The 55,173-nt window shown below is 57.3% G+C and overlaps 1 protein-coding gene across 1 annotated transcript; it reads right to left on the bottom strand.

Moving 5' to 3' along the window:
• Positions 1 to 30,592: 30,592 nt before the first annotated feature.
• CRYAA (crystallin alpha A) lies at positions 30,593 to 33,162 on the bottom strand. The gene is made up of 3 exons (XM_059922304.1): positions 32,974 to 33,162; positions 31,692 to 31,814; positions 30,593 to 30,802 (listed from the first exon to the last, which is right to left on the bottom strand). Exons 1-3 carry the CDS (start codon positions 33,160 to 33,162, stop codon positions 30,593 to 30,595), a joined length of 522 nt encoding a protein of 173 aa, XP_059778287.1.
• Positions 33,163 to 55,173: the final 22,011 nt, after the last annotated feature.

The raw sequence follows: 55,173 nt of genomic DNA, 5'->3' as shown, positions 1-55,173 counted from the left end.
ATTTGCAAACACATGACTCTAGTCAAAGTGGGATGCATTGGGATTTCCAACTGATAAAACTCCTGGATGAGCCACATTTCTGAGTAGAGTGATCTAGGTCTGTTGTCACCAAACGCCCACTCCAGTGCTTTCTATTTCTAGGATGAAAGAGCTTTCTTCTGAGTTAGTAGATCCTCATAAAACCAACTTTCCAGCAAGATGGATGAGCTGTAAAGATGACCGTGTTAGGCATGTGCCAACAGCCACGGCCCTTTCTACTGAGCAGCTCCCGGCCCCCGAGCCCTGCCACGTGGGTTACCATGTTGGCACCCTTGGCCCTGGTCCTTCTCCTCCAGTCGCCTGGTCTAGAGTGGACCCCTGAGCAGCACAGCTTGTCTACATGCTTGCCAGTGGCCTGTGGGGTGGCCTGCAAGGAAAAATATCCTTCACTTGGATACGAACTAATACATATCAAACAAACAAGACATTTAGTAGTGAGAGCTGAAACTCAAAAGATACTAAAGAGATGAGCCTTGAGTTAAGTCTGGGACCCTTCAGGGGCAGAGAAAGGACAGGCTAGTACTTGCTGAAGTTACAAGTAAGTGAAGCTATAAGACAGGAAAATGAGAACACGGGGACAGCGCAAACACACAGAGATGGCGTCAGTCTCACGGATGGCGGAGCCTCCCTGAGAGGTCCCTTGAGCTGCCCCAGGGCTCTGCCTCGTGGAAGGACATCACACTGTCACAGCTCCTACCTTGGATTCCCGGAAGCTCTGCCACCTTTATTCCTCTGTTATCTTTAAAATAAGCCCCCATCGCTTGAGCTATTTTGCATCCAAGGACACTGAACACATAACAAAATGATCACCATCGTTTGCAGGGATGCTAAAACCGAATACAGGTAGTCTAGCAAGATGTGATTTAATTGTTGCCCAGTTTGGCAAAGCAGAGAGCCAGGAAGGCGTTGGCAGAGGTCTCAACCCAGTGGCCAAAGAGCTGATTCACAGACATGTTTTGTTTGATTTGTGCAGCACTTTTTAATATAAGCTAATAAATCCTGATCTCTTGTTTCTTTCAAAAAATCGGAAGATGCCATGAGACTGGGCTTGCATCTCCCGTAACTACGAAGATGCCATGAGACTGGGCTTGCATCTCCCGTAACTACGAAGATGCCATGAGACTGGGCTTGCATCTCCCGTAACTACGAAGATGCCATGAGACTGGGCTTGCATCTCCCGTAACTACGAAGATGCCATGAGACTGGGCTTGCATCTCCCGTAACAACGAAGATGCCATGAGACTGGGCTTGCATCTCCCATAACTACGAAGATGCCATGAGACTGGGCTTGGATCTCCCGTAACCACAGTCGCCCTGGCGCCGAGAGGCAACAGCCCCTTTCCGTGGTGCCGGGTCTCCACCGTGCGCCCTGCATCCCCACCACTCACACAGGACCCCCGCGCATTTGGAGGCCCCTTGGGGCTGGATCGTTGCTGCTAGAGGGACAGAAGCTTACACAAACCTGAGAAATTGAGCAAAACACAGGGAGCCTAGGAGATACTGCCCCTCAGTGAGCCAAGCCCAAGGTCCCAAGATCGGACTCGAAAGCAGCCAGATGAGGTTGGAGTGAGGCCCTGGGAGTCGTCCTGCTACAGGGCGAGTGCCGTGGGCTGAAATTCACATGTTGAAGCCCTACCTCCCAGGGTGACCATGTGAGAAGGCAGGGTCTGTGAGGAGCTGATAAAGGGTGGACGGGGCCCTGACGGGGCAGGGCCGGGCCCGCACGAGGAGGCAGAGACCAACGCTGTCTCTCAGCCACGTGAGGACACAGCGAGTGGAGTGGGGCCCCGCCAGACACCGGAGCAGTGGGCGCTTTGATCTTGGACGTCCAGCCTGCAGAGCTGTGAGCAGTCGATGTCCGCTGCTCAAGCTGCTCAGTCACGGTATCTCGTTAAGGAAGCCCAGGCGACTGAGACAAAGCGGGAGGGGGCGGGAGGGAGGGACCCGGCTGGTGGGGGCTCCTCTCAGGACCCTGCATTCCTCCTCACAGCACTCACCACCACCGCCGCTGCTCCCTGGAGGAGCCCCAGGGCTGAGCGGTGGCCCTGGCAGAGGAAGGGGCAGGGGACATCGGGTCCACAGCCTGGGCTCCCAGACACACCGGCTGCGTGGACAGACTCCGGGGCTCCCCCAGGCCCGGTGCCCCGCCCCCATGGCCATGACTGGTGGAGACAGACCCCGGAAGACCAGCCCGCGGCAGGAGTCTCTCCATCCACAAAGGATGAGAGGCCGCTCTGCCCTCTGTTTTTACTCATTTGCACAAAATTGACTTGGGTGGCAGTTGTATACGGTGCTTCTTACATTAGCATAGAACTAATTGCTGTTGGGAGGAAATTTACGGCTAACGACTCAAAGGTGTAAAAGAAAACATTGAAGGCACTGCTGTCATTTCTCAAATGCAGGCCGCTCCGCACCCGCGGGACAGGGCCCAGGAAGCAGGGGCTCTCGGACGGTCCCCACAACGGAGCTGAGTCACCTCCCCCGGCAACGGAGCCCTCCCCCTCCCCCTCCCCCGCCCTGGACCAGCACGTGGGCACCTTCCTCCTGGGGGCTCAGAAGGCCTCCCCTCCCGCCAGCACGCGGGTGTCCCCTGTGCCCACCGCCACCTCCTCTCCCACCTGCCAATCCTGCTCCTCTCTGCCACCCCTCCCCTTACACCTCAGGACTCTCAGCGGACTTGACATCCGTGCTCCTGCCGTAGCCGCCTCCTCACGCCTCACTGACCTTTGTCTATTAAGCAGAATGACGTCAGAAAATCCACGTTTTAAAGAAAAATTCTCTCGTTTACCAACAGGTCTGTGACGGGACGCCTCTGAACGCTGAACTCCCGCATCTCATTCCAAATATGGTTTGATTGACAGCAGCGGGTGTGGACCGCCGCCCTCCCCCACCCCTTGGCATCTCTGAATCAGAGCCTCATGGGTCTGGGCAGTAACGGGGCGAGGAGGGGGGCTGTCGCCATCGTGGTTTACAGGAACTACCTGTACTTTCGAATTTGCTGTTCCCAGACTCCTCGGGAGGTGACAGTGGCGATACAGTCCCCAATCCACAGGTAACCCACAGGTAATCCACAGGTGACCCACAGGTAACCCACAGGTAACCCACAGGTAATCCACAGGTAGGTAATCCACAGGCGCGACCCCGTCTGAGACCCTGCCGGCCCTCCTCTGGTGGGTGGGCACGGCAGGTCATGGTGGGCACACCCCTTTGTTGGGGAGGAGCGCCAGCATTTGAGCAGTGACACCTGGGCAGGTCCTTGCTGCCCTGAGGGACGGAAGGACAGATTACAGGTGGCCTGTGCAGGCTGAGCTGGTCTGGGAAGGGGGGAAGGACATCTGTATGTGGCAATGACCCTGGCCCCTCCCTCTTCCATTTAGGGTAAGAACTCAGCCCAAGGAAGACACCAGGAGGAGGAACCCTGACCAGTGGTGCCCCAGGGCCAATCTGGGCTTGGATCCCCCAGGGAAGGGGTCACTGGAGCCAGCCACTCAGCCGGCAGCCACACTTGGGGAGTTCATGAGAAGAGCTGCAACCTGAGAGCCCAAGGGGGTGCCACAGGGACCCCGACCAGCAGGAACCACCCTGCCAAATGTCCCCTGGGGGACACAACCGCCTCTGTTGAGAACAGCCAATATAGAGAAGGCTTAGAAGTCAAAGAAAAAGGCCAAAACATGGAGGACAAGGGCAGAGACTTCAAAAAGAACCAACGGAAAAGGATACAACCTGTGAAAAGAGACTTGGCCTCACAGTATTAGGGGATGCAGATCCACGCAGCACTCACATCCCTTGTGACCGCGAACTGGACTGAATCGGAGCTGCCGTTACCTGGTGCAGTAGAGCGAGCGAGTCCTGGGGCACAGCAATGCCGCTCCCGGGACCCAGGACACGGAGAGTCAGGCTCATGCAGCATCTTCCGTCAGAGCCACAAATCAGAAACCACCCGCTGTCCATCCGCAGCAGGATGGGGAAATGGATTGGGTGTTTGTGGTCACAGGCATGAACGCCAGCGAGCGACACCCACATAACAACGACAGGATGCATCTCACAGATGAGGATGGCGCGGGGGCAGGACCATCAGGCCAGGCACACAGTCCCACTGACCTAAGGTTCCCAAACTGGCAAACCCGCACAGTACATCAGGGACACAGCCGGGCACACAGACTCTGAAGGGCAGGGAAGCCACGACCATCAAAAGGCCTTTTACCTGAGGGACCACATCGGGCTGTGGGGCAGGGTTTTCACATCCTGTTCACTGTGTATCCCAGACATGCAGAACGATGCCTGGCACATGGCAAGGGCCCAGAGATGTGCCGAATACATGGATGGATGGATGGATGGATGGATGGATGGTTGGATGGACGGACAGACGGATGGATGGAGGGATGAGATATGACCACAGGGGGCACCCAGGCAGCTTCAAAGGTTCTGGTAAATGCCCTGTTTCTTCATCTGGGAAGAGGCCACACAGTCTTTAAAAGGCGCATATGTGTTGTACACACTCCTCTGTATGCACTCTCTATTTCACAATAAAAATATAAAATTGTTTTAAATCACAAAAACATTTGGAAGGAAACAGTGTTGGGGGAGAACTTGTATTTATCGATGTCGAATAACTAAATCTACTAACACTACTGACACTACCGAAGTAGAATAGCTAAAGCACTGCGGTTTTAGTGCAGAAATAGACAAAAGTATCAGAAGAAAATGAGGACGGAAAGTTTAGGGGAAAAATATGGAATCATTATTTTTCTTTTCTGAGTTCCAGAAGAGCTCAAGAAACTGAGCTGGATTTTGCTACATTTTTGGCAGAAGTGGAGAAAAGTCATGGGCTTGCCAAGGGAGGCCGGCACGTGCCCTCTTTGAGATACGCGGTCCTCCCAGCCCCGGACGGGCGAGGAGGAAGCTCTGGCACGCTGAAAGGCTCCAACTGCCAAGCTGCCCACCGGGATGGAAGCGAGTTTGCTCATTAGTGCCATTAGCAGAGAGGTTGGGACGGGCCCCTCTGGCTAACGTTTCTGCAGGGGGGAGGGGAAGAGGAGGGGGAGGGGTGCAGCCCTGAAATGAAAGGGTGATGAAACCATGCCATTTCCACTCCACTCTATTCTGTTTCTTTTTCTTTTTTTTTTTTTTGGCTGCGTTGCTGCGCGCGGGCTTTCTCTAGTTGCAGTGAGCGGGGGCTACTCTTCGTTGCGGTGCGTGGGCTTCTCATTATGGTGGCTTCTCTTGTTGCGGAGCACAGGCTCTAGGCGCGTGGGCTCAGCAGTTGTGGAGCACGGGCTCTAGAGCGCAAGCTCAGTAGTTGTGGCACACGGGCTTAGTTGCTCCGCAGCATGTGGGATCTTCCCGGACCAGGGCTCGAACCCGTGTCCCCTGCATTGGCAGGCAGATTCTTAACCACTACGTCACCAGGGAAGCCCTGTTTCTTTTTTAAGGAATGCTAGTGGCGACCCGCCAAATGAATTTCATAGTTAATAACATGTGACCACAGCTTGAAAAATATGGTTTCCCTAAGGGTTTTCAACCTGGGATCCATGGACGGGCTTCCCTGAGCCCATGAGCCCCCTGGAGCGAGTGCATATATGCATGCAATTATGTATGTGTGTGTGCTGTGTGCATGTTGTGTGTGTGAGCATGTGCTCATGTGTAAGCACATGTTTCTGTGTGCATGCGTTCAGGTGTGTGTATGTGTCTGTGTGTGTGAGTGTGCATATGTGCACTTTTCCTAGAAACGAGTCAGTGCTTTCCGATCACATTTTCGGAGGCACCCCTGACCTTCTGCACCCGCCCCAGTCCATATGTCACAGATGAGGAAACCAAGGTTCAGGGAGGCCCACAGTGAGTCCAAGTCCCACCTCCCTCCTCCTGCCCGGGCTGAGCTCAGCCCCTTCTGTGGCGCTCAGGGAATCCGAGGTCACCCCGTGTTACAGGAAGGGGGAGGCAGGCCAGTTGTGTCAACCTCTGGAAACCCGTGCTTTACCTGCACCGCCCTGGGGATCGGCCGTGCACAGACCACACTGCCAGGCGGCGCCCAGCCCAGGACCCCAGGCAGCAGCAAGAGCAAAGGCCCAGCTGGACCGCAGGGTCACCACCTGCAGCCACCACCTCGAAGAGCCAAGAAGCCGGCCCTGAGCCCAATGCCGCATAACGTAACCTTCACCCAGGGGCACGCCGCACACTGCACCCGGCCGGGCGGGGGTCCGGGCTGGGCGGGAAATGCAGCTGCGGCTGACGATGCAAAGATTAAACCAGTATATAAAACGGGAGGGCTCGTTTGGGCAAGAAGGAACACTCGAGATGGGGCGCGGAGGCCCCAGTAGGAGAACCGCATGGGGGGGGGTTCACCAGGCACGTGAATATTCAAACAGGTCTCCCCAGAAGCTGCGCTGGTTACCTGAGCCCCAGGACCACGTGCAGGCGGGGCTGATTCGTGACCAAGGGCCACAGAGGACGGGGTCCTAGTCCCGAAGGAACTCCGGGCTCCTGGCTGCAGAGTCGGAAGCTCCAGGTTGAACCCCAGCTCTGCCCTGGCCCAGTCGTCTTGGGCTCTGGGAGCACATTCTCGAAGTGTGGGTGGTGACAGTGACACCCGCCGTGGCCTATTCAAGGCCTGGCCAGTCCAGCACCTGGGGCCAGTGTGTGTCAGGCCCCTGCCCCTTCCTGTGCCTCGTCCACACCGAGCGTCCCTGAGCCCTGCTGCGGCACCTTCACGGTTCAGCAGAGGGCTCTGAGGTCAAGCCAGTGACCGGCCACGTGGCCGATCCAATTTCATTATTTCACCACAGTGACTGGACTTCACAGTGAGCAATCCTCCATAAGCCCACAGTCAGGGCCAAGGTCACAAGCACCTAACTGCACCTGCCATGGAGTGACGAAATCACTACTTCACTTCCAGACCATGTGCCAGGTGGGAAGCGTTTGGCTTCGAGGAACAGAAAATCAGCCCCACTGGCGCACGCAGGATGGGGATCCGGGGGGGAGAAAGGAGGCGCTGCTCCTATGAGGCACCCCAGCTCTACCCTCTTCCATGTGTAGCCTTTGTCCTCATGCCGGTGGCCAGGTGTCTGCCGCAAGCCCGGGCCATGTGATGATGCAGGAGACGGAGGGAGCAAGGTGGCCTCTGGACACGCTCTTCCGAGGGCGAGAGCACCCCGCGCGCCTCGTCCCGCAGCTCAGGGGTCTGCTGATGACCGGGTCCTCCCCGAGACATGGACCCCTCCCTCAGCTGCCCCAGGGACGGGGGAGGCAGGGAGGCATCTAGAACATGCACCAGGGCCTCAGAGAAGGAAGGCGAGGGGACCCAGAGGGAACCTCAGCACAGGCTCTCGACCTGAGTGCGCTGCTCCTGCGTCCAGGAGGGCTTCACCTCCCTCTGCTCCAGGTGGCCAGCCCGTCACACCAGTGAGGGCACGTCTCTCCCTCCTGCTGCCCAGGATCAGTATAATTGATAATCATTTTATTTCCGCACATGGAAGATTTCACTCCATGTCGGGGGTTCTGGTGAAAAGCCCAAGGTGTTTGCCGCGTTCCTCTAACCTGGTGGACGTGACCCCAAACCGGTCTTCCCAGCACCAGCTGGACACTCTGCTTTCTCCACTGTCCGGCCGCCGCTTCCTCCTGGGCTTTCTGGAGTCCTGTCCGTCCACACTCACTTCCGTGCCGGCCAGGGATTTGAGGGGAGATTGTGCCAGGTGTAGGGGCATCTGCTCCGTGTGGCTTTTCTGAGATTTCTCCCTAAATATCCAGATATTCTGGCAGCCCCAAATTCTAGCCTCGGACCTCTCAGCCCGACAGGACTGCCACCTTTGGCTTGAGCTGCATCCACTCTGGGGCCTGGAAGGGGCCTTCTTTAACAGCTTATACCCCTCTAGGGCTTTTCTCTTGCTTTATGCCCCTTTCCAATGCCTTCAACTACTTACTGCTTCTATTTTGTCCAGAGTTCATAATCAGCAGGAAGACAGGGGAAACAAGACCTTCTCTGGGAGCTGGGAATCCGCGGTCAAGTTTGTTTAACCTGAAGCGGTGCCATGTGGTACTCGTCAGAGCTGAAGTGGATTCGGCGACCTTGGGGCAGTGCTGGCGCCGCCAGGCCTCAAGACAGGGGGGCGGCTTCCCCCACGTCTTTTCTTCCAGCTGCTTATTGTTTCCTTCTCAATGCCCGGTGCTTGGAAAGGACCAGCAGGTCTCCCAGGAAGCGATGAATGAGGAAAGAGACACGTTACGTAAAGGAGACACAGACCTGCTGAAACACAGCCCCTACCTCCACTGGGGAAAGCTTCACATCTTCCAAGAGTAAGACGTGGCTCCTGGCTACACGTGCACAACCGCCAGGGACGAGAGCAAGCAGACAGTCACCCCCAAATGCAAACGTGAGTCTGTTCTGCACAGAAGATGCTCCTACAGCTTCAAAGTGGGGGTTCTCATCTCTCCTCATCCAGGATTTGAGGTGCCTTGGGTCCAATCTCCCCCAGGGTCCCAGGGTCCCATTTTTCTACTTCAGCTCTACAGGTGGCACAGTGGGTCTCTCCAACCATGGCAGTCACCTTGGAGGACAACTTGAAACTCTAAGCTCCTAAACACAGGATGCACATCGCAGCAATTCTGCGTCGTGTGATGTTATTGTTGCTGTTGTCGTTGTTTTAACCTCAGCTTACCTGCTGCAGGACCACCCACATAGGACGTGATGGGGATTGTTCTGTGTGTACTTGATAATTAGCTACATTAATCTTTATGTGATTTTTTTTCCACCTCCAAATTCCATCCCAGGGGAAAAAATGCTGGATTCAGTCCAAGCATCCACGAGCGAGATCGTTAACGTGGCCAACCCCACGGCCTTGCTTGCGGCAGGGGCACACAGGTGCGGGCCAGCCACGGGGCCGTCGCCACCCGATGCCTCTGTCTACACAAAGGCAGCTGCTCTGGCAGCCCCGCCAGCCACAGGTGTGCACCCTCGGGGACTCAGGGAAAGGCTGCTTGTTGGCTTGTCCAGAAACAAGGGTGAGCCGCAGAGCTTCGCTGAGTTCTGAGATCAAGAGGACAAACAGTGATGCCATCTTAGGGATCCTGCCCACGGGCCAGCCAGCCCTCCCGCCCCTGTGTCTCCCGCGATGGGCAGATGCCCAGGATGCCCTCCTGCCACTCTCAGCCGTTCAGAGAGAGCAGCGGACGCCTCACCGGGGGACCCACCCTGGGTGAACAAGGGCGAGCTCAGCCCCCCAGCACTGCGTGTGCCGTGACCTTGAGGGCAGGAGGGAGAAGGGGCGTCAAATCACAGGAAGGCGCACAACACAGTCCTTCCCTCGGATGGGGAGTTACGAAAATGCACTAAAAACAGAAGGGCCCCATTAGTGATGGGGTGGGAGTGCTAGGGGCATCCAGAGGAAGGATGGGGTCAGAGAGAGCTGGAGTAACGTGGGATGGCTCCTCACCCCCCTCAAATGACAACGCCATGTCCATTGTCCCCACTGGGCACCCCAGACATGCCTTTGGCCTTGACCTGATGCTAAGTTATGGTACCCAGGTGAGCAATTGGATTGGCCATCCACACATGGCCCCGTTCCACGCGAGGGCCTGGTATCACATTACCACTGGTCCTCTTTGCTGATGTGACCCCCACGCCGTGTGTTCACCCTCGGACAGCTAACACCTAACACCATCTCCGTGCAACTGCGGTATTTGAGACGTCATGGCATCACACACAAACGGAGTCCGACAGTTACTTCCTACACACAGATGACCTCAGATTCAGGGCCCTGACTCCTCCATCTTCAGCAAGCGTAGCCAAAATAACCCACCCAGTAAAACATATTGGGATTCTATATCCTGTGATCAAAGGCTGACCAAGGAAAATCTACAGACTCTTAGTATGAAAAAGCTTTCCCAGTTTTACCCATACAGTGGGGGAAGAAACCAGCAGGGGAATATCTTTTCTTGGCCTTTTTAGGCAACCTTGGAAAACTAGAAGATGTAGCTGAAATAATTCCCCCTTTAAAAATGCTCTCATGGAGAGCCCGCTGTCTCAATTTGACTGCCTGGATAATTAGTCAAACGGGGCGGGCTCTTTCCTTCCAGAGCTATCCTCACCTCTGCCTGTCTGCATGCTAATTTGCCAAAAAGCTCCAACTGTATTTGCATGTTTTTCCATCTAATTTAGCCGGATCGCAATTTAGAGCAGGTGCAATTCCAGCAGGCGACCTGAGCCATCCGCCAGGTCCTGTCGCGGGGTGCGTGGGAATTCACTTAAAGGGCCTCTGCCTGTCTGCAGTTGGCACAGATCGTGCAGCAAGGCCATCCACACACAAGACATGCGTGCCATGGTTGTTCCCACCATCACCTCCACTGGGTGGACACTGGGCACCAAGGACCCCTGAGGAACTACGAGTGTACCAGGGACACCCTCTGCCCTCCACATCCTTGGATGCCACCACTGGCCACGAAGTCACGGTAGGGCGTATGCTGAGATGCCGTGGGGGCTCTGGGGCCACTGCTCTGCCTGCAGGTTGTCCGGCGGGACGGCCACAGACCGCGCTCAGTGCTACTCCGCATTTAACCTTCGCGCGTGTTGCTCAGCCCGCAGCCAGCGCCACAGAAACCAGCTGCACAGAGCCTGTCCACTGTGGCCCACCCACCACAGGGCCCCGGTGCCCTCCTGCTGTTCCACCTGCCAGAGAAGACAGCCACCTTCCCACCGAGGTACCCTGGAAGGAGTCCTCACCTCCTGCCAACCTGCATGTGGAAATGACCCGCAGCAGGGCACAGCCGGTTCTCCCAGAGACCGGGGGCCAGCTGCTCCATCGAGACGGGAGGCCGACCCCTGGCTGCACCCTAGAAGGGAAGGAACGCTGTGAGCAGCCCCCCAGAAACCTTCCCAGGTGGCTCTGGGAGGCTGGATATTTAGTTAATGTTGGGTATTTGCCACCTGAGGGCCCACAAACGTGGTGCTTTCCCCGCAAAGACCAAGTGCCTGGGTTCCAGACCGGTGCCCACTTCCTATTCTGCAGCCCACTCCCAGGTGCACAGACACACACACAGTCACACACACAGTCACGTGCTCGTGGACAGGTGCACACACTCACACACCCCCCCTCACACTCATACACGCTTGCACACCAACGCACAATCACATGCTCATGGACACGCTCACACGTTAGTGGACACACACACACACACACACCCCACCTAAGGTGCATGGCTAGTCCTAACCTCGGTGTGCGGAAGCGCAGAGCCCGGTTGAGCTGACGCGTGAACGCAGCCTCAGGCCCTGCAGGCGGCTTGGCCGTGGAGAGAGGAAGCTGCCGAACGCTGGCACCTGCGTGCAGCACGAGACGTCCCCCACCCCCAGGGCCCGCCCCCCATGGACGTCATCACCCAGCTCCCGGGTGTGGGCCCCGCCCGGCCCGGCCCGGCTGTCCCTGTGTCTCCAGGTCAGAATTCCCCTGGGACGCTACCGAGCAGCCCGCGCTGCCCCAGCCCCGGCTCTGCCCATAGCGCCCTGGGCCAGCCTCCCCCCCCCGGACCCGCGGCCCCAACCCGCCCACGCCCCTCGGCCTGCTTCCTCCACCCACTGCCCCGCCCTCGTCGTAACCCCTCCCTCCTGGCTCTGTGGCTTAACCTGACACCCGCCCCGAGGCACACCACACACACACGCACTCACACACGCACACACACACACACACACACCCCACGTACAGATACACACATGCACACGCTGAGATGCACATTCACACATAAACACACACATCTATATACACCACACACACACACACACACACACACACACACACACCCCGCATACATATACACACATACACACGCTGAGATGCACATTCACACACACATATCTATATACACCACACACACACACAGGTATACACACACCACACACAGATACACACTCACACATATACACACATACACCTAACACACGCCACATATATACATACACGCACTCACATATACACATACACACACTCACATATACACATACCACACACAGATGCACACATACACACACCGAGATACACATTCACATGTAAACACATATACATCTATACACACCACACACACATACACACACAGCCAGTTCACTGTGCTCTGAGTCTGACACTCTCTGAACTGAGAACTTCATCACAAAGGACTCTTAAACCTCTTTCCCATCAGCCTCACCCCTGGGCAGCCCAGGGCCCCGGACCCTCCTGACTCCCTGTTCCATGTCAGGGAGCCTGAGTCAGATGGGCCTGCCCAGCACACTGTATGTAGCACCTTAACTTTCAGAAGGCCCACCGTAGACCCCTGCGGGGTGAAGGAATTCAGAATCCACCCTCATGTTAATCCCACCACCACCTCCTCCTTCCTCATCTCCACCCACCACACCCCACACCTCATGAGCAATCTGTGGTCAGATTTGTAGAGGTCAGTCTTTGGTCCCACCCTCTCTCTCACACTCTCTTTTTTGCACCCTTGCCTAGACCACCAGAGGAGTACTAAGCATTCGGGCAGACTGACCCAGCAATGATGGCCATGGTGGTGATGACGGTGGTGGTGGTGATGGTGGTGGTGATGATGATGGTGGTGTTGGTGGTGATGATGATGGTGATGATGATGGTGGTGGTAAAGGTGATGGTGGTGATAATGATGATGATGGTGTTGGTGATGATGGACATGGTAGTGATGATGGTGATGGTGATGGTGGTGATGATGATGATGGTGATGATGGTGATGATGATCATGATGGTGATGATGATGGTGGTGGTGATGATGGTGGTGGTGATGGTGATGATGGTGGTGATGATGGTAATGATGATCATGGTGGTGATGATGATGGTGGTGGTGATGGTGATGGTGATGATTGTGGTGATAACGATGATGGTGGTGATGGTGATGATGGAGATGGTAGTGATGATGATGATAATAATTGTGGTGATGATGATGATTACGGTGATAGTGGTGATCATGTTGTTTCAATTCATTGAGAACTTAACCTTAAGTTAAACCTTAAGTGTTTTATCAATACATCTTCTTTTAATATTTAAAACAATTATCTGAGATAGACACTATTAGTGTCATTTTGCAGAAAAGGAAACTGAGACTTAGAGAGCTTTGACAACCTGCCCAAGTCCCATAGCTAACAACGATGGAACCCAGGCCCGTGCGCCCCAAAGCGCGTGCTCATACCACTGCCCCTGCTCAGCGGGATGGAAAGAAGCCAGGATATTTCCTTTAGGATGCAAAGAGGAGTAGACCGGCAGGGCGCCTGGGGAAAACGTGGGTGGTAGCAGGCGGCCCCCTCTCGGTGCTGTCCCAGTGCCCTGGGCCTTCCAGGCTTCTCCGCAAGGAAACCCCACCCTTAGGTTCTCCTGGTCCTTCCCCTGTCAGCCCCGATGGAAACGTCTTATCCAGAGACCCATCCCCCCCACCCCTGTCCCAACTCCATTCCAAGGTGCACCCTGCTTTTTTTTCTAATTAATGTATAATCGTCATATAACATTGTATAAGTTTAAGGTGTACTGGCCTGTTGATTTGATAAGTTTATATGTAGCAATATGGTAGCCACCATAATTAGCTAACACCTCTATCCCTTCACATAATTATCTTTTTTTTTTTTTTTTTTTGCAGTGAGAACAATTAAGATGTAGTCTCTCAGCAACTTTGAAGTTCATAATACAGTACTGTTGGCTATAATCACAGGGCTGTGGGTTAGATCCCCGGGCCTCATTTATCTACTAGGAGCAAGTTTGTGCCCTTAAACAACACATGCTCAGCTTTCAAAGGCTTCAGCTCAGAACCTGCATCCTCTCCTGGGCTGTTCAGCATCCTTGGGACCGGGCTGAGCTCAAAGCTGCCAAGATGGAGCAAGCCGCTGTCACCTCCTACCTCGCAGCTGGTTTCCCCAGCTCCCTGTTTCCTTTTTCTTCTCCTTGTCAGTTCTTTTCATCTGAAAAGGTCAGGGAGGCTTCAGGGGGTTCTGGCCCAGCAGCCCCCGCTCCACGCTGCTGTGGGGATGGAAGCCCAGGTGCAGAGCCCTCCGGCTCAGCTCTCCCGGCAGGGGTCCTGACTCCTGGAGAGCACACCCCCACCACGCCCCCTGTGCATCCCGTCGGTCCTGGGGGGTCCAGCTGGTGAGACACGGAGGGGACGGTTCTGTGGGGAGTTCACACTGCCCCGACAGGGGCTGGGCTGGGTGGTCTGGGTGACAGGGTGTCCTGCAGAACGGAAGGTCCCTTCCACCCCCAACTCTGAGATCCTCCCACAAACAACCCATTTCAAAAGCAAAGGAGGGGCTTCCCTGGTGGAGCAGTGGTTGAGAATCTGCCTGCCAATGCAGGGTACACGGGTTCGAGCCCTGGTCTGGGAAGATCCCACATGCCACGGAGCAGCTGGGCCCGTGAGCCACAATTGCTGAGCCTGCGCGTCTGGAGCCTGTGCTCCGCAACAGGAGAGGCCGCGATAGTGAGAGGCCCGCGCACCGCGATGAAGAGTGGCCCCCGCTTGCCACAACTAGAGAAAGCCCTCGCACAGAAACGAAGACCCAACACAGCCATAAATAAATAAATAAATTAATTAATTAATAAAAAAAAAAAAAGCAAAGGAGCCAGCCAGTTCCAGAAACCGAGGGTCCTGCCCTCACCCCAGCAGCAAGTTCTAGCCCCCCAGGCCCCCACCGCTGGGCACCCAGGGGCTGCCCCCTCATCGCCCTTCTGGACATCTCATGGGGGTCTCCCACAGGAGAGCGAGTGCAGGTGTCTGAGCCAGTCTGGGGGAGGGGAGGTCAGATGCTCTCCAATCAGCCCTGTGCCCCCAGGGCTCTACCCAGAGGCCAGGGACCAGGAGGGCCGTCGCCCCTTTCCTCCGTCGCCCCTTTCCTCCTGACACGTGCTCTCAGCCTGGAGCCAGAGCAGGGCCCAGAAGGGGAGGCCTTGGCCCAAGAATCTCCCCCCTGGGAAAGCCACCCCCTGGGGCCTACCTCGAGGGTCTCCAGAGGTACCAAAGGCCCCACGCAGGGGCGGGGGGTCAAGCTCAGGAAGACTCCATCTGGACCAGTGCTCCCCACTCCCGCCCGTGTGTCCGGCGGTGCCCTCCCTCCCCCATGCCTGGCCGTCCACACGTGTCACGAGCACAGACAGATCACCGTGGAGAGAACACCCACAGGCCCTTGGCCAGTGGTGACAAACAGAGCAGAGAGGAGATGGGCTTGGCTGCAGACTTCAGAGCCAAGCCCACCAGAGCCCTGGCAGCAGTGGCACCCTCTACCCAGCTGCACCCTCCACCCACAGGTGACTCGAGAAGGAAAATCCACCCTGCACCTCCCAGACGCAGGACTCTCCTGTGTTGTAACAAGCATGGGGTGAGGGGAGGGCAGGGAGAGCCTGGAAAGCCCCGACAAGAGGCTCAAAATTGAGTCACGGTACCCCTGGGGCAGAGAGAAGCGCCTTCCCTGGCTGGGCTCCCAGCTCAGCTGCAAAACTGAAGGAGGGGAGCGGATAAGGGCCCACCCCTCTGCAAGGAGTGTGTAAAGAGTCCTGGGGTGGGTAGACTGTGGCCCCAGTGTCCCAGGCCTTCCCACATCCATGCTCTCTGCAGCGGGACCCTGCAGCTCCTCCACCAAGAGACACAGGCTAGCCCCCTTCCACTTGAATCTGGGCTGGCCTTGCACAGTGCCAGACTGGGGCAGGAGACCACAAGCCCCATTTCCCTCTTCTTCGCTCATGGCCCACCTCACACCAGGGGGCAGAGTCCCTTTCTCAGGAAGAGGTGCTGAAAATGAAGGGATGGACATAATGCCACACTGTGAGGTCAGACAGCAGCAACCAGAACTAAACCCTCGGCCCCCGTGTCAGAGGCAAGGCTGCTCTGAGGCCCTGAGATTTGGGGCATGCTTGTGATGCAGCACAAGCAGTCTCTCCTGACTGCTGCAGGAAAAGATGCTGGAGGGCACATGTCTCACTCCTCCCCAGCTCCAGTTAAGGCATCAGTTCACATGGTAGCTGTATCTTTCCATTTATGTCCCAACTGCCTCCTGCCTCCCCCACCTCCTTCCCTTCCTAGTAGAGCATTTTCCAAGGACGAGGACCTGCCTCCCCAAACCAGGCCAGCCCAGAATGCAGTAAATGCTCAATAAACCACTGGTGAACCAATGAATGGGTGAATAAGTGAACGAATCCAGTATCCTGCCTTGGGCAGAACACGCTATTCACAGCATGAACTGTGTCAGTGACCAAGGCACACATCCCCTAGCTGACCAAGCCCTGTGTGTGCTGAGCACACGGTCTCCTACACACAGGCTCACCACACACTCAGAAACACGGGCTTAGCTTCAGGGGGGACCCACAAGCCATGGATGATCCCATGAAAACCAGGCTGCAGCCACTCTGAGCGCAGAGTTCTGAAGGAGGTCTTGGTCGCTGTCATGGAACTAGGGCATTTCTACCCGGGGGCTGCATACACACACGTCTACACATTCATAGGTGTGTGCACATGCACACACGCACACACGCACACATGCACGTACGTGTGCATGGAGGTGGTACAAAAATGCATGTGGGCACATGGCACAAATGCATGCGTGCACACGCATACACACATATGCACACACACTCAGGATCCCAGGCCCCATGGACTGCACCTCAGTGGACATGAAGGTGCGGCACTGCCTCTCGCTACTAAATGTGGCAGTGTGGGTGGCCTGAGACTCTTCCTGAGACTCTTCCAGCCTCTGTTTTGTTGAACCAAATGTGGGTCTGTGACAACTTAGCCAAGCGACAATCGGCATGGATCTTGGTGGCCAGGCCTCAGTTGGCAGCATCGGATGACTTCACCCTTTGGTTTCCACACACTTGCACGTGTGTAGTGGGCACATGCGTGCCTGTGTCTACAGGCCAACAGACCTCACCTGGGCTGGGCCCACAGGAGGCCAAGGACAGGCGTGGCTAGGGGACTGAGTTTGCAGGACTGGCAGGAGGGGTGTCAGCCCCCAGCACTGCCCTCCTCGGGTGTGGGTTATATGTGTCTACACTGCAGAGACGCGGGTGTCCTGGAACAAGAGAAAGCACAGGAACGGCCATGGAAGCTCTGCCAGCTCCTCCCCTGTGACAGGTGAGGGCACAGGTGAGCCCAGGAGAACCGAGCCTGCTCCCCAGAAGTTCCTACCCTGTGTCCACACCCCGCTGCAGGTCTGTGCCCCTCCCTTCCTGGCCCCAGGAATCCCCCAGGGCTAACTCATCACCACTGACCTGCCGAGTTCTGTCTGATCCCCCAAACCCCATGACTGTATTGGGATTCCCATAGGTCAGATGAAGAGACTGAGGCCCAGAGAGGCCAGACAACTTGACCAAAACCCGGACAGCCCCGCTTGGCATGTGGAATAGGCTGGGTCCCCACGGCAGAATCCTCAACCCCACCACGCTGGAATCCACTTCAGTGGCTTTGCCGGGAAGCCAAGCTTTCTGATACCCAGGCCAGGCACTGGGCCCCCAGCCACACTGCTTTCTCCCCAGCGAGCAGGGCTCAGGACCCCCCTGCACCCAGGCTGACCCGCCCCAGCAGTACAGGAGAGGGCCCTGCACGCAGAAGTCGTGTGCCAACTGTCAGGGCCGTTAACGTGAAGATAGGGGACACCCTAATTAAAGAACGTTTTATTGAACTTTAAAATGGTGAAATGCATTAAAGTCACTGCCTTTGATTGGTCACTTTCAGACTCAATTTAAGGTTGTCACTCTTCCCCTTTCGAGGTGCAGATCTAGTGTCTGTTCGCTCCTGCACAGGCGCTTTCCAAGCTCCCGTGGGTCTCAGCTTCGGCTGCCTGCTGACAGTGACCTTGCAGCTTGCTCAAGGTCACCGGCTTCTAAGGGATGTGGTCCACAGACTCCCGAGGCACTGAGATGGGGGTGTGGGTCATCTGTTCCCAGGGGCCACATGGGGAGATTTACCTGGGCAGCAGTTGTGGCGTGACCAGGAGGGTCTGGGCATAAGCCGTGTCTCTGAGCACTCGGGGACCATGGGCTGTGGGGATGAGCCATCTTTCAGCCCCCGTCTTCCCCTTCTGCGATAGGGTAACCCCATCTCTTGGGCACAGTTGGGAGACCAGCGGGCACAGAGTCACCTGGAGGCTTTGTGAGAACCCAGCCGCACCCAGCAGTTTCGGGGCCGCCTCAGAGTCAGAAATCTCTGCCAATGCAGGGATCTGCCTGGAAACCCACAGCTGCAGGTCACTGGCAAGGTCAAGCCACCGGTGGGGAGGGCATTGTAGACGGAGAGCCGCAAGTGCGGATTCCCGTGGTCCCAGGGGTCAGAGCATAACAAGAAGCCAGCCAGGCCCCGCCACCAACCTGACTGTTGTCACGGGGTCGTCAGCCTCGGCCCGGAGCCCCCAGGTTCACCAGGCTGGGCAGGAAAACCTGCTCTGCCCTTGGGGAGGGGGCCCCATCCTAAGTCCGGCCCTGAGAAGCACCCAGAAAGCAGAAGCACCCTCCCTTCCAGGTCCCAAAGGTCGCCCCTTTTCCGCCTCACCTCCAGGTCCTCAAATCACCCTCCCCGACCCAAACGTGCCCCCCAGGGACTTTCCGTCCCAGCACTACCTTCTTCTTTTCTCTCTCCCACCCAGGAAACATTCCACTCCCTCACCTGCCTAACCCAGCACAGTGTTTGGAAAAAGAAACAGGCTCCGCCACCAATTCAGACTCAAGAGTGAATGGCTGATGGGACCTGCCAGACCTGCCGATTAACCTAAATGCCTCTCTAATTGGTCGAGGATTGAAATAAAGCCAAACCAGGGTCCTTGACCCCGTCTGCACGTAGAATCGCCTGAGGGTTTTTACGACATACCTGTGGAGGCCCGCCCAGACTATGTCCAAATGGGGAAGCAGGGCGGTGGCCTGGGTTCAGTAGTTTTAAAAGCTCCCCAAGTATTGAGGGCCAGCCGGGGCCGAGAACCGTGGAATTGGGGAAAGGTTAACACACTGAGGGGAAGGGAGGCTTGTGGGGCTGACCTTCCCATGGGAACTTCCAGGACTCACTCAGCTTCTGATTCTACCACCCCTCCACCTCTGACCATCACCCCATTCATTCATTCACTCATTCATTCTTTCGGTCATTCGTTCCCAGCATTTATGGAGCACCTTTGTGGTGCCAGGCTCTGCCCGAGGCCCTGGAGGAACAGCAGTGAATGAGACAGACCCGCCGCTGTGCTCGTGGGGCTCAGGTCCTACAGGGGGGCTCTGGGCTGTCAGAGCACGGGATGCTGTGACGGGGTGGGAAAGGCGCTGTCTAGATGGCGTGCTCAGCCAAGGCTGTCCAGCAGGGGGGCTCGGGGCCGGGAGGGAGGGAGCCGTGCACAAGGGCCCTCCAGCCAGAGGGGCGGAGCGTGCCAAGGTCCTGGGGCAGGAGCCTGCGGTGAGGGGCAGGGCGGCTGGTGCAGAGTGCGACTGGCCCAAGCCTGGGGCAGGAAGGAAGTGGGGACCCTGTAGGCCTGAGAGCAGGCCTTCTTCCTCCTCAGAGGACGCTGGGCCACCCACGTCCAGCAGGCCCCACGAGGTCAGTGTCAGCGTCCCACTTGACAGATTCAGAAACTGAGGCAAGAAGCCCAAAGCTCCAAGATTTGCCCGGACCTGCTGGCCCCGAAGGCAGGGACCCGGCTCTCCCCTCACGTCCTCACTGCGAGCACCCCGGCCCCCAGTTCTCCCCCGACAAGGGCCAGTGGCTCAGAGTGACTCAGCGTCTGACCGCCTGCAGTCCCCTGGGTGATGGAGGCCGCAGATAAGGAGCCCCCTAAGGGACCCTGCTCCCCTCCCCCAGCCCCGCCCACCAGGTACAGAGCTCGGGGAGGGGCTGGCGGGGGGAGGGGAGGCCACAGCAGGCAGGGTGTGTGTAGGCGGCAGTGTGGCCGTGTCCTCCCGGGTTGCGGAAGCCACAAGAAACCACTCCTTCCGGTAGCTTCCCTCTGGGGAGTCCCTCAGGGATCGGGGAGCAGGCAGAGGAGTTTCTGGGTGAAGCCCCCCGCCCTTTCTTAGCTGGGGCTTTCCCAGCTGGCAGCTTCGGGGGGCCCGGGCCCATTCCGTCCCCGCAGTCGGGACCTCACCTGTCACCCCCACTGGCAGGGGCCACGGGGATTTCTCCCCCAGCCCAGGGCTACGGTCATCCAGCCGCCCAAGTTCAGAGGAGAAAAGACCCGGCCTGAATGAGCTGGGGCCCCCCAGGGCAGCACGGGCCCACGATGCCCCGAGGAACAAGGAGGAGTGACCAGGAGCGGACTGGGGGCTCAGACCAGGGTTCTAGGAGCCCCCCCCCACCGCCTCTCAGCAACCAGACGTGACCCAGAAAGTTCCTTGTCCTCTGCAAACCCCAGTTGGTGTCTGCAAAGCGGGGCTGGCCGCAGGAGCTGGCCCCCGGCTCGGACTTGGAGGGTGAGGAGTGGACGCATTTGGAGAGCTGGCCTTGTGGGGACAGAGCCGGGAGCCTGGTCAGCCCAGGGCTCCAGTGTCCCCGGCATCCTCCCTGCCCGGCCCCCCCCACCCCGCACGTGAGGATCATCGATGGGGGAGGGCTTCCGGGCCCCACGGCAGGCTGCGCGTGAGCCCCAGGCTTCCACAGTGCCCCCTACCCCAGGCTGTCCCTGCAGACGCCCCTCATGCTCTTCCCAGCTGCACGGTCAGAAAGCGGGCCCAGGGTGACTGGGGGCTGGGACCAGGGAGGACCACCTGCAGCCCTGACGCCGCAGGCCCGACGCGGACGAGACTCCTCCCCGCTAAGTGCTGTCCACTGCGTCATCCTCCCCGGAGCTGGTTCCAACACGGGGCGCAGCCTCCACCTGCCGGGCCACAGCCTCATTCTCAGGTGATGGCCAGTCATGTCGGGGAAGCGCTGCTCTAGAAAGCAGAGTCCGGACCGAATACTGAGCAGCTTAAATTCAGAAGTGCGAGCCCAGGGCAGCGACAGCCAGGAGGGAACTGAGGCAGAAGCCGCGAGGCCACGGACGCAGCGGCCTCAGCAGCCGTCACCCCCGGGCACGTGGGCTCTGCACGCGGGCTTCCATGGGGGTGGCCCCCAGGCGGGGAGGCGCAGATCCACCCCCTCCCGTCATGGCTTGCCCTGTGGAGCCTCAGCTCCAGCACTCGCTGCCCCGTGGGCCTCTCGGGATGGCAGAGCCCCTCCCGTGTGGCCTCTGGTCCAAGCCGAGCTCAAGGGGTGTGACACCAAGACGGGCACGGGAAGCAGCCACGGGGTCGTGGGGACACAGTGGCCGTGAGGCTGCCCCAGCCATTCACAGCCACGGCTCGTTTCCCACAGCCGGCACTCCTGCCCGCAGGTGGTGGGCGGGGCTCAGGACAGGTGAGCCGCTCCTGCAGGCCACCTGGGCCCGAGCTGCTCTCTCACACCTTGGCGCCTGGCTCTCCCGTTCCCTCCCCGCGGGACCCCCAGGAGGAGGGGCCCATGTCCCTGCTCCACCCTGGTGGGGGCAGCCCCAGGGGCAGGGCAGCTGCGCCCCTGGTAGGGGGGTTCCCCATCTCTCACTCCCACTGCCGTGCAGGCAAGTTCCCGCCAGACCCAAGGGACTGATGCCCACCTTCCCCGCCGCCCACCTGCCTGGGAATGGCCTACGGAGAAGGCCGGCTTTGGGTGAGAATTTGCATCTCCTTGTTTTCCAAAACGGAAATCTTCCCGCGCACTGCGTCCAGGGGCCTGAGTTTATCCGTTAGCCCTGAGTCGCGTTAATTAGCCAGAGGAGAGGGAGTTGTGGAAGGCGCCCAGCGTGGGCAGAGGGAGGGGGCCTGGCCTGGAGCTCAGGGAGTCCGGTGGGTGTCCAGGTGACCTGGGGAAGACGACCCGCAACGCCCGGGTGGGGGGGCTCTCACGGGAAGGTCCGGTGCGGCAGGGGGCTGGGACCTGGGCCCCCAGCTCCCCCAGGTTCAGCGCACAGGAGAGAAGTCACCAGCCACATGGGGACTCACCTGGGGGCTCCCACAGCTCCCCTCCCCCAGCCCCACCCCGACTCCATCACCCACTAAACCCCGGGCTCAGGGGTGGCGACCAGTGCAACCAGGGGCGGGAAGCGCTGAGGTGGGCTGAGCCGGGGGGCCTTGGAGCAGAGGGAGAGCCGCCCAGCAGGGCCGGGGGAGAGTGGGGGGTGGCCCCAACCCTTCCCCAAAGGGGGGCTCTGGGCGCCCCACTTCCCATCCTTTACACCCCAACAGCAGGGCCGCCTCTGCTGCCCACCAGGGCCTCCCTAGTCACGGCCCGGCCAACACACCATAGGGTCCCCGTGGCCGTCAGGCAGGGTGTGGGCTCCTGGGGCTGGCTGATGCGGCCCAGGCCAAAGGCCACCTCCGTGAGGCGCGCTGTGGGATGTTCTCTGCCACCCTGCAGCAGGTCTCGGCCCGTTTCCGGAGACCCACATTGCCCCCCGCCGGCACATCCAGCCCCGAAACACCTGAGTCCTCAGGACACTGGAGGAAGCAGTGTCTGAGGGGCACTGAGTTTATCACGTGGGCCCTTCCCCGTCCCCCTTTGACGTCAGGCCCCACATACGCACACAGACACACACAGAAGCCACACGCCACTGCTCCCCTCTCCTCCGTTCTCACCAGAAGTGGGGGGCAGGGCTCAAGCCCCCATCACCCAAGCCCTGGCTCTCCTCTCTGGGCGGACAGGCCGAGGGTGGAGGTGTGTCAGGAAGCCCCCGGGAGTGCCCGCCCCGGGGTTAGTGGTGACCCGGAGTCCCCTGGGCCTATCCCAGCCACCTGGGCCGCAGGCCTTCCCTCACCCTGCCCCCTCCCCGGTGCCCAGGGCCCAGCAAGGCCTCCTTTGCACTTGGCCTTGGGGGCCACATCCCTGGGCAAGGTTCCGGACCAGGTCCAGGACCATCTTGCTGGCAGGGCGGGGATGTTCCCTGAGTGGCGCCCGCCGGTCTCCTGGTTCCGGGCAGGAATGTTTGGGGCCCCGTGGGCGGCAATAACCGGGCCCGGGTCAGCGGCTGCCCCACAGCTCTGTTAATAGGTGAATCATTGACAGACACAGGACATCGGGTCATCCATGGCTGGGCAACAGAGGGTTGCCATAGCAATGCCTAAAACAGAACCCCAGGCCTCCGAGTGTCAGGATGCAGGCTGGGCTCTGGGGGAGCCAGGGTGGGGGGCACCTCAGACGTACCCATCCAAACCCAGCTCTTAAAGCAGAGGTGCGGCTGCTGAGATGGAGGCCACGGGGCGGCCTGGCCTGTGGGGGGCTGGGGAGGGGTCACCAAGTGCATCGCAGACCCCTCACTTGCCTTTACCAAGAAATCACAGCATTTCCTCACAAAGGAACCTTAGGAGACTGCCCTTCACTTCACGGCTACATCAACTCAGGTTAACCCGGCCAGTGGCCACGCCGGGGCTCCCCCCACCCCCAGGCCTCCTGCTCCCTGGCTCTACGTTTCTGAGCCTCAGTCTCTCCTTCTTTAAAATGGGCTGGTGTCCGTCCTGCCAACCTCAGAGACTCCCTTCCTGGACCAAGAGGAGTGGTGCACCTGAAGAATCCCAGCAGGTGAGGGCCGTGTGACTTGGGGGGGTCAGTCCTGGCCGTGGGCAGAATAGTGACCCCTAAAGAGCTGTCTCAGTTCTAAACCCCAGAACTCCCAAACGCAACCTTATCTGGAAAAAGGGTCTTTACAGATGTAATTAAGGTAAGGATCGAGATGAGATCATTCTGCTGCATTACCCGAGTAGACCTTAAACCCAATGAGTGGTGTCCTTAAAAGGAGAGCAGAGACACAGACGCAGGAAGAAGGCCACGTGACCTTGGAGGAGACAGAGACGGGAGGGATGCGGCCACAAGCCAGGGATGCTGGCAACACCGGGAGCTGGAAGAGGCCGGAAGGACCCCGCCCTCGAGCCCCTGCGGCAGCAATGACCTGCCCACACCTCGATTTCACACTTCTGGCCTCCAAATAAATTTCCATAGCTTGAAGCCGCCCAGTTTGTGGTCATCTGTTACGGCAGCCCCAGGAAACCTGCACAGCCCTGCGGGACATGAGCTGCCCACCAGGGGAAACAAGCTCTACACTGGCTGCAGGACGGGCGGTGGAGAGAGCCAGGACCGGGCTCAGGAGGAGACGGCTGGGATTCACATCCCTGCACCCCCTCGGAGGCCAGGTGTCCTCAGACCCTTCATTTAAGTCGGTTTTTCACAGGAAACAAGCAGAAGCAGCAGCAACAGCCCCTGGTAAGTCCCCACAGGTGAGCCCAGGGGTGCGCTCTCAGCACAGACCGGCACAAGAAAACCCCAAACTTCGCTGTTACCAGCCATCGGGAGGAAGTTGGCCCCCAGCCCCTCCAGGAACCGTTCCCCTTCGTCATCAGCCAGACGCTACCAGGCCAGCACGGGGCCTCCCAGTTCCCACCTCCCACCTCGGTCCCCCAGGTCTGATTGGTGTCCTTGGCCGGTGCCCGGTGTCCCACCCCCCAACTTAGCAAAACTCTGCAAACCCACCCTTGCGTGCAGGGAGGCTCCGTCTGAAAAGTCTTCGGAAAGCTGCGTTTTGGAGCCAGATTTTTTTTTTTTATTGCTTTCCGGCTCCTGGCAGGTGGGGTGGGAGTGGGAGTGGGGGGAGTGCAGGAACGTGCTCACGGGGCTCCGAGTAGCTGACAGCTCCGGGGAAGGAGGGGCCGCCCCACTCCTCACGCTCCTTCCCTGTGACCTTGGAGTACCCTTGAGCACGCCGCCCCACCTTCTCTCTTGCTAATCTCTAGCAGCGGAAGGTCATCAGGTATCTCGAGCCACACAAAGAATGTCGGGTCTCCCTAAAAGCACCTTGGTGTGAAAGGGCCTGCTGACCAGAGCACACGGGAGGTTTCTCCTCGAGGTGGAGAAACAAGCAGGAAACGTCTTTGTGTGATTGTGTCTTCAAGTACTAATCAGACACAGAGGGAAGCCAGTGAGAGGTAGGAAATAGAGCCTAGACCCTGCTCGTGTCTGTTGCAGGCACATAGGGGTGGTGTGTGTGTGTGTCCTCTGTGTGCACGTGTGTACATGTATGTGCAGGTGTTGTGCATGTGTGTGCACGCCTGTGTGTGTGCGTGTGCATGTGACTTGCTCTGTGTGTATGTGTGTGTGCGCGTGTGCACGTGACTTGCTCTGTGTGTATTTGTGTGTGTGCGCGTGTGCACGTGACTTGTTCTGTGTGTATTTGTGTGTGTGTGTGCGTGTGCACGTGACTTGCTCTGTGTGTGTGTGTGCACACGTGTGCATGTCCTCTATTCGGTTCTGTCTTCCTGACAGCAGCCTGCACACACAGGTGTAGGGCGGCTCCCCTCCCCTGACCCTGCAAACTCAACCCTCCGCCCGGGATCGTGGGGTAACCCCGCAGCAGCAGAGCCCCACCCACAGCCTGGCGAGCCCGGCATCAGGGAGTTGACCCCAATGTGGGCCACGTGGGGGCTGCAGCCTTCCGCAGGCCACGCTCATCTGGCCCTGGCCTGGGTGGGAATCCACTTCCCGCACCTCCACTCCCGTCCTGAAGGCCGAGGCAGGTACTGGGGGCAGGCACCGGCCCCTGGAAACAGGTGCAGGCCTCATCCCTCAGGTCCCATCCCTCGGGCCCCCTTTCAAACTGAGGTCTGACACGTATGCATAAGCCTCTGGGTCTCAGCCCGCTCCCAGGCGGCCACATGCAGCATCTGGCTGGCGGGACCTCTGACCCCGTGATCCGGCCGCCTGTATCAGGCTCTGGGGCTGCCTGCCGAGCCGAGTCCCTTCCTGGGACGTGGCAGGACCAAGGCTGCTCTGAGAGTCTTCCCAGCAGAGGCCGGGGGGGCCCGGGAAGCCGGTGGCCTGGGAGGGCTGACATACCACGTCATTCTGTGTGGGAAGAGATCCCGCCAGAGCCGCAGGGACCCCAGCACAGTGCTGGCCTGCCAGGCAGAGACTGCCTCTTTTTCAGATGATTTTGCAAACGAGCAAATGAAACAAAAACTGCTTATTACAAAGAAATACCACTGGCTCCCTTTGGGGTTTTTTGTGTCTGTTTCAGTGTCCTCTGCTGGACACTGGCTCCCTGGGTCAGGATGGGGTCTCCCAGAGCTCTGCGTGGCCAGCCCAACCCACACGCGCGAGGCCCTCTGCGGACGTGTGCTGCGGCTGCTTCCCGAAGGCTGGACCCGTGAAGGTGACCTTTGAGACAAGATCCGCGCCTCCTTCCGGCGAGGTCTTGGCGGCCAAGGCAAAGCCTCTGCTGCCATCTGGTGGTGCATCTTGGAATCGCAGGTGGTCATCTGGGAACTGGACACCCCTGGGAGAATCTAGTCCACCACCCTCGTGAACCGGTAAGGATGGGAATCTGATACCCAGAGGGCTTGATAAATCTGTCTGTGTTCACGCAGCGAGCCGCCTGCAGAACAACCAGCCTGGCTTCCTCAGTGCCTCCTGACTTACTGGTTAGGGGTGAGGCTGTATAATACCCATCAGGTAGGGGTTCCGAGTCCCGCCTTTGAGGTCAGGCAGACGGGCTGGGTCCTGGCCAGGCCGTCACCGATGGGGAACGCCGGGCAAGGGACTCAGCTTCCAAGCCCGGGTTTCCTCCCTAACAGTGGAGCCTGTTACAGGAGGCTGCTTGAGGGCTGCCAGCTGCCAGGGCGGTTGGCACGGTGCCTGGCACACAGTAGGTGCTCAGTAAATGCTCTTCCTGCTGCTGAGGAGGAGGAGGAGGAGGTGGAGGAGGAGGAGGAGGCTATGACGATGGTGCCGAGCTTGCTGCTCAGGATGAAAACGAGACCCCAGGAGGGGACAGGGATGTTCCTGCTCCAGAAGCACGACGTAGCCACAGCCAAGCATCCTGTTGGCTGGGATGAGCAGCTGCCCCCTCCCCCTCCCAGAGATCCACAACGCGACCTGAGCCCTGAGACGGGAGAGGCGGCCTCCGGCGAGACTGCTCTCCCCGCACTCGCCCCACCCATGGAGGCGACCACTCTTACTCTGTCATGTCCCGGATTAGCCTGGTTATAGGTGTCTCTTGGAGAATTATCGGACACACAGACTCCGGGACTCCAGCCCCACACGGTCCGATTTGCTGGGTCTGGGACAGGGCCCAGGAATCTGTCTTTGTGCAGCACTCTGGGTGGGTCCCAAAGGCCGACAGGTTTGGGGGACCCATCCCACCTTCGTGGTTCTGGTAGAGGGGACAGACACGCGTCCTAGAGTGGGCAGGGCCAGGCTCTGGTGGCCCAGGACTGTCTGGGCAGTGCCCCCCTCAGGAGAGATGTGACCAGAGGTAGACCCTTGTCACCTAACCTGGGTGAGGAAGGGCCGGCAGGCAGAGGCACAGCAGCAGGCGGCGGGGGCCTGGCACCTGCCCAGGTGATGAGCTCGGGCCCTGCATCAGTAGACGGACACGAGCTTGGACGGAGCTTGAAGGGAAGGGGAGCAGACAGTCCTCGGGGTTCAGAAGTTCCTCCTGCAGCAGCCCGAGGGGCGGATACCGGTGGGAGCACCACGGTCAGGGATCTGGTGGCCGTCAGATCCCAGAGCGCGCGGGGCAGCCGCAGCCCAAGCTGTGCTCCCTGCTTGCGTCAGTGCGGCCTCCTGTCCGGCCAGCGTCAGGCAGACTCGCCCTCGGCTCTGCAGAAGACGGTGGTCAGCTGGGTGCCTGCACAGAGTCCGCGTAACTTGGCTGACGGCAACCATGGTGGGTGGGCCGTGCGGGGAGACTGTTCCAGAACAGACCCTAAGACGAGGAAGCTCGGACGCCAGCTGACGCGGCAGCCCCAGACAGGCGAAGGCCACCGGGATGCAGGCTGGGCCTCCTGGGCCCAGGAGGGGCCGACCCTGGCCCTCTGTCAATGGCCTCAGGAGCTGGTCGTGCCCCAGAGTCCCGGGCATCTCCTCAGGTGCAGAGCAGCTGTGGGCCAGCCCTTGGGCCCCTTAGCTTCAGAAACGCCCAGGCAGGGAGGAGAGCAGAGAAGGGGCGTGTACCGCCCGGGGGCCCCGGGAGGACATCGGGGCGAGGCTTTGCCTCAGGAGTCCAGGCAAGGTGGGGTCTCCCAGCGTGCTGACATCAGGGAAAGTCCTCTCAGCTCCCTGCCCGGGCTGGGCCCCAGTGCTCCCTGCAAATCCCCAAGGAGCTCCATCCCGGATTCCCTGAGCCTGCTGCGTGACCTCACACCCCTCCCCAGAGGGCCAAAGTCTGCATATTCAGGCCTGTATTAGTCAGCTCGAGCTGCCATGAGGAATGCCAGACAGGGAGGCTTAAACAACAGAAGTTCATTTTCTCACGGTCCTGGAGGCTGGAAATCTGAGATGAAGGTGTCACAGGCGCGGTTCCTCTGATGTCTCCCTCCTGGGCATGTAGACGGCCGTCCCCTCCCTGTGTCCCCGCATGGTCATCCCTCTGTGTGCGTCTGAGTCCTAACCTCCTCTCCGTGTGAGGACACCAGCCCTACGGGATTAGGGGCCACCCTCATGACCTCATTTTAACTTATTCACCCCTTTAGAGACCCTCATCTTCAAAATAGTCACATTCTGCAATGCTTGGGGGGAGGACTTACATATGGATTTGGGGATCACAGCTCAGGCCGTTACCAGGCCTGGGCAAGAACCACAGTGAACACGAGACCAGCGGCATCTAATGACAGCTCAGTTCTGGCTGCGGCCAGATCGACAGGACCCCTCAGCCTCCCAGACCCGGTGCAGTGATAGGCCAGGCTGTACAAAACGGAAGGTGCCCTCTGGGGGGACCCGGGAGGAACAGGGGCTTCAGAGACTCTAATTTTCCAAAATACCTGCCCAGCCCCCAAGTGCAGTGGCCATTTATGCTGCCTACCCAGGGTATGCCCTTCTCCACGGGTGTGGATGAAAAGGCAGGGCGGCGGCAGGGGGGCTTCCTGTTGGAAGGAGTCTGCGGGGGGGGGGCGGGTGGAAAGGAGTCTGGAGAAGCTCCCACGGGGTGAGGACCCTTCCCTAGATGGGGCCAAACCCAGAGTGACCCCAAGCTACAAGGGCGCAAGTGTGTGTGTGTGTGTGTGTGTGTGTTCTCACGAATGCCCTGCTTTCCACTTAAATCCACGTGACAGCAACGGTTTCCCTGTGTGTTAAGCAGGGCTCACTTTTGGAAATTCTCCCGTGTGCCCTCCCCTCCTGGTGTCCAGTTTCTCCCGGGAGGAGAAGCGTGGTACCACCGCAAGGAGCGTCCCGCTGGGCCCCATCGGGGTGCCCAGGGCCCCGGGCCTCCGCTCCACACGGCCTGGCAACACCTGCAAGGCCCGCCAGCCGGGGCATCCGCTCGCTTTCCGCTCCCGGAGGCCACAGCTGGCCGCCCACTGCCCTCCGCACGGTCACCGAGCAGCTGGCGGGCCCTGGCTGGTCCGCCCACCCCCTGCCGGCTCCCCCGAGGAGGCCGCTAGCCTCTCGTCTCCTCCCACAGCGGGGGAGTCGGCAGACAGCACGAAGGCCGCCCCTCTGGGTGGGGGACGCTCAGACCTGGTCACCAGAGACCCCCGAGGACCCCGTGCCTGTTCCGGGAAGGCGGAGCCAGAGTGAGGGGGGCCCCCAGGGCGTGGTACCTAACAGGGATGGGCACTTCTGACTTCCAGGGAGCAAAACCCCAAGGGAGCTGGGACAGAAGTCCCCAGGGGGAGGCCAGCGGTCAGGAAATCCCCACCTGGCACCCCAGTTCCCACACAGGGTTACAGAAGGGAGCCCAGATCCTCTCCCTCCCACGTCCCCCGCCCCCTCCCCTCCTCCCTCCATCCCTCAGGGCTCTTGGAAGAACCCCCTCCTGCCTGCACAGCTGACTTCGAGGAAGCACCGGGTCTGGGAGCCAGGAGGCGACCCGGTCACTTAGAGGCGGCCGGGGCTGAACAGGGACAGGCGGACCAGTCTCCCCCGCCCCTCCCTGTCCCTTGCCTCCCCACTACGGATCCCCTCGCGCCTTCTCCATCGCTCCCCAAACCCCGTCCCTGAAAATAGCGCGGCCAGCCCAACCATCCCCCCCCCCCCCCGGAAAATAGCACGGCCAGCACACGGCTAGTTGCTTGTGTCATCTGCTCTTTATTGACTGCCACGGGCTGCCTTCTCGTGGGTAACCAGATGCCCCAAGAGCGGCACTACATAGAGGAGGGTCGGAGGGGAGGGGGTCTGAGAGGTGCAGCCTGCAGAGAGCCCAGGCGCCCGGGAGCTCCCGCCAGATGGACCTCACGGCACCCGGCTCGGCCCCGGTGCGGGCGCCTGCCACCGAGGGCTGAGACGCACCTGGCTGGCCCTGGAGACCAGAGGTCACCCAGAGATTGCTCAGCGAGGGGTGTTCTCTGACCTCCCGGGCAGCCTAGATGGCCCGCAAGCCCGGGAGGACGGGGATGCCGTCTAAGGAGCTGGGATGGCGGTCACTTCCACCGACTGGCTGGTGTTGGAATCCGGGTCACTCTGAGGTCTCAGCACCTCAGGCCAAGGCCCCGAGCTCTCCAGGCTACTCTCTCAAACCCTCATGCCCTCGGAGAAGAGGAAAAGGAAACGGAAAAGAGGGAGGCGGGGGAGACAGACGCCCCACTTTCTAGGGCTCCCCCGGAGGGATGGGTGGCAGCCGAGGCCGAGGCCGAGCTTAGGACGAGGGCGCGGAGCTGGGCTTCTCCTCGCGCGACACGGGGATGGCGCGCTCGCTGTGGCCGGCGTCCATGCCGGACGGGACCTTGGGGCCGGAGAAGGTCAGCATGCCGTCTGCAGACAGGGAGCAGGAGAGCGCGGACTGGTCCACGTTGGAAGGCAGGCGGTAGCGGCGGTGGAACTCGCGGGAGATGTAGCCGTGGTCATCCTGGGGGGCCAGGGGAGGGCGCGGTCAGAGACGCCGCTGCAGCGGGTGGCGGCGGCCTCGCACAGAGGAGGCCCTCCTGGACCGCACGAGGGTCAGACCCACGATACCCTCACGGGGCGGCGGCTGGACCGTGTCCAGGGCCCTGGGACCACCCTGCATCCCTGCATACCGTCTGGGCCTGCCTGGGGCCCCTGGCTCTTCACGATAATGTCACCCCAACGTCGTGTGAGTGGTCCTGCCCCTGGCCCTGCCCTTGGGTCCAGCTATCCCTTCACCTCTGGCCTCACAGACTGCTTGGGCTCAGGTCCCTGCCGTCCATCTAGCTGGGTCAGAAAGCCGTGCCTCGACGTTCCCTTCTCCTGACGCCCTGGACCCAGCTTAGCCCCTGGCCCGACTCCCTCCCCTCCAGGTGGAAAGACCCAGAGCCTCAGCGTAGTGTCCGGGCATCTCCAGGGGCCCAGGAGGGGAGAGCAGCAGAGGCAGTGGGGTCTCTCCCCCGCCTCCAGCTTCCCCACTACTGGACAAAGCCCTGGTCTCCGAGCTGTCCTGGCTGGGCCCCTGCCCCCTCGAGATAATGGGCTCCGGGCCCTCGGGCTCCGACACGAGTCAGCTGCACCGTCCTCCCGAGAGAAGCTGGTGTGAAAACCTACGTGGCTTGGAGCTCGCTCCCTTGGCGCTGGCGTCTCCTGGGGTCTTTCCTAGTCCCACCCCATCGCCCAGGGGAGTTGGACAGGGCCCCGGATGCCGAGCAGTTCCTGAGTGGGGCTCCCCACGGGCCCCCGCTGGCCGCTCACCCGCTGCCCAGGCCTGCTGCGGGCTCGGGGTGGCCTCCTGGTCACCAGGGGGGCCTTGCTCGGGATGCAGCCCCTCCCTCCGGGCCCAGCCTCACCTGCCGCTCGTTGTGCTTGCCGTGGATTTCCACGAAGTCCTCCTGCACCTTCACGGTCAGGTCCTCGGGGGAGAAGTGCTTCACGTCCAGGAAGATGACAAACTTGTCCCGGTCGGATCGGACCTGAAACCAAGTATCCGTGTGGGTCTCCACGGGGCTGTGGCTCAGGGAGGGGGCTGGCCGGAGCGGCTGGAGTGCGGTGGCCGGGGCTCAGTCCCCAGTTATCAGAACAGAACCTGCGGTCAAGGCTCTAACCTCTCCCTCCACGTGCCCGGGGGACAGAGGGACCTGGGACTCAGGACACTGTGGCCACTCGGCTGACACCCAGAGCCCCGGGGGTCTGTGGCCGCCTGGTAGGTGAGGGGTTGCCTGGCTGATTGGTATGGGTTGAGTGGCCGGTGACAGATTGGTTGGCTGGCTGGTTATGTGTTGTTTGGCCGGTCGGTGGGACTGAGCACTTGGAATGAGGTCGCGGCCCCTGGCCTCTGCCCTCCTCTCCGTGAACAGCCTGGGGCCTTGTCTCTGCACACGGGCGTGCATGTGATGTGCCCGGCGGGCTACGCAGGTCACCTAGCTTCTCGCACAGAAAGTGCTTCCAGCCTCCTCCCCTCCCGCTCCCCTCTCTTGGGACACTCCTGTAGGCCCCGTAGGTCCCGGAATGTTCGGCGTTTCACCAGCTCCGAGCAGGCCCTTGTGTTTTAGGCAGTGCTGACCCCTGGCACCTCCAGAACACTGGACCCTGGGAGCGAAGGCCGGTGGACCGCCCTGCCTGCCCTCGGGGCCTGGCCTCGGGCGCCCGGGCAAACTGGGGAAGAGCCCACACACTGCAGCTCTGTGGCCGCAGAGGGCTTCAGACAGGAGGCCTCCTGCCAGACCTCGCTGCTGGAGGGCAAGGGCAGCCCCAGGCTGCACAGAGCTCCGTCCACCAGCGCCCGTGCCCCGGGCTGCTCGGGGGTCTCCCAGCACGTGGAGGGATGCCACCCACCACATACGGGTCCTGAGCTGATGACAGGAGGAAAAGGCAGCAGGCCGGCTCCCCCCCACCCCCCCGGAGGCACGGGAGGCTCTGCCGGGGGGTAGTTGGCCTGGCCTCTGTGCGTCCAGGACGGACGAGGCGGGCTGAGGCGGGAAAGTGGCCCCGCGGCCGTCACCAGCCGCTCCACAAAGCAGGACAGGAGCGCACAGAGCAGAGGTGCCGCGCCTGCCCCAGGGCCGGCCCTCACAGAGCCCCGCTTCCCGCCCGGGCCCCCTTGCCGCCGCAGGAGGGCGCAGCGGGTCTCACCTCGGAGATGCCGGAGTCCAGCACGGTGCGGAAGAGGGACTGACGGTAGTAGGGGCTGATGGTGGAGGACAGGAAGGGCAGCAGGTCGTACTCGAAGAGCCCCTCGCCGAAGAACTGGTCAAACAGCCGGCTAGGGTAGAAGGGGCCCAGGGCACGTTTGAACCAGGGGTGCTGGATGGCGATGTCCATGGCGGGCGTCGACTCTGCAGGGACCCGGGGCTGGCGGGGAGTCAGGGCAGGGGCCTCTGTGCAGCGCACTGGGGAGCTGGGGCGCACGCCCTCCCTATATACGGCGGGACAGAATGGAGGCATTAGGGGGATTTGTCTGGAAGGCGTGAGCTCAGGAGGGAGGCCGCCCAGTCAGCAGAAACGTGGGCTGGGCTGAGCGCGCACCTCTCCCAGCCCCGGCTGCAGCGCTGACCAGCCCAGAGCTCTGGATGCCAGGAGAACGGCGTCCCCAAGGGGCTTCTCTGTGCCCCCCACACTCAGCCGGTGCTGCAGAGAAGGCTCCCATCTCCCCTTTCCTGGGCGAGGGTGCTGTGTGCCAGGTACCTGTGTCTGCACATGTGGTCCCCTGTGACCTCACGGCCACCTTACGAGTGGGAGCTCATACCCCTGGTTCACAGACGAAGAGGGTGAGACACAGAGGCTAGACAAGTGGTCCCCAAATCCCACCGCTGCGAGGCAAGGCTGCATTGTGTTTTATAACAGAATTACCTCTATTACTTCTTCCTGATTACAAACGTTACACATACTTGTAAAAAAATCTCAACAAAGACAGAAAATGCAGAGAAGAAACTAAAACGCGCCCGTAATGCCAGCACCGGGGAGCCCTGCTGTGGGGTCTGTGTGCATCCAGAGGGGAGGCAGGTTTGGTTTGACAAACATGGAAATCCTGCATCCCGGGGTCTCCTCTGGACACCATCCCTGAGAACCTCGGGGCCTGGGAACAGACAGAGCCAGGGTCCTTAGAGCAGGTGCCCTGTCCCTGTTACTGGCCTGGTGGCTGGTTGGCTCCCGTCTCTGTGGCCCATCCAGCTATGGCCCAGGATGCGCTCCGGGGGGACCGGCCACAGTTGGGGCACTCCTGGTTTTAAGGCTTTCATACTTTTCAGTGACTTGGCCTCCGGGAGCCTTAGACTGACTCACCACCCCCTCCACACCCGCAGCACAGGAGCGTGCCGGACCCACGCCCTACCCGAGCCAGCTTTTTCATGCACAGTCCAGACGGTGAGACGCTTCTAATTCACCCTGCGCCTCCCCAGGTCCTCGTGCAGTTTCTGACCAGCGTCCACCTCCTGTTTGTGGGGTCAGCGCACCTTCAAAGCACTCAGGATCTTTGCAAATTTACCTCCAAGCCCTGGGCTTAGTGGGTCAGGAAAGGGCACTCACCCTGTACCTAAGGAGGATTTTGTCTCACACATCTAAGAAGCAACTGGTGTCAAAAGTGGGAATTTCAGCGCCTCCCTCACACAGCCCCTCCCTAACTAGCGGTGCACAGTATCAAAGCCCACCCCCCTGCCTCTCTGAGCACCTGTGATATGCATCTAGCCAGTGGTAAAGGGCCCAGAAAAAACTGGAAATGCCACCCTTTGCCCTGCACGTCTACAATTCCCTAGGGTGTCAGGCAACAAGGGCCAAATTAGGGGGCAGATAATCAATACTCTGAGGGGGTAGAGGGCACTCTCCCTGCCCCGGGCCTCCCTGAGCCCACACTGATGGTGACCTCATGGTCCCTTGCAGCCACCCTAAATGGCATGTAGGTCCCAAATCTCCCCACTTCATAGACAGGGAAAGCAGGGTATAGAAAGGTTAAACAGGTCACCTAGCATGGAGGAAGGGGAGGGGGCTTTGGTGCAGGCTGCCCACCCAGGCTGGGAGTCAACCGGGGCATGGGCAGGGCTGTGGGCGACCCCACACAGCATGGGCTGCCTGCTCCTGGGCGTGGGGCAGGGGGAGGAAGGGCACAGGCATGCTGGCTGCTGAGGAGAGGGTCCAGCTGGGCCGGGCACATGGTCAGTGCGGGCCAGAGCCACACTGAAGCTGAAGACAGAAAGCAAAGCCAGCATTAAGGATCCTGCCTTTATGTACAATTTGATCTTTTGTTCATCATGGATTTTTTGCACCCATTTTGATTTGTTTAAACATCACATTAAGATGTGATGTATCCTGATGACTGCGTTTGGTCCCCCTGACACTTGGTACCTTCTCACCCTACACCTGGCTGTCCATGTGGTCCTTCAAACAGGCTGGGTCTGCAGGCAGGGGCGGGGTACAACCTCGGCCCACGGGATGCACGGCCCAGGGTCGCTGAGGGTCCTCCAAGGTCCTTCAGACACATAGGGGTGCCCAGGCACTCACCCATGCCCCCAACCCGTGGGCTGCAGCCAGCGGGAGCCCAGGGCTGGCCTTCAGAGTGAGCCAGCACCAAGGTGGCAAACCCAGCCATGTAGGCCCCAGACAGGGGGCCCAGGATGGCCACAGAGCCCTTGGGGACCTTTCCAACCCAAGATGACGGTGCTGTATCAGTTTCCTGCAGCTGCTGTAACAAAAGACCACAAACTTGGTGGCTGAAAACAACACAAATGTATTACCTTGTAGTTTGGAGGTCAGAAGTCCAAATGGGTCTCACTGGGCTCAAATCAAGGTGTCGGCAGGGCTGGCGCCTCCTGCAGGCTCCAGGGGAGACTCCGTTTCTTGCCTTTTCCAGCTTCCAGAGGCTGCCCATCCCTTGACCCGTGTTCCCTTCCTCTGTCTTCCAAGGCAGCCGTCACATCACATCCCTCTGGCTGTCCCCCTCGGCCTCCCTCTAGTGACCCTGTGATTACTGAGCCCACCCGGGGAATCCAGGATCACCCCCCAGTCTTCCAGTCTGCTCTTGAAGGAACCTTATTTCCCCCCTTGCCATGTAAGGTGACACATTCACTGGTCCTGGAATCAGGGTGGGGAGGCCATTAACCACCTGCTGCAGAGAGGGAAGCGCTGTGATGACAGGCGCCCTCCCTCTGGGCGGTTGGAGGGACCCTCAGCTCAGGAAAGGCCCACCAGTAGCGGCCAATACAAACTCACACCACTCAGAGCCACCACCTCGTTCAAGTCAACTTACAGCTCCGTCAGGCGTCTGAGCCCTTCCAACTTCCTGTCTTGTTTGCTGACCTCACCTATCGGCCAAACCTGTGGCCCACACGTGCTATGGCAGGCGGTCCAGAGCTCCGCAAAGTGGCCACAGGGATGGGAGGAGATGCGGGACGGAGTGATGGGCGACTGGCTGTTGCCAGCTCACCTGTGCGAACTCACCCTGCCTCACACCTGACCTCACACAGCCCAGACCCTCCCACCCTGGATTCTTGGAAAACAAGACCCTTTCTCTCCGGGCCTGGGTTCCTCCTTGAATTCACGGCCATGAGCTAAGGGGTGCACTGTCTGCATCTGTGGAGATTTAAAACAATAACAAACCACCCAAAGGTCCGTTCTAATCATGCAGGTGCAAAATACCCCTCCTCTTCTGTTAGTCTGAGGTCTGAGCAATCCATACATAATAATACAGTCGGTTCTCCTCATTGGAGGTAGTGATGTCCCATAAAGTTGCCGTGAACAGTGAACTGGTAATGAGCCATTTCTCCCAGGGAAACACAGGGTCAGGTCCTACCAGCCTCTGGTCACAACATTTTCATCAGTCACTACGTGGGCAACATTTTCATCGATCAATACATGAGCTTGTTTGGTGTGTGTTTCTGTGCAAAGACAGCTAATTTCATACGTGTTGTTGATTCTTTAACACTGAACCCACGCCAGCAGCGCCATAACTCACTCCTGTAGCGAAGCTCACCTGACACATGTGTTTTCTCTGGGGAGGCACGTCCCAGCCTTCCTGCACTTAGGACACTAGACAGCCCTTCCCGCTGTGCTTGGGGCCATGTAAACAGTGAAGCCACAAAAAGCAGAAAGCTGTGGGAAACGGGATACTAAACAGACCCTGGAAAGGACGCTGGTTTGCAGCACGAGCTGAAACAAGCAAGCGGAGTCGCCCTGTCACCCTCGGCTGGGGACGTGCACGTCCGGCCACGCAGATTTTTCACCTCTGCCGCTCTGCTCAGTGAATGACTGTGAAAAGGGCCATGAGTATGGATTTGAGGTCAAATTTCAGAAAGCAGATATTATGGACTGAATTGTGTCCCCCCCAAATTCTTATGTTGAGGTCCCAACCCCCAGTACTTAGAATGTGAACTTACTTGCAGAGGGGTCTTTTAAACAGGTGATCAAGCTAAAATCAGGCTGCTAGGGTGGGTCCTAGTCGAATCTGATGGTGTCCTTATGAAAAGAGGACATGAGGACACAGATACACACAGGGGAAGACCTTATACAGGAGGGCTGGTGTCCTTATAAGGGGAAGAGACACCAGGGGTCCCCAAACACATGAAATACTGTATGAGGACACAGGAGAAGACAGCGTCTACGCGCCAACGGGGAGAGGCCTCAGGGGTTCCAGCCCTGCCCACACCTGGATCATGGCTTCCAGAGTCCAGACTGAGAGATAACTTCTGTTGTTTAAGCCACTCGTGTGTGGTTCTGTGGTGTGGCGGCCTGGGGACCTAACACAGGAGACAGATCCTCAAACGCAGGATCCGCAAATACAAGGAGGGCCTGCATGTGTGTAATCTTCAAACAAGCAGAGTTTTCTTTCTTATCCTTCTCTAAACAGGTGCTAAGTGGAGATCACCCGGAGAACTCACAGTGACACGGCCCGAGGCTGGCCCACCCTGCTCTGCGCGTTTGTTCTGGAGCCGGTTTCCAAGGTCAGGAACTGCTCAGGCTCCCAGGGCGGTTCTTACCTCCAGCCTCTGACTTCTGTGCTTAAACACGGGGCTTCAGGTTGGCGAATGACAGCCCACGTGAAGACAGCACCGGAGTTATCCCGGTTCTGTCATGCTGTGTGACTTCTTGGCACTTTTATTGCGTGTTTAAAATATAAAACTGTGAAACAGAGCACAGGCTGTGAGGTGTGATGTTTCAGGGCAAACGATAGTCCTCAATGGAATAGTTCACTGATTTTGAGGAATATCTTTAAGATTGAAATATATTCTATTTTATTGTTAATTGTTTGTTTTAAAGAACAAATCAGGAAACTCATGATTATTCATGATTATTCCCTGATTACACTGGAAATAGCTGTGTCGTGTGGAGGAGGAGAGTGACCTGCTCCGGGTGTCACATGCACCGGGCACACCACTGGCCTCGGGCTCCTCTGATATCTCTGCTGGCATCCCAGGAGCATCTTGCAGATCTGCAGCAGTGATGTGGGCCCCGCAGCTGTCCAGGGCAGACCTGAAGCCCACCGTACACGCCCCGCTGCCCACAGCTCTCAAAAAGGTCTTGGGTGGACACACACACGGAGCCCTTTGGCCAGGACCTCAGCTCTGCCTCTGTGAGCCCCAGGCTGCAGCCCGCTTGGTCACCAGCAGCCTTGGGGCCCCCGGGCGGAGAGGATGCACGAGGAGGTCACACCAGCGTGTCACAAGAGTGAGGTGCCACCCTTCCCTTGCCTCTCGGTGGGAGGGCCGCCTGGTAAACCAACCTGGGGCAGCGGCTCCGGCGCCACAGCCCTTAATGGTCACACTTGAGCTCTGAGGACCACACAGCCCCATGGACATCCACGGGTGCCCGAGGCCCCTCTGCACTGTCCTTTCTATCATTCCCATACACAAAAACAGACTGCTGACGAGGAGATGCTTTCTCGAGAAGGTCTTTGTGTACTAAGTCTTTAGAAGAGGACCGGTGAACCCTGTGATGCTCATTCTATTTCAAATAACACTGCTGTTATAAAAGCGATCCATTGTCATTCAGAATCTGGATAAATCCAATAAACCTAAAAGTGGGGGGAATACCCATAAGCCTACCAAACCCTGAGTATTTGTTACAGGCTGTCTCAGAGGAGGTGGCGAGTCTTCCCCATTTTGGTTGTTGGGCTATTTATCAGGGTCTTGGGAGCCGACCAGAAAGTTGTGCCCGAGGGAAGCCGGAACCACAAAATCCCAACAACGTGCTCCTGAGACGTGGAGGGGCCAGCGGCTGAGGACGCCCCAAGGGGAGGGGTGCTGGGGGCCTGACCACCCACCCTCCCACCCTCTCTGTGACAAAGACGCCCCCCTCGTGTCTGTGCAGGGACCCCCGGCTGCCCTCGCGCTGAGCCCTGAGCCAGGCCCCCCCGGGTGGCACCCTGCCTTGTGCAAACCCCTAGTGACCAGGACGGCTGTGCTCCAGTGCTCCCATCCCTCCAGCCTGTCCTGGAGACGCCAACAGAGGTCTTCCCACTCGGCCCCGCCATGACATCTGGAAGGCCACAGAGCTGACCCCAAAGCCACCTGCAGCGCAGGCGAGGGAACAGAGTGAGTGCACAGGTGTGTGTCTGGCCTGGGCCCGGTCTGTGCAGGGGCGGCCCTGGAGCTCCCGCCTGCAGAGGGGGGACCGGGCCCACAGGGGCTGCAGTGGGGGGGCGGGGGCTGGGGCCCTCAGCTCCCAAGCGTGTGGCTCTGTGTATGTGTGTCTGTGTGTATAGAAGGGGTGCACTGTGTGCCTGTGTGTGTATGTATGTCTGCGTGTGTGTGTCTGTATGGGGGGTGCATGTGCGGTATGTCTGTGTATCTATGTGTGTGTTGGTGTGTACGTCTCTGTGTGTGTGTGTCTATATGGGGGGTGCGTGTGTGTGTCTGTGTGTCTGTGTGTGCTTGTGTGTATGTGTATGTGTGTCTATATACGGGGATGCATATGTGGTGTGTGTGTGTGTGTCTGTATGGGGGGTACGTGTGTGTGTCTGTGTGTCCGTGTGTGCTTGTGTGTATGTGTGTGTGTCTATATATGGGGGTGCACATGTGGGGTGTGTGTGCGTCTGGGGAAGCAAGAGCCCCAGTCCCTGAGACCATCTTTCTCTAACATCTAAACGGATCGGGACCCGTTGGGAGTTTGGCGTCGGACGCTGGCAAAGCCCTGTGCCGGCAGGAAGTGGGGCCTGGAGGGTGACCCCCAGAGACGCGCCGGCCCCTCTCGCATTGTTTCCGTGGCGGGTTAAGCCTGCTCTCAGCAGTTTTGCATCCCGCTGCACAGCAGCTGAATGCCAGCCCTTCTCACACAAAGGCTGGTATTTGCTTTATCTACAGGATTCCCGGACGTCAGCAGTCTGCAGGCGCAGTCACAAAGCCCCGGCACCCCGATTTTCCACTCCAGGGCCCAGCGGGGCTCACCCACAAATCTGCCCAACGCAGGCCAACAGGCATTGTTGTGGGTCAGCGGGCTGAGCCCTCGCTCGCCCCTGACCCTCCGTGAGGCCGGCAGGCTGGACAGACAGTCCCCTGCCCACACCCACTGCAGCCCCAGGGAGGGACGGGAGGGCCGGCCATCCTCCTCCAGCCCCTTCCAGGACACTGGCATCGGCAGACCCCGCAGAGACCCCCCAAACACCGCCTGAAGGGGAAACGAGCAAAGCTGGGGACTTGAGACAGTTCTGTTCCAAACACACCAGGTCGTGTTTGACCCAGTGAGTCACCAACTTCTGCCCACGACACTTGGCATTTTCAATAATTTTTGCCATGAGAATAAAGTACTATTTCATTGAGTTTATTTTTGTTACAAAATTTTTCATACATCTAAAAAGTAGAAAAAGTGGTACAATGAACCCCCATATACTCATCAGCCAGATTCAACAATTGCAATGATTTTGGCCCCGTTTGCTTCATCTTCTTTTTCTTTCCTAAAGTATTTTATTTTATTTCTTTAATTTTTATTTTATATCAGAGTATAGTTGATTTACAATGTCGTATTAGTTTCAGGTGTACAGCAAAGTGACTTAGTTACGCATATACATGTATCTATTATTTTTCAGATTCTTTTCCCATATAGGTTATTACAAAATATCGAGTAGAGTTCCCTGTGCTATAAAGTAGGTCCCTGTTGATTATTTTATATATATATTAGTGTGTGTATGTTAATCCCAAACTCCTAATTTAAAGCAAAGCCCAGACTTCCTGTCATTTCACCCCTACATACTTCAGTAACTTCTCTTAAAAGATGAACATTTCCTTGTATCAGCACAAATTCATTTCATATTTGATAGTCATCATTTCTTGGTATCATCTAACACCTGGTCCCTAATCAAACATCCTGATCGTCTCAAACATGTCCTTTTACAATTGATTTCTTTAAATCAAGACCCAAACCAAATCCACTCTCTTCTTTGGTTGTTAGGGAGAGGTATCTTTTTTCCAAAGCTTTTTCTGCATTATGGAGAAGGTCTCATGTGTCTTCCTCTTTTGATCTGTTAAATGGTGAACCATATGGATTCATTGTCTACTGTTAACCAATCTTCCAAGGCTGGAATCAACCCAGTTGAGTTGTCTTAACCCAGGCCTCCCAGAAAACCAAGCAGGGGCAAAGCGTGGGTATTAACACTTCACTGGGAGGTGCAATCCCAGGGGAGCAAAAGTGGGGAAAAGGAAAGCGGGAAATGAAGGAATGCAAAGAGGGTGTGATATGATACATGATATAGAATAGAATAGAATAGAATAGAATAGAATAGAATAGAATAGAATAGAATAGAATAGAATACAGTATATAGTGGTGCTCTCTGGAGCTGGCAGCAGCCCTGACAAGAGCACAGCTGGTAGAACCTCAGAACAGAATTTAACTGCCGGTTGCTTCCCATGTCATCACTCTCATGGGCCAAATCTGCTCCAAAGGGCACTAACTCCCTGCATTTCTGACCTGTCTTCCCTGGGCCCCTCTGGGCAACCTCTGGAGAGTCCAGCCCCTGATCAGGGAAGTCAGTCTGAGGGCCAGAGCTCCCGCAGCCCCACCGTGTGGAGATGGGGGCCCAGGCCCAGCCTTGCCCCCAGGGCTCTTAGGAGACGGCCAGTGGGTTTATAAGTTTGCTTAGTACGTTTATGACTTTGCATCTATGCTCTGAATGCAACTGGCCCGTAATCTTTCTCTTACTCTCCTTATCTGGTTTTGATAAAAAGGTTATGATTCATAATAAAATGGGGGGCAGGGACATGTTTTCTATTTTTCTTTTCTCTGGAAGAGTTTCCTTAAACGTTGGCAAACTCACCTGTAAACATCTGGGCCTGATGTTTTCTATTTTGGGGACATTTTTTCTACCTATTCAATTTTTGTAATGGTTACAGGGGACTACCGATTTTCTATTTTTTTTTTCCCTGAGCCAGTTATGGCAACTCGTGGTTTCCCTTCTTTTTACACACAGTTTTGTGTAGGTGCCCAGAGTCACCGGCATTAGGAGCTCCTGCTGGGCTCTGACTGCACCTCCTCTGGGCCCCATGAGCACGACGGGGGACCCGTTCCCCTTTCCCTTCCTACTGCTGTTTACTTAGGTCCGCTTGTTTTTTTTCCCTTGTTCATCTGGAGAGGTCTGTCAATTTTGTTTGATTTTTCAAGAATCAGTTTTTGGCTTTGTGGTTTTCTGTTGCATCCACTCCTGCCCCTATTATTATATTCTTCCTTCTGTGTTTTCCGGATTTATGCTGCTATTAATTTCCTTAACGTTACGCGGTTACTTAGGTATTTGGTTCTTCCCTTTTCTTCGTCTCTCATGTGGGATATCAGTGTCCCCATCCCCTCAGCTGCATCTCGCAGGAGTCGGAGGGAGAGTCAGGCCGCATGTGGCGGCAGCCTCCCAACCCGGGAGCCCAGCACACCGCCCAGCTCATGACACTTCAAACGGAGCGCAGAGCAGGCCAACCACAGGAGTCTCCGTGAGACCCCTTGGCTTGACTGGAGGCCCACTTACATGTTTACCTTGATTCCACGCTGACCCCAAAATGCTTAGAGGCAGGTAATGAGGACTCAAGTCCTGGCATCCGCTCTGTTCAGAGGAACTAGCAGTTCTGGGGGAAATGCTGAGATGAAGGGAGAGGCCTTTGGAAAAGCCCCTTGTGACAGTGAACTTAGCCACCCTTCCATCTGGGTAAGTTTCGTATCTGAAGAGCATGTGTGCACGTGTGAATAGCAAACGTTTCTGAGCGTTGTCGCCACGCCTGGGGTGGACTCAGTGCTAGCATGAATGACACTGCAGCCCCCATCCTCAGCGCAGGGGCCGAGGCGCGTGGATGCCAGGAGGCCCACGGGGCCCACAAGCGGGCTGTGTGTCTCGTGGTCCCAGCGTAGAACGCTCTGCTTTTCTGGATCAGTTACGCCTTTCTGACAGTCATCACAATCGGATAGCCAGAGCCCACGCCGCCCAAACCTTCATTTGACCTGCCCAGACTTTTCGGTGGACAATCTCATCGTGACCTCCACCTGGATGGGAGCGATCGGGCGGCCGGCAAGAAGAGACGTGAGTGTGTATCGGCCTGGCCATGGCCAAGGGGCTGCGTGCGGCTGTGCACACACGTGGGTGCTGGTGCTCAGGGATGAGAGGAAGCGGGCACAGGGACAGGGCAGCAGAGTCCCAGGGTCAGCATCCGGGGAGGGAGGACAAGGCCGGGCGGTCAGCCTTTGTTTCCTGAGCCACAGACACAACTTCCCTAACCAGAGACTCTACCCCGCTGACTTCACACGGCAGCCAGATGCAAAACGGGAGAGGGGTGTCTGCAGCTCTGTGTCTGCTTAGTAGAAGGAGGTGGTCAGCCGTGCACAGCATCTCCCAGCCTGGACGCTGCACCCAGGGAGAGGCCCTGACCTATCCGTCTCCCTTGATGCTGTCACAGAGAAGCAGTGACACAGGAGGGGGGGTCTCTGCCTGGCCCCCCAAGAGCAGACCCTGAGGGAAGATGCAGGTGCTGGTCCCTTAGCTGGGGGTGTGGGGAGGACCCAGGAAGCAGAAGTGAGGCAGGGCAGTGAGACAGGAAAGGAGGGAAGCCAGTAAAGTGTCCCCTGATGAGAGGGTCGCTAAGGTGGGGGGCTGGGGCTCAAGCCACAGGGACCCCTGAGGAATCATGTAGGATACACATCAGGATCTCCCCCTGACCGAGGGACAGAGCTGGGGCATTTATCCTGACACAGCCCCTCCTGACTGAAGGTTGCTCCTGAGGACGCCGACTCTGGGAGTTTCAAATGGGCTGAGTGGATGCGGGGGCCCTGAGAACAGAGAAGCAGGGGGACCATGCCCCCCCCAAAATGGTCCCTTAGCTGCGGTGGGTTCAGAGGCTGCCCAGGGCTCTGGGCAGGGCAGCAACAGGATCTACCAATGGTGTGAACGTTCAAGGAGTTAAAGACCATGAAAGAGACCAAACCAGGTATGTGAGTCAGGGCTCTCCAGGGAAACAGAACCAATAGGATGGATGGATGGATGGATGATGGACAGCTAGATGGGTGGATGGATGGATGGATGGATGGATGATGGATGGATAGATTGATGGATAGATGGATGATGGATGGATAGAATGATGGATGGATGGATGGATGATGGATGGATAGATTGATGGATGGATGGATGATGGATGGATAGATGGATGGATTAGGAAACTAATACACCTCCCATACCTGACTTTTCAACAAATCTTGTCACTTCTCCCTGCAAAGAATATCCAGAATTCACCTACTACTCACCAGCCCACAGCCCCCCATCTGAGACACTACCACCTCTTGCCTGCTTTTTCGCAGTTACATCCTCACTGGGCTCCCCATTTCTGTGCTTGTCCCCCCAGAAGCTATTCACCCAGCAGCCAGGGTGATCCCTTAAAGTCACATAGGCCACTCCTGTGCTCCAAACCTTGCTGACTTCCCGTCTCACCCGAGCAAAAGCCCAAGTCTTTACCATGACCTGCGATGCCTTTCAGGTCTGGCCTCGCCCTCCCCTCATTCCTGAGGCCCCAGCCACGCTGGCCCCTGGTTGCTCAGCTGTGCTGCTGCCTCAGGGCCTTTGCACCTCCTGCCCCCTCTGCACAGAAAGCACTTCCTTCAGTTACTGCATGGCTGGTTTACACACTTCCTGGAGGTCTTTACCCAAAAGCCACCTTGTCAGGGATAGTTTCCACTGTGACGTGTTCATGGTCCACTGCAGGCAGAGCTCACTTCCCCACTCCTCCAACTTGCTGCTTGGCATTGTGACTCTCTCTGGGTAATGAAGTGTGAGTAGACATAACTTTGGCCACGTCCAGCTGGAGGCTTTCGATGTGCTTGTGTGGTTTTACCCTGCACCATGAGAAGAGGATGTCCAGTGGCCACTGCTCCCTCAGCCTGAACCCCAGCAGAGAAACACCTGGAGCAGACCTAAACCCAACCTGAGGCCTGAAGCAGAACCCAGCCAAACCACAGGCCCACGAGCAAGAAATAAATGTCTGTGGTTGTAAACCACTGCGGTTCGGGGTGTTTGTTACGCCGCGTCACCACAGCAGTAGCTGACGGATACACAAGGGCTTCCCCCTCCCAGTTCAATTGTTTCTCAACAAGCATTGTTCTCTAATGTGCATTATATGCACCTTATTTATCTTCATTGTCTGCCTTCCCGACTAGAAGGTAAGCTCCATGAGAACAGGAATTTTCACCTGTTTCATTCACCACTGGATCCCCAGCACTCAACAGGAGGCACTGGGCAAATATCACTGAATGAGTGAATGAATATGATGGGTCTGACACTAGAGCTAAGTCCTGGGTGCAAGGGGAGCATCTAAGGGGACCTGTAACCCAGCCCTGGAGATCAGGGCAGTCCTCGCAGAGGAAGCAACAGAAACCCTAGGTGGCCAGGTTGACCTACCAGATGAAAAGTCCCTGGAGATTACTCCTGTCCCCAAAGTGAATAAAACCACTGGGAATAGGTAGGGGAGGGTGACATTAACAAGGAGAGAGGGAAAACATAAGATTCCATGTGCATTGTCAAAGGTCACTCATCGGGCCATCCGTGCAGCCAGGAGCAGCTCTCTCCCATGTGTCTACTTCTATGTGAACACCGTGAAGTCAGAAGGTAACTACACTTTAATGAAGCACCTACTATGTGCCACACCAATTGAACACAACTATGAAAAGGACAGTCCCTGCCCTCAGAGAGCTTAGAGTCCCGTGGGAGGGACAGACATGCAGATGGACTATCAGACATGGAGAAACAGAACCAACGGGAGAGAGAGGTGGGTGGCAAGTCCAAAGTCTGCAGGGCAGGCTGGTCAGCTAGAAACCCGGGCAGCAGCTGATGCTGCAGGCTTGAGGCAGAAGTTTTTCTTCCCAAGAAAAACCTCAATGTTGCTCCTAAGGCCTCTCAGCTGATCGAACGAGGCCCACCCAGATTCTCTGGAATAATCTCCTTTACTCAAAGTCCACTGAGGGTAGATGTTACCCACATCTACAGAATACCTTCCCAGCACCACCTGGATTACTGATGACTGAATCTCTGGGGTCTGCAGTTCTGGCCAAGCTGACACACAAAACTGACCATCACGTGCTGGTGACAGTCACACGACAAGGTGAATGTACTTAATGCCACTGACCTATATACTTAAAAAAATTTTTTTAATCACTAAATTTTTTTTAAATTTTTTATCTTTAAATTTAAATTTTTTTAAATTATTTTTAAACTACTAGATATTATTATATATTATACGTATTTCATTAAAAAACAAAACAAAACCTGACCATCACAGGCTCTGATCAGGGTGAATACTGACGCCTGGAGACCACCCAGGAGGTGTGACAAACTTCATCGGGAGCCCCAGAAGACACCCCCGAGCCCCGCCAGTGATGGCTACGACCAAAGGAAGCTCCAATCAGCAAACTGTGTTCGGCAGCAGCGGCTGAGCTATTTCTCGGGCTGAGCCGCGGCCCTGTGCGCACAGTGACCTGCGTGGCGTCCCTCCTGCTCGGACCCCCGCGTGTCCCTGCCTCTCCCTCACCAGCCGAGCAGCAGGTGCCACTTGGCTGCAGAAGCTGAAAGAATCGCACTGAGGTCACGGCTGTCTGTCCTTCCCAGCTGTTTTTGCTTAGCCGCTGTGGTCGGCAGAATACAGCCTCCTCCAAGATGTTGGGTCTTAATCCCCAAAACCTGTAACTGTGCTGTCTTGTCTGGCAAAGCACGTGTGATCACATTAAGTGGCTTGAGCTGGGGAGGTTACCCTGGGTGATCCGGGTGGGCCCAGTGTCATCACAGGGGAAGGGGGAGGAGGTGTGATGAGGGAAACAGGTAGGAGTGACGCCGGGGCCGTGAGTTAAGGGATGTGGGTGGCCCTCAGGCGCGGGACAACATGAGGACTCTCCCCGAGAGCCTTGGAAGGAAGGCAGCCCTGTAAACACCTTGATTTCAGCCCAGCGACACCCATTTTGGCTACCTCACCGCTCCCGTAAGACACCACAGTCGTGCTGTTTTAAGCCACTAAGTTCGTGGTCATTTGTCACAGCTGCCGTGGGACCAGGTGTCGCTGTGCATGAGGCACACTCCTGCTCCGTCCGCGAAGACTTGCAAAACGTAACAACCACATTCAAGGTGTAGATCCTGATTCCAGTAAACTCGCTGTAAAAAGACAGTCGTGAGGCAATTGGGGAGATTTGGACACAGGCTATCACGTGTCATTGAGAAGTTATTGCTGATGTTGTTCAGTCTGTCGATGGTGTCACGGCTCTGCACGTGGGGGAATATTCTGCAGCAGGGAGGGAGCGGGATGGCACGATGTCTGGACTTAGTTTGAAATGCTTGAGGGGCAGGAGGGGTAAGAAAATGGGGTAGATGAAGGGAATATAGACATTGTGATGACTCTGGAATTGCGTGATGTCCCAGGGGCTTTTCCAAACCCTTCTGAGAGCCTACAAATGTGTCTCAGAGAAACGGCGGCCTGAAATTTCCACGAAGTTACCGTTTCTATATCCCCAAGTGTAGCCGCTGGCTCTTTGGAGCCAATGACTGTCTGCACGGACAGCTCACTCATGCCTGGCACCTGGCAGTTCGCGAGCCCCTGTGTGGAGTTGAATCACGTCCCCCCAAAGGCTATGTTCACATTCCAACCTCCAGAGTCTGTGAATGGGCCCTTATTTGGAAATACGATCTTTGCAATGTCGTCAAGTTAAGATGAGGTCGGACTGGGTTCGAGTGGACCCTAAATCCAATGACCGGTGTCCCAGTAAAAAAAAGAGAAATCGCACACAGAGACACACACAGAGGGAAGAAGCCACGTGAGGACGGGGGCAGAGATGGGGGTGAGGATGCTGCCACAAGCCAGGGGATTCCGGGGTTTGCTGCCACCACCAGAAGCTGGAAGAGGCACGGAGGGTGTTCCCCTGGGGTCTTCAGAGGCACCAGCCCTGCCCACACCTTGAATTCGGACTTCGGCCTCTAGACCGGGAGAGAGTGAACGCCTTGTTTTAAGCCGCCCCGTCTGTGGTAGTTTGTTACAGCGGCCCCAGGACCCTCACACACGCCCCTTCCATTTTCCCCTGCAGGGTGTCATCGACCCCGTCCTCCCCGAGGCCCTAAGAGCTGGGTCCAGCACGGTGAGGGGAGAGCTCTGCCAGGATGGCCAAATCCACACCCCGGGGGCTCCCGCCCACAGCTGGCCGGCCTGGGCAGGCTCCATCCCCGTTTCTGGGTCTCCGTTTCCTCTCCATAAAGCAGGGGGCTGGACCACCGCCGGGAGGTCCCTTCCATTCCAGCGACCCCGGTTCTGAGCGGGTCCCGCACCTCTGTGTGCTCAGAACGCAGTATCCCTCACCCGCCCTCCCCGGTGAGGCGCAGGGATGCACGTCCTGCCCAGAGACGCCTGCAGGGAGGCACAGGTTAGACGGAGCGCCCGGCGCCATCGGGGCGGCAGGTGGCCACGAGCAGAGCACACACAGGGCACGGCCCCCGGGCTGCCCCAGCACCTCGGGTGGCTTCCGGATGGGGCGAGGTGGGAGCCACAGGCAGGGTGGCATGGTGGGTGGGGTGACACCGCAGCCAGGGTGGGTTGGCTGCGTCCCCCGGGGGCAGAGCTGCTGTGCAGTGCGGGGCGCACGGCTCGGCAGTCGGGCCAGAGCCCGACACAGGGTGACGGGGACCGAGGGCCACCAGGCAGGCAGGCCTCTTTGACAGAGCGACCTTGCTGCAGCGGGCGGGAGCAGGCAGAGCCGCGGCATCGCCACCACGCGCAAACCTGCTGAAACACAGATGCTTCCGGAGGCAGGGACTGGGGCTCTGGTTCACGTGGACCGTCAGGACCTCGTCCTGGGAAGGAGGAGAGAAGCCCGCTCTTGCTAGGGGGAGAGGGTCGTCAGAGAGGCAGGTTTCCAGACGGGATGCTGACGGCCTGAGACCCACGCGGGCAGCGGTACGGCGGGCGGGGGAACTGGCCGGTGAGGACTGGGCCAGGGCACTGAGGAAGGCCTCCCTCTGCGCACAGCCCGGGAGCCCTGCCAGCCTCCCCGCAGCCCCCAGCCAGCCTTTCCCTACCCCACACCCCACCCTGGAGGCAGCACAGCTCTGTACCAGCCTCTCTCCTGCTGGCAGCCCCCCAGTCCCTCTGGGCTCCTTCAGACACCCCGAAACCTAGGATCCCTGGACAGCCGGCATGGGACGGTGGCCCCTGCACGTGTGTTGGCAGGCGGAGGAGGAGAGGAGGCTGCACAGGCAGTGAATCCCCCGCCACTGATCCCCACTAACATCCAGGGAGGAAGGACCTGGTGCCGCCCCTCCTGCAGCCCCCATCCCCACCCCCAAGCGCTGTGGCCCACGGCAGGCATCCCACCGGGAGTTCTGACCCAGGGCCAGAAGCCACCTGCCCACAGCGAGGCGGGGCTGTATGGCCCGTCCTGGTCAACAGCCAAAAGGAGGTGAGCTGTGCCCTGCCACTGAAGGCCAGGCCACTGGATAAATTAGACAATAAAGAAATACACCATTATCTGTTTAAAAGAATTGCTAGAAGCAAACTTGGGCCCTGTTTCTGATGGGACCTAGGGCACGATGCCCAGGGAGAGGCAATGGCTGGGGAGCCCGTGCTGGGCTAAGGCTGGGACGGAATCACAGGAATCTCTCTGTCCCCCAAGTCGGTTTCCACCTTCAATACTTCTCCTCCACCCAAAACCAGAACAACCAGTCCTGTGCAGGATCTCTTCAGGAAACACCGTGCTTTTTTTCCCACTCGAGTCCTAAATAATCACCTGCGCAGCTACAGAAGCAGAGAATTGGGCTGAGCCTTCTGGCTGCCTAAAAGCGGGAGAATAGCACCCCCTTGTGTCCATTGCCGCAGCAAGTGGGGAGTTTCCGCTTCCTGGTGTCAAAGGTGCAGCGCCCACTGCGGCAAAAGTCTGAATTTTGTATGAAAAAGTCTGTCCATGATTGCTGCCTGGTAAATACTCCCACGACCCTCACACCATCACCCATAAGATTTGGTGCATCTGAAACCAGCTTCCAACAGCTGCCAAATGGAAAGAGTTCAAAGACACAGGTTTACAGAATTACAGACCTCCCGTCTGACGCAGCAATTTCACCTACAGGAATGCATCCTACAATATAGAGTCGCACAGGTTCGCAGCAGCCAGTGCACGAGGTCACTTGGTGCAGCTGTGTTTGTGACAGCAAAAGCGGACAGTAGCTAAAGGCACATCCGTAGAGGGTAGGTGCACTAAATTCCACTGCAAGGAATATTCTGCAACCATCTAAAAAACCAAGGAAATCTGCACACCCACGCCCATAGCAGCATATTCCCAAAGAGAAAAGGTGGAAACAACCCAAACATCCATCAGCAGATGAATGGATAAACAGAATGTGGTCTGTTTATATTTCTCAGCCTCAAAAAAGAAGGACATTCTGACACCTGCTACCACATGGATGAACCTTGAGGACATTATGCTCAGTGACATAAGCCAGTCACAAAAGGATAAATACTGTATGATCCACTTACTTGAGGTCCCTGAAGGAGTCAGATTCATAGAGACAGAAAGTGGAATGATGGGTGCCAGGCACAGGGGTTGGGGATGGGGAGAGTGTTTAATGGGGATGGAGTTTCTGTTGGGGAGGATGGAAAATTCTGGAGATGGATAGTTGCACAACAATGTAAATGAGCCTAATGCTGTAACCAAGCAGGAACATATGGGGTCTTCCTGGGACAGACCACCCCCCATGTCCTCTGCCTGCCTCTTGTCTGTAGAAAAACTTTAGCCTCCTAGGCCTTCCCCTGAGTTCCAAAGAATGAATTTAATCAGAGAAGTGAGAAAATGTAGAAAATTCAGTCAAGCAAGACAAAGTAATAATAGTTTAGCCGTTAAACAAAGTCAAGGACCTTTAGTTCCTCCTCAAGGGCTATAGATAATATTCTGAGTCATGTCCTTTCAGCTGTTTTGCAGACACGGAAACCCACACGAAGTGGAAGAAGTTCACTGTGTGCTGCCCACCAGCACGGAGACCCCAGACCAGTTGGAACCAGAAGGTTGATGATGCTGACTCCTGATTACATCACCACCAACCAATCAGAAGAACGTCCACAAGCTGATCACACAGCCCACGACTCCCTTCCCTCACCTTGTCTTTAAAAACCTTTCCCTGAAAGCCATCAGGGAGTTTGGGCCTTCTGAGAACAAGCTGCCTGGACTCCTCGCTTGGCATCTGCAATAAATGCTGCACTTTCCTTCACCACAACCTGGTGTCAGTAGATTGGCTTTACTGTGCACGGGCGAGCGGACCAAAGTTTGGGTCGGTAACAAGGCCTCTGAACTGTGCACTTAAACATGGTTAAGGTGGTAAATTTTATGTTATGTATATTTTACCACAATAAAAAAGTGAGACAATTCTTTTACCTTGTGATATGGAAATATCTCCACGCTATTACCCAGAAAATACGGTCGAGAGCAATGTGTATTGTGCGCTAACATTTACGTCAAGGAAACACACGTGCAGCCACTGCAAAGACTATCTCTAGGACCCACTGGAGTGGGTGATAGGGCTGCCCTCGGTGAGGGGGATGCAGGGGGTCTCACTTCTGAATTTCCTACCATGACAACAGCACCCACACATAAAGTCATTAACTAAAGGGCAAATGCAAAGAATGAAGACGTAGGGCACACCACAGAAAGCCATGGGGGCGGGGGAGGTTGTGTGTGTGACGGGGGAGTGGCGGGTGTGTGTGGAGTGGTGTGTATGTGCTGACCATCTTTACTCTGCCAGAAATACTGGTGGCCCAGAGGCCCAGGTGCAGGCCTGAAGACTTCTTTTTTTTCTGTTTTTTCCCTTAAAAAAATTTTTTTTGATTGAGGTACAGTTGATGTACAGTATTATAAGATTTCAGATGTACAACATCCTAAAGCCTTCTTAAAGGTCCAGCTACACGGTCTGGTCTATTACACATGCTTATAAAAGAAAACACAAACGTGCTTCTTTTGCTGAGACCGGGTTAACTGATCCCCCTGGAGGGACTCGGAGTACCCCGTGTCACCCGTTCAGGAGCTGGTGGAAATGAAGTTCTCTCCATCCCACTCCCCGCTCTCAGAGGCCCTGCTTTGCTTCAGGGCCTCCAGGGAGATAGACTCTACCTCCTTAAACATGACTGGGGGGGTGAGGTTTCATGGCTTTCCTCAGACCAGGGAGGGCAGCTATGTTCCCTGTCACAAAAGCACTGATGGAGCTTTGAGAGGAGACCTCAAAATTCCAGCCGCGTTAGACAGAACAACAAACCAAGGCCCAGGGGAAGGAAGTGACTTTTCCGAGCCTCCACGCTGGAAATGCCCCGCCACCCCCCCCCACCGCTGTCACCGGGCCTGTGCTCAGCCTCCCCCCGCCTTTTGCATCTAACCTAACCACAGCCTCGGGGGAGGAAACGTCATCCCCATCTTACACGTGGGGAAACTCACCTGAGAAATGGACTCCTTCCACAGCGGAGCCAGGATTCAGTCTGGTCTGAGGCTGGCGGGTGTGCAGACACGAGGTCCCAGGACATTGTCCGTCCTGATTCCTCGCACAGGTGCCCCCCCCCCCGCCTGCCTGGGGGAGACACGCAGGCCAAAAACCCCTTCCTTTCACACCCTCGCCCTCCACGTCCAACCCATCAGCGGGCCCAGCACCCCACCCCCGACATGCTTCCTTCCCCCCCTCCCTGCCCCCACGCTGGGCCAAACCTGGTCACCCTCCTGGGATCAGCGCCCTAACCAGTCTCCCCGCTGCCCTACCCCCAACACTCCAAGCTCTACTTTTTAAAGAAACAGCTTTACTAAGATATAATTCACATATCACAAAGTTCATGCTTCTACAATGTACAATTAAATGATGTTTAGAGTATTCACAGAACTGCACATCTATCACCACTGGCAAACTCCAGAACATTTGCTTTACCCCAAAAAGAAATCCATGCCCATTGGCAGTCACTCCCTATTCTCCCCTCCCCCACCCCAGCTCTAGGGAACCACTAATCTACTTCCTATCTCTACCGATTTGCCTACTCTGGACCTTTCACATAAATGGAATCTTACAATATGTGGTCCTTTTGTCTGGTTGGCTGATTTTACTTAAAGCCGTGTTTTCAATATTCATCCATGTGGTGGCATGTATCAGAATTCCCTTCCTTTTCATGGCTGAATACTATTCCACTGTAGGGCCAGACCTCATTGTGTTTATCCATCATCCGCTGATGGACATTGGGTTGTTCTCACTGTCAACTAAAAACAAAGCAAAACAACAACAACAAAAAACGCACAACCTAAAAGTTGAGAATTACGTTTTATTCAGGGACTTTACTGAGCACTACAGTCTGAGAAGGCAGCCTCTCAGCTCTGAGGAACTGCTCCAAAGAGGTAGGGGATGAACCAGGATGTGCAGGAGTTATTGCTGAAAAAAAAAGCCATGTATTTGAACATGAAAAGATTACTGCAAATCACAAAAACCAGACATCTCAAGTTAATGATCTTAGTTCTTTTCTCTGTATGGGAAGACACAGGAGTCTGGGCTCATTGAAATCATTCCTTTGATGTGCACCTCAGCTCTCTGGAGCCAGCGTCCTGTGCTTTCTCATCCTGGGTCTCCGCAGGGTGCTTTGCTGTGGGGATGGGCGGGGAGTTGCAGCGGCCGACGGCTTGATGGCGGGCACCTGCCTCCACCCCGACTTCTGGCTGCTACATCCTTTGTTTACTGATATGGCAGGCAATATTTTTCATTCGCAGCGGGCAATGTTTTTCTGTGCACATCACCTATGGCTACTGTGAATAACGCTGCTGTGAACATTCAGGTACAAGTTTGCGTGAGACTAGATGTCATTCTAAAATCAATAGGCGCCACTGGGGAGTTTGAATGATGTACTCCACCCCTGAGACTTTTAAAAACATGGATCGGGCCTCAGTTCTCCTCCTTCACCCTCCCCAGTGACACCTATCGATTTCACAACGACATCCAATCTCGGGGTTCCGGCCACCTGGCCTGTCCGGAGCACCTCTCCTAACTCAGCCAGCCTCGCCTTGCCCTCCGCCCCCTCCCCAGCTCCAGGGACACTGGTTGTCCGCTGAGCACCGCCCTCACCAAGCTCCCTCCCTCCCCGGGTCTCTGCGGTCACGGTTCCCTCTGATGCTCATTCCCAACTCTCCACACCTGTCAGGTCTCAGCTCAAATATCAGGACCTCAGAGGCCGCCCCGACCCGCTCAACTGCCGGGGTCCTCCTCCCGAGCCGGCCCTCCAACTGCTCATTCACTCTTTTTTTTTTTTTTAACATCTTTATTGGAGTATAATTGCTTTACAATGGTGTGTTAGTTTCTGCTTTATAACAAAGTGAATCAGTTATACATATACATATGTTCCCATATCTCTTCCCTCATTCACTCTTAACTCCCTTCACAGCTCTTGGCGTGGTCTGAAGTTAGCTCGTGCTTTTTCTTGCTTGTTTTCTCTCTTCCCCTGAATGAGGGCTCCCTGACATTTTTTTTAAAAAGCAGCAACAGGCCCCAAATGGAGCCATTTGCACACCCCCGACTCCCCACCCCACCCCCAGCGAAAGGAACCAAGACTTAATTGCAGTTTCAACCCCTCCCAGGAATGTGACCATTAAACAGGTAATCTGAAATTTCCGGATCAGCAAGACTGAGGCAGTCCGCAGGGTACAGACCCTGCCGTTCCCTCCCCCAAAGAAGGTGGAAGGCCAGAGAAAATCCTTTCTTTTCTCCTGCTAATATCTTCTTGCCCCGCCCTTCTTCTGTGTATCAAAACCCCCCATTTCCTACAACCCCCTCGGGCCCTTCTGGTTACTAGATGGGACATTGCTCGACCAGGAATAGTTGAATAAAGCCAATTAGCCCTTCAAATCTACTCAGGTGAACTTTGCTTTTTA

The sequence above is a fragment of the Balaenoptera ricei genome, chromosome 4 (assembly GCF_028023285.1).
Source record: "Balaenoptera ricei isolate mBalRic1 chromosome 4, mBalRic1.hap2, whole genome shotgun sequence".
NCBI classification, from domain to species: Eukaryota; Metazoa; Chordata; class Mammalia; order Artiodactyla; family Balaenopteridae; genus Balaenoptera; species Balaenoptera ricei.
The sequence above is the reverse complement of the archived record's forward strand: the minus strand, read 5'-3'. Positions and strand labels throughout refer to the sequence as shown.

Bases quoted from the DNA above. Each gene is read 5' to 3' on its own strand.
- CRYAA (XM_059922304.1), bottom strand. From the start codon at position 33,162: ATGGACATCGCCATCCAGCACCCCTGGTTCAAACGTGCCCTGGGCCCC. The intron at 31,815-32,973 runs GTGAGACCCGCT...ACTTGGTTTCAG, and splicing joins TGGACTCCGGCATCTCCGAG to GTCCGATCCGACCGGGACAA. The intron at 30,803-31,691 runs GTGAGGCTGGGC...CTGGCCCCCCAG, and splicing joins GCAAGCACAACGAGCGGCAG to GATGACCACGGCTACATCTC.